The 65428-nt window shown below is 43.8% G+C and overlaps 10 protein-coding genes across 10 annotated transcripts; all 10 read left to right on the top strand.

The window, feature by feature from the left end:
- The first annotated feature begins 2729 nt into the window (after positions 1-2729).
- LOC114446421 (odorant receptor 131-2-like) lies at positions 2730-3686 on the top strand. The gene has a single exon (XM_028422059.1). The coding sequence runs from the start codon at positions 2730-2732 to the stop codon at positions 3684-3686; it is 957 nt and encodes a 318-aa protein (XP_028277860.1).
- Positions 3687-7460: 3774 nt separating this feature from the next.
- Positions 7461-8213, top strand: LOC114446422 (odorant receptor 131-2-like). The gene has a single exon (XM_028422060.1). It carries the CDS (start codon positions 7488-7490, stop codon positions 8211-8213), a length of 726 nt encoding a protein of 241 aa, XP_028277861.1. The 5' UTR covers positions 7461-7487.
- A 6100-nt stretch (positions 8214-14313) lies between these two features.
- Positions 14314-15312, top strand: LOC114446423 (odorant receptor 131-2-like). The gene has a single exon (XM_028422061.1). It carries the CDS (start codon positions 14314-14316, stop codon positions 15310-15312), a length of 999 nt encoding a protein of 332 aa, XP_028277862.1.
- Positions 15313-20667: 5355 nt separating this feature from the next.
- LOC114446424 (odorant receptor 131-2-like) lies at positions 20668-21621 on the top strand. The gene has a single exon (XM_028422063.1). It carries the CDS (start codon positions 20668-20670, stop codon positions 21619-21621), a length of 954 nt encoding a protein of 317 aa, XP_028277864.1.
- Positions 21622-26034: 4413 nt separating this feature from the next.
- LOC114446425 (odorant receptor 131-2-like) lies at positions 26035-26991 on the top strand. Its single transcript, XM_028422064.1, has one exon. It carries the CDS (start codon positions 26035-26037, stop codon positions 26989-26991), a length of 957 nt encoding a protein of 318 aa, XP_028277865.1.
- Positions 26992-31404: 4413 nt separating this feature from the next.
- Positions 31405-32361, top strand: LOC114446426 (odorant receptor 131-2-like). The gene has a single exon (XM_028422065.1). It carries the CDS (start codon positions 31405-31407, stop codon positions 32359-32361), a length of 957 nt encoding a protein of 318 aa, XP_028277866.1.
- A 3769-nt stretch (positions 32362-36130) lies between these two features.
- LOC114446427 (odorant receptor 131-2-like) lies at positions 36131-37087 on the top strand. The gene has a single exon (XM_028422066.1). The coding sequence runs from the start codon at positions 36131-36133 to the stop codon at positions 37085-37087; it is 957 nt and encodes a 318-aa protein (XP_028277867.1).
- A 3690-nt stretch (positions 37088-40777) lies between these two features.
- LOC114446428 (odorant receptor 131-2-like) lies at positions 40778-41767 on the top strand. Its single transcript, XM_028422067.1, has one exon. The coding sequence runs from the start codon at positions 40778-40780 to the stop codon at positions 41765-41767; it is 990 nt and encodes a 329-aa protein (XP_028277868.1).
- A 7245-nt stretch (positions 41768-49012) lies between these two features.
- On the top strand, positions 49013-49954 carry LOC114446429 (odorant receptor 131-2-like). Its single transcript, XM_028422068.1, has one exon. The coding sequence runs from the start codon at positions 49013-49015 to the stop codon at positions 49952-49954; it is 942 nt and encodes a 313-aa protein (XP_028277869.1).
- A 7593-nt stretch (positions 49955-57547) lies between these two features.
- On the top strand, positions 57548-58483 carry LOC114446430 (odorant receptor 131-2-like). The gene has a single exon (XM_028422070.1). The coding sequence runs from the start codon at positions 57548-57550 to the stop codon at positions 58481-58483; it is 936 nt and encodes a 311-aa protein (XP_028277871.1).
- The last annotated feature ends 6945 nt before the right edge of the window (positions 58484-65428 follow it).

The raw sequence follows: 65428 nt of genomic DNA on the forward strand, positions 1-65428 counted from the left end.
ACTAGGCATGCAAAACCTAGTCCTGAGCCCTGGCTGAATGACGTCACACGCGCAGCCAGGCGTGAATGTAGAAAAGCGGAGAGAAAGTGGAAAAAGGACAGGTTACAGGTGTCTTTTCAAATTTTAAAAGACAGCTGGCGCAACTATCAGAAAACTGTAAAAACTGAAAGAACTAAATATTTCTCTGACATTATTGCTTCCAACTGTAATAATCCCCGTGTTCTGTTTAAAACCATCAACAATGTTATTAATGCTCCCAAAACAGCCTGCTTGGAAGCTTCTGATGAATTATGTGAGGCATTTTTGCACTTTTTTATTAGCAAGGTTGAGAGCACCAGAGCCCTCATACACCCCCCTTTATCTAACCCATCAAACCCGATCACGCACCCTGCTGTATTAGACCAATTTGAGCCTGTTGGTCTGCCTCTGTTAAAGAACATTGTTGGTCATATGAAGCCCTCTGGTTCCCCTAAGGATCTCCTTCCACCCCGTCTCTTTAAAGAGGTTTTTCCAACAGTAGCTCCAGATGTGCTCAATATTATAAACAGCAGTCTGATAAATGGTACGGTCCCTGATGGTTTTAAGCATGCCGTGGTGCAGCCTTTAATCAAGAAGCCTGGTCTGGACTTTTCTGTCCTCTCAAATTTTAGGCCGATTTCAAAACTCCCTTTTATCTCAAAGATTTTAGAAAAAGTTGTTTTTAGTCAGTTGAATGGGTTTTTAGATGAACAAAAAATCTTTGAGGTGTTCCAGTCAGGTTTTAAAACTCAGCACAGCACAGTAACTGCACTACTGAAGGTTTTTAATGATGTTCTTTTAGCCACAGACTCTGGCCACTGTGTCATCCTGGTCCTGCTCGACCTCACTGCGGCCTTCGACACAGTGGACCATGACATCCTCCTGTCTCGATTGAAAGACTGTGTGGGAATCCAGGGCAGTGCGTTACAGTGGTTTAGGTCATACCTGACAGGGAGAAGTTTTAATGTCCGTGTGGGGTCTGCTGAGTCCTCTGCTGCCCCTCTCACCTGTGGAGTGGCCCAAGGCTCTATTCTGGCCCCACTCCTCTTCTCCCTATACCTCCTTCCTCTCGGGTCCATTCTCCGTAAACATGGTGTCTCTTTCCATTTTTATGCGGACGATTCTCAAATCTACATGCCCTTAAAACAAAACCAAACTCATTCTGTTCAAAAACTCTTAGACTGTGTTGAGGAAATTAAATCCTGGCTGTCAGCAAATCTGCTTCATTTTAACAACACTAAGACAGAGGTCATACTGTTTGGGCCCAGTGATGCCTCTGCTGCTGATATAGATTTGGGTGTCCTGACACAATATCAAAAGTCCACAGTGACAAATCTGGGTGTAAAATTGGATTCCAACCTGAAACTTGATGCTCAGGTCAGTGCAGCTGTCAAAGCGAGCTTTTTTCAATTGAGGCAACTGGCCAAAGCCAAACCGTTCCTTTCTCGGCATCACTTTGAGATTTTAATTCATGCTTTTATTACGAATCGGTTAGATTACTGCAACGCACTTTATTATGGGCTCAGCCAGGCTTCACTTGCACGACTGCAGCTTGTACAGAATGCTGCTGCACGGCTTTTAACTGGGGCTAAGAAACGTGAGCACATTACTCCGATTTTAAAGTCATTGCACTGGCTCCCGATTCCTTTTCGCATTGATTTTAAAATTCTCTTATTTGTTTTTAAATCCCTTCATGGTCTTGCCCCTCAGTACATGTCAGACATGCTCCAGCCCCACTGCCCTGCTCGCTCTCTAAGGTCAGCTGACCAGTCTCTCCTGGTCGTCCCAAAAACACAGAGAAAACGCAGGGGGGACCGTTCCTTCTCTGTCGCAGGTCCGAAACTGTGGAACAAACTGCCTTTGCACCTTAGACAGACGGATTCCTTTATGGTTTTTAAGTCATCACTTAAAACATATCTTTTTACTCTGGCTTTTAACTCTGTTTGAGTTGTTGACTTTTACTTGTTTTATTGTTCTTACCCCTGACTGGTGCTTTTATTGTATGGTTGTATATTCCTATGTTTTATCAAACTTATATTTATTTTATTTCATTTTATTCTATTTTATTAGTCAATTATTCTATGCTTGGTAGGCTGTGTACAGCACTTTGGCTGACCCTGTTGTCTTTTAAAAGGTGCTCTATAAATAAAGATGGATTGGATTTGATTGGATAGTCATGTAGACGTGGTCAAGACGACCTGCTGCAGTTCATCACAATGGGTATGAAAGGTGACTGAAGTCATTTTGAACGAGGCCTGGATCTTGGATTAGAAGGGCTGGTCTGAATGTTTCTGAAACTGTTCAGTGTTGCTGTTATGGACAACACAGATGTGTGGGATACACTGTAGGTCCAAAGGAAAAGGCTGTTTTAATGTCATAGAGTTAATCATGTCATACAGCCACAGTAACAAGGAACCACTCACCATATTAGATAATAGAAGGACAGAGGTGACATCATTCACCATTGGCCCAGTAACCATGTGAACATGTGGTGTGTCACGTGAATGAACAGTGAAGAGAGACTTCATAACTCATGCAAGGTTAATCTAACCCTGCAGAGCAGCTCTGCCACATGGACCAGCCGGCTGTCTGCTCAGGGACTCTGTGTTTTCATGACTTCTTGTTGATGTTTATCTAAACTGCTGTAGGAGTTCTGACTGCATCATTGTGCTTTAGTCTTCCACTGACACCGTCATGACTTAGATTTTCTCATGTCAGACACATCTGGATCTCAGACTAACATCACGGACGGACAACAGGTCCAGTTACTGGAGAGAGTGACTGGATCTGTTGTGACAACGCTGCCATGGTGTGTGTTCTTCTTCATTAATGTGACCATGTTGTTCACACTGAGGAGTAAGCCAGTGTTTTGTGAGACCTCTCGTTATGTTCTCTTGTATAACCTTCTGTTTGCAGACACTGTTCAGATGGCTCTCAGTCATTTACTGTACTTGATTTCTGCGAGTAGGTTATTTCTGACGTATCCTGTCTGTGGTTTCCTTAATTTTCTCGTCAATCTCACCACTAAAATCTCTCCTCTAACACTGTTGGTGATGTCTTTGGAGAGATATGTAGCTGTGTGTTACCCACTGAGACACACTACCATCATCACCATCAGGAACACAGGTGTGGCCATCGTTGTAATCTGGGCCTTGGGTTCTCTGAATATTCTCACTCGTGTCCTGCTGATGTTAGACTTTCCTTTTAAAGACCTTGAGAGTCTGCAGATGAAGGAGTTCTGCTCTGATGTTTCCATGGTTCTTGGACCTCGGTCTAATGATTATGACAGTGCCTTCATTTGTGTCCTGTTTGTATCAGCTGGTGTTGCAATTTCTTTTTCCTACTTTAGTGTAATCATTGCAGCCAGGTCGGCCTCCACAGACAAAGCTTCTGCCAGAAAAGCTCGTAACACTCTGCTGCTGCATCTGGTGCAGCTCTGCCTCATTCTGTCTACAACTATGTTCACCTCACTGTTCATGGCGCTTTCAGGAATTTTAACAAGGATATTGTTTGTGCGCTTTTATGCGTTTTTGTATGTATGTGTTTCCCTGTTTCCCAGATGTCTGTGCTCTCTGATCTATGGCTTCAGAGATCAGACCATCAGACCTGTTCTCATGCACCATCTCTGCTGTGGATTCCTTAAACCAGCGGTGTCAAACTCAAAATGACCCAGGGCCACTCCGGGCATTGTCCTCCACTGAAGAGGGTCTTTGTTTAAGGGGGGCCCGGCTCTCTCACCCTCTTTAGGAAACACAGAAAAGTGGCCTACGCCTTGGGCTGATTTTGAGTAATCCCCTCTTTAGCTCTTTGAAGTTGTAATTTTCCTTACTATCATTAGCAGGTACAAAGGGGTCACTGGATATTCATGTGGACATGTCCCCGCTGTCCCTGTCCTGATCTATGTCCATGAATGGTGATTAACTCACCATCACAAAATTTACTTCAACTGCTGCATCAGCATCTTGTTGACTGTGCTGACATGTCAGCCTCCTCTGTAGCTGTGTGCCTCGTGTCTCCTCTGGTCTCTCTGATCCTTCTGTTCTCCGTGTTCAGTCCAGTACTCACAGCGACTTTTTCTTCACACATCAGGCAGCTTTGTTTCCACCGAGCTCCCTAAGACTTGCTGCTGTGTCCATCTTTGGGACTGTGTTCACCATCCTCTTTGCTTTTCAGTTTGAAACACCTTTATTGTCCACCGCCGTAAACAAATACATTTCAGAGCTGCACTCTCTCAACAACAACGGCCGGAGTGTGAGCGCCAGCCTTTGATCTTTGCTGTAATTTTTGCTGCTGAAAATAAATTATTTTTGTTAGTATGACTGTGGTTTGATTCAGTAGAATGTTGTGGGTAGTTTCAGTTTATATGAAATGAAAATACAAATCTTACATTTACAAAACATGCGCACACACATGAGGTAGACATGAAGGATTTCACCAAAGCCTTAAACTCATTTAGTGTAACAAGGGCTTGAAATTGAAGTTAGGATTGTAATTTATTTTTTTTTTATTTTTTAATAATGTTTGTGGGCAGCAGTGGCTCAGTGGTATAGCAGGGTGGTCCAGTAACCAGGTCGAGGGATTTTTAAAATGCTAGTGACAGCGGCATTAAAAAAATGAGTTTTATATTTAAAATCATGACGTCCTGTTGATACGAGGCGCTGTGAAGTAAACGCTTTGATTGAATGTTGTTTCTGGACTGTTTACTGTAGTATAGTATAAAGTATAGTTCACGTGAGGAGCAATATTATCGTTATTATATCAAACGGTCATTCTGCCTGTTGGCATTTTGTTGTAGGAGGAGCAGAGAGAAACAGAAGAAATCTGACAATTGATAACGGAGGAGATGAGGCTGGAGAGAGAGGGAGAGAGAGGGAGAGAGGGGGAGAGGGAGAGAGAGAGGGAGGGAGAGGGAGAGAGAGAGAGGGAGGGGGAGAGGGAGAGAGAGAGGGAGGGAGAGGGAGAGAGGGGGAGAGAGAGAGAGAGAGGGGGAGAGGGAGAGAGAGAGGGAGAGAGGGAGAGAGAGAGGGAGGGAGAGGAGAGAGGGTGGGGAGGGGGGGGGAAGAGAGGGAGAGAGGGGGGGGGGGGAGGGAGAGGGAGAGAGAGGGAGAGAAAGAGCGGACAGACCTCAGCTCATACAGAGGATGTGGACATCAGTGATTTTGATGTTCTGTGTTATTTAAATGTTACTTATTAAATTGTGTATTAAATCGTTCTTGTCTTTGTGTTAAACTCTTCTAACCTTGTTACATTATGTGTTTTCACCTATTTATAATTGAAGTAAACGTTTGAACAACTTCTCAGTGACACAGTAAATCATTTATTGTTCTGTTATGTACAATATTTACAAAGACACAGTTTGAACATTTCTAACTATTTACCAGTGGGCATTATGAAAATGTACAGTTTATTATTTATAAAGATCAGCAGAAAATACTGTTCACAAAGAACATATATATATAAATGGTGGTTCGATCCCACCCCCCTCTAGTCACTGTCGTGTGTCCTTGGGCAAGGCACTTTACCTGCATAGCCTCCAGTGTACTGACTGGTGTATGGCGCTCTTTGCTGGGCTGCCTTGAGCAATTTCCCCATTGCAGGACTAATAAAGGTTTCAAGTTTAATTTAAATTGAATTTTTTAACAGGAAGTCAGGACCAGGAAATGGTGATTTCTTTCTTTAGTTTGAATTGGCCTGAGCAGTTAACCACCCCACAGCATAATCCAGTAAACCCTTGCAGTGAAACACCACTAAACAGCACCATCCCTTTACGAAAAAGAAAAGTGACTTTTACAATAAAGCCTGTCTACACATCTAAGTCTGATCCTTGGAGGCTGAATTGTTGAAATTGCTCTTATGTTAGCTAGGTGTCTAGCTAAAGGACACAGCCCGCAATGGCACTTTTCTTGGCGAAGACAGCATAAACACTATCCAGCATGTGTAGGCAGTGAGCAGAAACAATCTCTTACAACAAATCTCTATAGTCATACAAAGGCAGTGTGTTTCCACCAAGCGGCAACCTGCGGGCCTCAAACTTAAAGCCCATGCGGAAGTTTCAAAACTTCTAATTCACGCCGCAACTGCTGGGGGCTGGCTCCAAAAGTGAGTAATTTCCCATAGACTCCCATGTTAAAATGGCCAAATTCACAGCAAAAATGTTCAGTTTGTCATTATTTTGAGTTTTGGCGGACATGACGCTGCAGACATGACGCTGGCCACACGGCGGGGGTCAGCACATCCCGGAGCCTCCCACCGAGTCTCTGGCAGGCCGAGGGCTGAAGGCTAGCTGGAGGCTAGCAGTAGGGTAGAAGGCAGGCCGAGGGCTGAAGGCTAGCTGAAGGCTAGCAGTAGGGTAGAAGGCAGGCTGAGGGCTGAAGGCTAGCTGAAGGCTAGCCGTAGGGTAGAAGGCAGGCCGAGGGCTAGGGGGTAGCAGGAGCGAATGAATCATCTCACATGGTGTGATTCTCATTAGCAGACCTTCAGTGATGGACACTCTCCCTTCCTTCATCTGATGGTAACTGAAGAAGACTAAAATTCAGATCATGTTTATTTCAGTCGTCTGAGAGAAGAACTACAAAAAGAGTTTATTCATTATTTGCTTGGAACTGATTACCATGAGAAAAATAGAAACAGCACAAGAGCTTATTGTGACCACACATGATGGCCCAGACTGGCTTATGTTCATGGGTGTTCCTAAAACTTCAGTTCTTCAAGCGGCCACTTAAGTCTAGCTTTAAAACAGTCCATCCCCACAGACGTGTTAAAATGTACCAACTTCCAGAGTAAACTTGTTTAGGTACTGGTACATAAGATCATTCCATGTTTGAGATAACGTTTCACAGCCAACAACATGGCAGCAATTCAGAGGCTCTAGTCACGTAGACGTGGTCAAGACGACCTGCTGCAGTTCATCACAATGGGTATGAAAGGTGACTGAAGTCATTTTGAACGAGGCCTGGATCTTGGATTAGAAGGGCTGGTCTGAATGTTTCTGAAACTGTTCAGTGTTGCTGTTATGGACAACACAGATGTGTGGGATACACTGTAGGTCCAAAGGAAAAGGCTGTTTTAATGTGATAGAGTTAATCATGTCATACAGCCACAGTAACAAGGAACCACTCACCATATTAAATAATAGAAGGACAGAGGTGACATTAGTCACCATTGGCCCAGTAACCATGTGAACATGTGGTGTGTCACGTGAATGAACTGTGAAGAGAGACTTCATAACTCATGCAAGGTTAATCTAACCCTGCAGAGCAGCTCTGCCACATGGAACCAAGCTGTGAGTGGAACCAGCCGGCTGTCTGCTCAGGGACTGTGTTTTCATGACTTCTTGTTGATGTTTATCTAAACTGCTGTAGGAGTTCTGACTGCATCATTGTGCTTTAGTTCTATTCACAGTTTAATTTCTTCTCTAAAATGTCAGTCACAAATCAGTTTATAACCTTCTGTTTGCAGACACTGTTCAGATGGCTCTCAGTCAGGTATTGTACTTGATTGCTGCCTGTAGGTTAATTCTGACGTATCCCGTCTGTGGTTTCCTCACTTTACTCGCCAGTCTCACCACTACCATCTCTCCTCTCACACTGTTGGTGATGTCTTTGGAGAGATATGTAGCTGTGTGTTACCCACTGAGACACACTACCATCATCACCATCAGGAACACAGGTGTGGCCATCTTTGTAATCTGGGCCTTGGGTTCTCTAAATATTCTCACTCGTGTTCTGCTGCTGTTAGAATTTCCTTTTAAAGACCTTGAGAATCTGCAGATGAAGGACTTCTGCTCTGATGTTGCCATGCTTCTTGGACCTCGGTCCAATGATTATGACAGAGCCTTCATTTGTGTCCTGTTTGTATCAGCAGGTGTTGCAATTTCTTTTTCCTACTTTGGTGTAATCATTGCAGCCAGGTCGGCCTCCACAGACAAAGCTTCTGCCAGAAAAGCTCGTAACACTCTGCTGCTGCATCTGGTGCAGCTCTGCCTCATTCTATTCTCAACTATCTTCAGTCCACTGCTCATGGCGCTTTCAGGAATTTTAACAAGGATAGTGTTTGTGCGCTTTTATACATGTTTGTATATATGTGTTTCCCTGTTTCCCAGATGTCTGAGCTCTCTGATCTACGGCATCAGAGATCAGACCATCAGACCTGTTCTCATGCAGCATCTCTGCTGTCGACTGACTCCTAAAGTGTAGCAACCATTGGCTGAGAGGGTTTGATGAGGCCTTTATTATTTGTCTGTAGTGACAAGCAAGAACAACCGACAGGTCAGGTCCATCAGTTGACCATAAATAAACTACATTTTAACACTCAAGGAACAAACATGCAGCAAACATCATATGTTACAGAGCAAATGGAAAACAACAGGCAATGCAAAAATTCACATTTCTTCTTTCCAGTGTTACCAAATAATGCGATAATAAAAGCAGGAGGTACCATGAGCTGTTTTAAATTTATTGATACATTTTATTGTGTACCACAGCATTAAAGGTAGGGTAGGAGATTTTGAAAACTCAGTGAGAGTCAGCCAGATTTGGAAAGTAGACACATGCCCCTTTCTCTCGGAGCTCACCCCGAAGCAATGTCTCCCAAACCTGTGACTTCGGCCATCATGGATGTACCTCTCTGATGCGCGCAGAGCAGGAAGAGAGTGACAACTAGCCAATACTCCGCGCAGGGACCACCCGGAGGATTGGCTGATGTTTTTAGTGGTTTATAACTTCCACAGATGATTCATATTCTTCGTTTTAAAGTGAAACTGCTGAACTCATCAGTTGCTATCGGATTGTAAAGAGAAGTTACACTAATTTAACAAAAAGTGCATCAGAAGGAAATCTCCTACCCGACCTTTAACATAACATAGCACGGCAAAGCCAGGTAAATTCACGCAGCCATTCGTCACAAAACCTTTTTTCTCTGGGTTATTTCGCCATAGCTGGTATCAGGACGTGCCTTATCCTCTAGTAGGCTCTAACCCACAAGACATTGTAGGGAGAAAGAATGGTTAAGGGACAACAGTGGCGCAGTGGTATAGCAGGGATGTCTAGCAACCGGAAGGTTGGTGGTTTGATCCCATCTCCTCCCTAGTCACTGTTGTGTGTTCTTGGGCAAGACACTTCACCCTAGCCTGTGGCGCGCCTTGCTAGTCATTGTATGACACAGCCGTGAAGAATTTCCCTCTGGGATTAATACAGTATCTAAAATAAAAAAAATAAATAAAAAAAAGTAGTTTATTAACATGGCCCAAAAACTTCTGTGTTGTTTAAAGGTGTGAGTGTGTATGTAAGAGCTACATACACACTCAAACACGCAGTGACGCGGGTAATCGGGAGAGAGTGGGACATCAGTATTATTAAAGATCTTTGAAGCACCGTGAGGTTAGGTGATAGAAACAAGTTTGAAGGGCATGCTTGCTTCTGCTTCTGATGCAGCAAAATGGAACCACTTCCAAACTGCCTTATTTAGGGGCGAGCTCTTCTCCGCCAGCTGCCATGTTGTTTAAGTATCTGTCGGATATGGGTGGGGGAGGTCTGAACCCACTTAGAACTACAGGAGCAAAGGGATGTGTGTCAGCAGTGAAAGTTACAATGAAAGAGCAAATTTTAGATACTGTATTAATCCCAGAGGGAAATTCTTTACGGCTGCTGCCAAGCAGTGTCATACAATGACTAGCAAGGCGCGCCACAGGCTAGGGTGAAGTGTCTTGCCCAAGAACACACAACAGTGACTAGGGAGGAGTTGGGATCGAACCACCAACCTTCCACCAACCTTCCGGTTACTAGACAACCCTGCTATACCACTGGGCCACTGTTGACCCCAAATTCAAATTAATCGATAAAATGTCAGCATATGTTAAAGCAGTATGAACCACAATGTTTTTAGACACATAGATCATGCTGGCATGATGCATCAAACTGTTATTTCAAGGACAAAATATTGAGATATATATCTTATATCCTGACCAGGCCTAGATATTAGGATATTAGTAAATGGCCATATCGCCCAGCCCGAACTGTAACCTCTATGGCATCTTTAAGGCATTTAAACATGTCACTCAAAAGCTCATAATAACTTCAACATGCAATATACATTCAGAGTACAGTGTGGATTTGTGTATTGTTATGTGTACTTACTTTAACCTACATTTAATGCAGCTTTAGATCAGCTGCACTACACTGTGACTGCTCACAGCATTACAAATGACCAGTCACTGATTAGTGTAGTATGAGTCTACTGCAGGAAAATGTAGTCCTGTCCAGTACTTGTCCAATTAAAGATCTCACCACGACAGCCACTATGCTGCCACCTATTTAAGGATTTAAATCATATTTTATAGTTAATGATGTTTCCTTCTGGTGTACATGGGTTAATCACAGTGTCTCAGACCGATCCTGTTTACCCTCTACATGCTCCCTCTAGAAAATATCATTCAAAAGCACGGTATAAACTTATTGTTATGCTGATGATACCCAGCTGTATTTATCCATTAAAACTGAAGACACAGAGCTGTTAGTCAGACTACAGGCATGTCTAAAGGACATAAAGGACTGGATGACCTCCAATTTCTGGTTCTGGTCCGAATGGATTGCAACCTTCTGTCTGAAGGGAGTAGTTTAAAGAGTCCATGACCAGGGTGAGAGGGGTCAGCTGTGATTTGACCCGCACGCCTGGAGATGTACAGATGTTGGAGAGATAAGAGGCTGCAGCCGATCACCTTCTTAGCAGAGTGCACAACATGTTCCCGTCTGTGCTGCTTGGAAGAGCAGCGAAACATCTTCAAGGAAATTCTAAGTCCAGTTGCCTTGCTTCAACCTTCTGAATAAAAATGAGCTGAATGGCTTAGTTTGTTTTTTTCAGTTTCGTTTCCCTTTGTCTCTTCCTTTGTACGTTGTGGTTTTTGGAGTTTTGTGTTTTGGTCTTTGGCCTTAATTAAAAGCTCACCTTTTGTTAAACCCTGTTCTTTTGATTTTCGAGCTTTTAAATGTCTACTATGTCAGACTGGGCACTATTTCGCCTTCATTTCTAAAAACTTGTTGTTGACTATGATTATAGTTATAAACACTAACGATATTCAAAAAAGAAAACAAAGATATCTTCTATCTCAAAAGTAAGCCAATTCTAACACTCCAAAGTCTGGGGGCCACAGTCTGAAAGGACCGGTCTTCCTGGGTTTTAGGACGAGTGTTAGGGACCTTGAGGTTCTGGAGTGAGGATTGATGGCTGCGGACAAAGGAAGTAGGCAGATCATGTCTGAATGTTCTGAAATCTTTCTAAAACGTTGTTGACTATGATTATGGTTGTGAATGCTAACGATATCTTCTATTTTAAATATAACCTAACCCTAACACTCCACTAGTAAATTGCGACAAATCGATGCAGAAGTTCCAGGGGTCAATTCGACTCCTGAGATCTATGCACGCCCAAGGCCTTTGAATGTTGATCTGGTTGTATCAATACTGGATTGTTGAAACAACTTGATCATTAAACTTTGCTGCATGTTATTGTTAATGTTGAAATATTGTTGTTAGTGTGATGAAACACTCCGTGGTGTCTCAGAGTCCCCTGATACCTCATTTAGACACATTTAATATTCAAACCCTCATCAATGGTGATGAATGTTTTCAGTAAATACTGAGATAATTAATGGCTCCTGTGATTACTGGTAATCTTGGTGGGAAAGGGTTGCTGTATGTCTCTGGAGAGACAAGTACTGCAGACACAAAGTCCAAAGTAACTGATGGAAACTTTCTTTGATCATAAATGTCTGAAATCATAACTGTGACGCTGTATATTCTGTAAATCTTTCTCACATCAAACTCTTTCACAGAGGTAAAGCTCTTTGAAGCCTAAACTGGGGCTCTAGCAGAGACTCACTGCATGAGACTGAAACGTGTATTTTAGAGATATTAGTAGATCTTTAAAAGTTCATGTTTGCACTGTTAAAAAGCATTTAAACTCCAAATGTACTTTAGCTTTAGAAGTGATCTCCATGTGGGTTAAACAACAAAAAAAAAAACAAACATTCAACGATGACCAGTTACAAGTTTATCAAAGATCAAATGTCACGGTGACCTCAGAAGACACATTTCTGCCCATCATTTACACAATGTTTTTCAGGTGCTGAAGGCACAGAGAGGAATCCTTCCCTTCTGACCTGGTCTCCTGACGACTCATTTAGAGTCATTAAATATTCAAACTTACAGTCCCATTAATGCTGTCGGTGATGTTGACATGAACAACTGTCCTGTGGGATGATGTTCACCTCTGCCGAAGTTCAGCCAGAGAGAAAGTGCAAAGAGAAAACTTTATTCACTTCAACATGTTTTAGAACGGTCAGTTCTGATGCCTGCTGTGTCTGTTCAGTCTTTGAAAGGCTGGGACTGGGGGCCGAACAGAGCCGACACTGGAGCTCAGACAGACCGCTTTCAAAGATCTTTACTTGAACAGGTGCAGGTCAGTTACATGAAATCCAGAAGATGATGAGTAACCTCATGGGGTGGTTCACAAAATTCTCGGTTTGGTTTGTATCAGGGTTCTGAGGTCACAGTTTTTGGTTCAGTTTGGTTTACATTGTTGTGTTTTTTTCTACTTTTAACACTCTGGAAATACCATAGATGGGTATAAAATATATATCCTTTTCCATATTTAAGAATCAGTTCAGTGTTTCTCCTACTATTATATTAAGATTAACTTAATTAATCCCCGTGGGGAAATTTGAGTTGTAGTATTGTAGTATTTTAAAAGGATAAATAAAATAAACATAAGAAAAAACGCTTATATACACATACAGGCACATGACAGCAACAGAGAGAATATATTCTCATACATACTGAGGGCATCTGGTGCATTTTATTAATATTCTGACAACCAGTCAATGAACTGGTGGAATATTTCCTAATACTCCCTGATTCTATTATAAAGCTGGAATCCATGTTTCATATTGCCAAGTAAAGTCAGTTGTGTTTGTATTGCATCTTTTACAATCAAAACATTGTGTGAGTGCTTTACAAAAACCCAGAGTCTGGCCTCCAAGCCTGCAGAGTGGTGCCACTCACTGTAGTTGTTGTGTCATCACAGATTTTTTATCTAGTTTAGTTCTCAGTACAGATTGTAGTGTGTCTGTATTGATGATTAGTTAAAAAAAAGGTTTTCACACCTGATAGAATTTCTTTTCAGAACCTTATATCCCAAATCTGATTCCCTCAGTTTAAGATTTAATAACACATCTTTAATTCAGTGGAATACTGTTGGTGAGCAGGGTCCGTCCACTTCAGTAGAATCAGCCGTTAGGCCTTTGGCTAGCAGAGTTTACAGAGGAGTCAAGGAAGCATCTATGTTAAGCCAAGTCACATGTTCACAGCAAGACCAATGGACTGTCCACTTGTCTCCCCACCACAGCCCCCACAAGGGCTGAATAGCTAGCACATAAAGGAGGAGACTGTGAGGACACCCCTGTCGGGTGCCACAATATGGAGTAAACTCCACTCCAGCACTCTTTAGCTGTCTTGCCAAAACCTCCTCTGCCTTGGCTCCATGCGCAGAAAAAGTTCTTCTGTTCTTTAACAGCAAATATTATATAGGTTGTGATGTAGGTATATCATATATCAGTATATCATATTCTGTACCAAACTGAAGTCATCTCCAGATCTGGAGAAGGACTTTGTGAGTCTATTATTCAGGTCGGCTATCTGTCCAGCTCCACTTGTTTTGATTTTGAATCCGTTTTATTTTTATCCACAAAAGATATTACCTGGCCTCTCAAGTATGCCTCAATAGCTTCCCAAACAGTCGAGATGGAAAAATCTGGTGTCATATTAATTCCTAAATACAAAATATTTGATCAGGTTGCTTTAGATTGTTCCTCCACCCTTGGTAAGCCACGGCCCTGTCAGTTGTTGAATTTCTCCCCCAGGTGGCGTTGCCAGCAACCTTTCCTCCCTCCTGAACTCTGCCACATAAGCAATGGCAACAGATTTCCATGTTTGCCCTTAGCATTAAGTATTCAGCACAGCCATGTTTAATGGCAAAACAAACGCTGGGCTGCTGTCACAAAGACGTGTGATGATGTCATGAGTAATGGGTGAGGCAGCGAGACAGAAGTTATATACTTTGTGTGAGCGCAGGATGAAGCAGCACTGTGCCAGCTCACCTGGAAACAACTTCTAACACACTTTGTCTGCAGAGGGAGAGTGACGCTTTAGACTCATGTGCTAAGACAGGAATTTTATCATTGGATTACAGACTGCAGCATTTTTTGTGCTTTAGTTCTATTAACAGTTTAGTTTCTTCTCTAACATGTCAGATACTAATCAGTCTATGACAAATGTGACTGCAAAGGTACAATATCAGGGGATACTGGAGAGAATGGTGTTTTCTGCTGTGACAACGCTGCCATGCTGTGTGTTCCTCTTCATCAATGTGACCATGTTGTTCACACTGAGGAGTAAGCCAGTGTTTTGTGAGACCTCTCGTTATGTTCTCTTGTATAACCTTCTGTTTGCAGACACTGTTCAGATGGCTCTCAGTCAGGTATTGTACTTGATTGCTGCGAGTAGGTTAATTCTGACGTATCCTGTCTGTGGTTTCCTCACTTTGCTCGCCAGTCTCACCACTACCATCTCTCCTCTCGCACTGGTGGTGATGTCTTTGGAGAGATATGTAGCTGTGTGTTACCCACTGAGACACACTACCATCATCACCATCAGGAACACAGGTGTGGCCATCGTTGTAATCTGGGCCTTGGGTTCTCTAAATATTCTCACTCGTGTCCTGCTGCTGTTAGAATTTCCTTTTAAAGACCTTGAGAGTCTACAGATGAAGGACTTCTGCTCTGAGGTTGCCATGCTTCTTGGGCCTCGGTCTAATGATTATGACAGAGCCTGCACTTGTGTCCTGTTTATATCAGCTGGTGTTGCAATTTCTTTTTCCTACTTTGGTGTAATCATTGCAGCCAGGTCGGCCTCCACAGACAAAGCTTCTGCCAGAAAAGCTCGTAACACTCTGCTGCTGCATCTGGTGCAGCTCTGCCTCATTCTGTCTTCAACCATTTACAGCTCACTGCTCATGGCACTTTCACAGGTCTTATCAAGGTTAGTGTTTGTGCGCATCCAGAATGTTTTGTATGTTTGTATTTTCATCTTTCCCAGATGTCTGAGCTCTCTGATTTACGGGATCAGAGATCAGACCATCAGACCTGTCCTTGTGTATCATCTGTGCTGTCGACTGTCACCTCAGACGTACCCACTAAGACCAAAGTCTCACCTGAGGTTACAGGGGAAACTCACTGCCCTCTGATTGGATTGGATGTTGCTGCTTGTACCATGTCTTTGATTTTGGGAAACATTGAAACTCTTTGTGACAGATTACAGGTTCGTTTTTGTTGTGAAACAAAACTATATATTGTTTTATTGTGATTGCATTGTTCATGGTTCTCACACACAACCTATGTGGTACATACACATACACATTGTGTATCTCTCAGAACAAATATAAAATGAGGATATTTACGATAAAATGTAAAGTTTAGAGGGGTACAGATTGCTCCCTTCCTCCTTATCACCGGGCTGGGACAGCTGGTATTTCACGCTCCTCCCTGCATGGCTTTAATCTGCTACAAACACTGGAACTTAGGGCACAGAGATTAATTATTGTTACATATGTTTATATATATATTTATAAATAGATAGATAGATTGCACTGCATTCCTGATTTATAAAATATTTTTTAAAACATTAAACCCAATGACTGCATTAACCAATAGACACAGACTGTCAGATTTCTGGATAACCTAAGATTTGCTGTAATTTTGTGTTATGAAAACATTTATTTAGTCTCTGTACTGCTTAGAGTAAGGGTGTCCAAACTTTATTCAGGGAGGCCAGATTTGATCATGAGAAAGTGTAGAGGGCCAACAATCCCATTATTTTAAATAATAAAATATGTGCTGTTATTAAATGACTCAATTTCAGACAGCCACAAAAGTAACAACATGTTAACATTCAGGTGAAGAGTTTAGAACAAGTTATCTGAATAAAAAGCATACATTTACATAATTCAGAAACTGTGATTGTGATAATTGCGTTAGTGACACTGCTGTGAAGGTTTAAGAGCAGCAGCAGACAGTAAACTGTCACATAGACTCTTAAAGGTTGGAGTCATTTAGTGCTGATCTTAAGCGGGTCCTGTTTAATTTTGTCATGTTTACTACGGATGTGCCGATCAGATTTTTTTTGCCTCCGAGTCATTTGATTTTGAGTATCTGCCGATACTGTGTCCCGATCCGATACTTTTAGGGGTCTCTACAGTGGCAAATGGCAGGTTGCTCATTGCGATCATTTGTGTAATCTTGGCTGTGCTGTCCTGTGCCTTCGCGCTGGGCATTTTTTGTCCTCTCCTCACATTTTACATAAGAAAAACTCCGTCTGTGTGTGTGTGGAGTGAAGTGGCGCATTCCACACACTGTGTACAGCTGGCAGAACATCATGTAAACATTACACAATAAGTTAAAACAAATACGAATTGCCTATTGATTTTGTATGATTTACTCTGTTTAGCTGGTGAGAGAGAGAGAGAGAGAGAGAGAGAGAGAGAGAGATTACAGGGTAGCTGTGACAGTTTGTTTTGTGTCCTTGCTGCTCTGATACCGATACTGATACTGATAGATAAACATTTTGTTTTAATATCATAACCAAACCTGCAGTGTTTTTATGAAGAGGGTAAAGCAGAACTTGAAGATCAAATTTTTCTTCTTTAAGTGTGTCAGTTACCACACCTTGTGGTCTGCATAGCAGAAGAGTACACCAAAACGCACATATAGAAAAGACAGGTCCTCCGGCCACTAGGTGGTGAAGTGACTGTAGCATATTAGCATATCAATGCGTGCAGTCAGATGTTCAGCATGACTAAGTTTCATCCACATAGGATGACGTATGTGGGAGATACAGCAACAAAAACGTATATTTCCTGTGTTGGGGAAGAGTCACCTTTGTGGCAGTGCCACAGCCAGACCATTTGACGAAGTGTTGCGTTTTTGATAACTTTTGGTCCATAAAGCGTTAAGAGTAACCAGACCAATTTTCAGGCGGATTGGACAAATCCCCTAGGAGGAGTTTGTAAAAGTGCAGGGAGTAAATAATTACAAAATGGCGCAGTTTTTTCAAAATGTGCGTTTTAGAGGAAACCTCCAAGTGACAATGTTCATGCCTGTAGGTCAAACAGGGACTCAGATCTCATTGTAGGGGGCGCTAGCGAGCCATGTGGCCATGCCCGCATATTATTGGGTGATATGAAAAGGTGCACGGGGCTGAGGTCAAGAAGGGTCAACTTCATGGCGTTGCCCCGCCCACATGGTGTTACATCGATTGGTGCTTTTGCTCAGCCATGTCTTCAGAAGCATGTGACAAAATCTATCAGAGTATCAGATATCTTTTAGTTCCTAACCCCTTAAGGGCAAGCGCACCAAATGTCAGCCCTATCAAGCAATTCCCCTAGGAGGAGTTCGCAAAAGTGCGGGGAGTACAAATTGGAAGATGACATGGTTTTTCAAAATGGTGGACTTCCTGTACGTCATGAAATTTTCGTCCAAGGAGCTTTTTTTTCTTGTCACAAGGCGATACATCAGTGTACCGAGTTTCAAGTCTGTAGCAATTGCGGTGAATATTTTCACACTTTAGGGGGCGCTGTAGAGCCACGCGATTTTCCTCGGGGGATAATTTTGTGCCAAATTTGGTAAGTGTTTGAGCACGGTCAGGGGGTGAAATTCGTGATACCGTGGGCGGAACAATTGTCGAGTATAAACGCTTGTCTTTCAATAGGTCTCTCGCACGTTTCGTGCTCGGGCCCTGATCAATGCCATTATCTCTTGTTATTACAGTTGAAACCAGAAGTTAACATACACTGTATAAAGATACACACAATATTTTTCTTATCACTTTCTGAAATTAAACCGGATTAAACTGCGTGAGACCGAGAGCCTGAAACCCCCTTAAGAGCACTGTGGTAAGGAAAAAGTACCTTTAAGAGGAAGAAACCTTGAGCAGGACCCGTCAACTTAAGGAAGAACCTTCCTGCTGCCAGTCGGCCGGGTAGAGGAGGAGAAGAAGAGGGAGACAGGACAGAGAGGATGAAGGAGAGAGAGGAGAAGAGGGAGACAGGACAGAGAGGATGAAGGAGAGAGAGGAGAAGAGGGAGACAGGACAGAGAGGATGAAGAGGGAGACAGGACAGAGAGGATGAAGGAGAGAGAGGAGAAGAAGAGGGAGACAGGACAGAGAGGATGAAGAGGGAGACAGGACAGAGAGGATGAAGGAGAGAGAGAGAGGAGAAGAGGGAGACAGGACAGAGAGGATGAAGGAGAGAGAGGAGAAGAAGAGGGAGACAGGACAGAGAGGATGAAGGAGAGAGAGAGAGGAGAAGAAGAGGGAGACAGGACAGAGAGGATGAAGAGGGAGACAGGACAGAGAGGATGAAGGAGAGAGAGAGGAGAAGAGGGAGACAGGACAGAGAGGATGAAGAGGGAGACAGGACAGAGAGGATGAAGGAGAGAGAGAGGAGAAGAGGGAGACAGGACAGAGAGGATGAAGGAGAGAGAGAGAGGAGAAGAGGGAGACAGGACAGATTTATTTTGGTACACTTCAGAATTTCTTACCATGGAAACACAAATAATTGCGTACCGAACTGAACCGTACTGTACTGTACTGCTTGGTGGTAACGAGCCATAAGGAACATACGGTACTATCAGGAAGAAGGGGGAAGCTTTCAAGCCTGAAAACCACCAACTGAAAAACATGGGGGTTGCAGCATCATGTTGTGGGGTTGTTTTGCTGCGGGAGGGACTGGTGCACTTCACAAAATAGATGGCATCATTAAGAAAGAATAGTATGTGGAAATATTGAAGCAACATCTCAAACCATCTGCCAGGAAGATAAGCTTGGCTGGAAATTGGTCTTCCAAATGGACAATGACCCAAAGCAAACAACCAAACTGGTTAAAAAATGGCTTGAGGACAACAAAGTTAATGTTTTGGAGTGGCCATCACAAAGCTCTGATCTAAATCCTATTGAACATATTTGGGGAAAGCTGAAACGACATGTGCATACAAGACGGCCTTCGAACTTGACTCAGTTAAACCAGTTGTGTCAGGAGGAAATTTCTGCCAAAGATTTCTGAAAACCTTGTGGAAGGTTATCCAAAACGTTTAAACCAAGTCATACAGTTTAAAGGCAATTGTACCAAATACTAATGAAATGTATATAAAAATATGACTTTCAATAAAATACTACAAACATTGTATTGAATCTCGTTATTCTGGCATTTAGCAAATGGAAATAATTTTGTAATCCTAAAAACACCTTAAACAGGAAAAATGTGATCTGGTTAGTGTCAGAAAGTGAGAATATTGTGTGTCTTTTTATACAGTATATGTAAACTTCTGGTTTCAACTGTATAGTAAGATTAGGATCATAACATATTATGTTTAACATGCAACATATGTAAGATGGAAGACAGAGATCTACATCAAATGTGGACACACATAATCAACACTAAACAAACTAATGGTTTCATCGTCATCCTACAGTTTGTGGCTATTAAATGAGCTGTTAGCTTGTTAGCTGATAATTCACTGAAAATACTCATATTCTCATATTTTATCCGCACCGTGCTAAATGTGGAATAGCCTGACTGGATGTGGTTGCCAGTGTGATTTGAAGATGATTAATTTGTGAAATTGTGCTTTATTACAAATTTACTGCATGTATATGAGGACAGGTTACAGTTTTGGGTTAAGTATGACAAATATAACAGAACTAATAAATTGTAAGGGATGTTTCTGAAATGTATACTTCAGAATGGAAGGTGAGCTGCCAGTTGCCTGTCTCACTGTTTTCTTGTACATGGCACATATATAATAATCTGTTTATTGGCCTTTCATCCAGGACTGTGTTGAGTTCTACGCTCTCCCTTCCTATTTCCCTATTTCAGTAGTCTGAGAGAAGAACTACAAAAGTGCTTTTATTCATCCTTTGCTTGGAACTGATTACCATGAGAAAAATAGAAACAGCACAAGAGCTTATTGTGACAACACATGATGGCCAAGACTGGCTTATGTTCATGGATGTTCCAAAAACTGTGGTTCTTCCAGCAGAGTAAACTTGTTTAGGTCCTGGTACATAAACATTGTTGATCTCTTTAGATCATTTCCATGTTTGAGATGCAACATGGCAGCAATTCAGTGGATCTAGTCACGTAGACATGGTCAAGACGACCTGCTGCAGTTCGTCACAATGGTGCGAAAGGTGACTGAAGTCATTTCGAACACAGTAACATCAAGGAACCGCTCACCATATTAGATAATAGAAGGACAGAGGTGACATCAGTCACCATTGGCCCAGTAACCATGTGAACATGTGGTGTGTCACGTGAATGAACTGTGAAGAGAGACTTCATAACTCGTGTAAGGTTAATCTAACCCTGCAGAGCAGCTCTGCCACATGGAACCAAGCTGTGAGTGGAACCAGCCGGCTGTCTGCTCAGGGACTCTGTGTTTTCATGACTTCTTGTTGATGTTTGTCTAAACTGCTGTAGGAGTTCTGACTGCATCATTGTGCTTTAGTCTTCCACTGAACCCGCCATGACTTAGATTTTCTCTGTCATGTCAGACACATCTGGATCTCAGACTAACATTACAGATGTACTACAGACCCAGGTACAGGAGAAAGTGACTGCAGCCGCTGTGATAACGCTGCCATGGTGTGTGTTCCTCTTCAATGTGACCATGTTGTTCACACTGAGGAGTAAGCCAGTGTTTTGTGAGACCTCTCGTTATGTTCTCTTGTATAACCTTCTGTTTGCAGACACTGTTCAGATGGCTCTCAGTCATTTATTGTACTTGATTGCTGCGAGTAGATTAATTCTGTCGTATCCTGTCTGTGGTTTCCTCACGTTGCTCGCCAGTTTCACCACTACAATCGCTCCTCTCACACTGTTGGTGATGTCTTTGGAGAGATATGTAGCTGTGTGTTACCCACTGAGACACACTACCATCATCACCATCAGGAACACAGGTGTGGCCATCGTTGTAATCTGGGCCTTCAGTTCTCTAAATGTTCTCACTCGGGTTCTGCTGCTGTTAGAATTTCCTTTTGAAGACCTTGAGAGTCTGCAGATGAAGGACATGTGCTCTAGCATATACATACTTCTTGGACCTCGGTCTAAAGATTATGACAGAGCCTTCATTTGTGTCCTGTTTGTATCAGCTGGTGTTGCAATTTCTTTTTCCTACTTTGGTGTAATCATTGCAGCCAGGTCGGCCTCCACAGACAAAGCTTCTGCCAGAAAAGCTCGTAACACTCTGCTGCTGCATCTGGTGCAGCTCTGCCTCATTCTATTCTCAACTATCTTCAACCCACTGCTCATGGCGCTTTCAGGAATTTTAACAAAGATAGTGCTTACGCGCCTTCATGTATTTTTGTATGTATGTGTTTCCCTGTTTCCCAGATGTCTGAGCTCTCTGATCTATGGGATCAGAGATCAGACCATCAGACCTGTTCTCATGCACCATCTCTGCTGTGGATTCCTTAAACCAGCGGTGCCAATCTCAAAATGACCCAGGGTAGAGATGCAAATTATCAATTAATTAATGAATTGTTAGTGTAATGACCTTACCGATCATTTAACTATTAATCGATAAGCGGCGATTTTCCTGGGCCTAAATTTTCCTCAGTTGCACTAAGATTTAAAGCTAAATATTGTTTACTGAATAAGTAAAAGTGATTCGCTGTACCGTTGGGGATACAGTTCAGACATTGACATTTATGTAGTATAACAAAATCAGTTGTGAATAGAAATCAAATAAAATATGTAGGTTTCTTCAACATGAAAATAAGTTGTTCACTGGCTCAGCTATTGCATGTCAAACATTAGGAACATAACAAAACATCCTGAATAGAAAGCTAAACAAAATGTTATCTTTATTAACCTTATGGGCTATTTACATGTAAAAATAGTAGCACCTATAATCGCCTTTAATCTAAAAAAGGAAAGGTGACAGTAAACTTACAGGGCCTCCTTTAGAACAGTCACATTAAGATGTTACTTGTCCTGAAACATAAACACTGCTGTCTGATGTGTTGTTGCCCCTTATAGCATACAGACATGTTAGGGAGTCAGGCGTATGCACAGCTTGTTTACAGTGAGGGCAGCTACTGAGAACAGGTGTTCTATTCAACTAGCAAGAAAACAATTCCAAGTCCTTCATGGGACCTGCGTATTCACAGCGAGCACAAATGGCAGTGCTGATTATCACGCGGCAATCTCCTACTTTGATGTATTTTGGGACTATATTCTGACGGAGCACTGCTACGTGCGCAAAGATCATGCAGCACCTGAAATTCCATCAATGTACCAGCATGGCTAGGCTGCTAATAACTTTCCAACAGAAAGTGCTGTGCTTTACACAGTTTTTAACGCGCACAGCGGAGAAGTGCATGAGCATGTAGAGACAGAAATGACACGCTGAGCAGAACTCAGGCTGTCACTCGGGGAGTGACGAAGTGTCTTCACCACTACATATCAAATTTACATTGCACTGGCTCCCGATTTGTTTTCGTATTGATTTTAAAATTCTCGTATTTGTTTTCTGTTGCGGGTCCTAAACTGTGGAATGGATTGCCTTTGCCCCTTAGACAGATTGATTCTTTTATGCTTTTATCACTTAAAACATATCTTTTTACTTCAGCTTTTAACTCAGTTTAAGTTGTTGACTTTTATTTGTTTTATTGTTCTTACTCCTGACTGGTGTTTTTACTGTACTGTTTTATATTCCTGTGTTTTATTAAATTAATATTTATTTTATTTTATTTTATTTGTGGTTTAATCTACTCTTGTTTGGCTGTGTACAGCACTTCGGCTGACCTTGTTTTTTTTAAAGTGCTCTATAAATAAAGTTGGATTGGAGATGGAAGTGGTGTATTTTGCCTTGAGGCACTTCCTGCAAGCTCTACAGGGCAGGCAGGTCATGGTGAGGACAGACAGCACTGCGGTGGTGTCTTACATCAACTACCACGGCAGTCTGAGGTCACTAATCTTGCACGCCACAGTGCAGCGGCTTCTCTTGTGGGCTCAGTCGAAGGGAATGTCTCTGAGGGCCTGCTATCTTCCAGGCACCATAATTGCAGCAGCAGACCTGTTGTCAAGGATGCGCCCTCATCCTGGCGATTGGCACCTACATCCACAAGAAGTTCACCAGATCTGGTGCTGCTTCAGCCGAGCCTCGGTGGATGTCTTTGCCATGGCGGACAACAACCATTGTCCAATGGCACGGCCCACAGGGACCATTGGGGACCGATGCACTGAGCCTTCCACGGCCTCAAGTGTTGCTGTATGCCTTCGCTCCACTTTCTCTGCTCCCAGTCTTCCTCTATAGGGTGAGGCTGTTGCAGGCTTGTGTGCTCTTGGTGACCCCGAACTAGCTGCAGAGGCCTTGGATGGCCGAGGTCCAGGAGTTGCTGGACGGGTGTCCATGGCGGCTTCCCACCAGGCTAGACTTGTTGTCGCAAGCACAAGGCGGGGTGTGGCACCCTTGGCTAGAGTCCCTGAGCCTTCATGTGTGGCCCTTAAACGGCGCCGCTGGCATGATCTTGGGCTAAGTAATGATGTGGTGGACACCTTACAGACTTCACGGGCTCCCTCCAATCAAAGCTTGTATGCCTGTAAGTGGAGGGTGAGTGGTGTTCTGAGAGGGTGGTGTATCCCTTACTGCTCATGGCAGATGTGATGGCTTGACTCCGGGAGCAGATCCTCTTGCCAGTTTTTGAGAGGTGTGAGGAGTCAGCGCCCCAGAAAGGGACATTTGCTCCCTTCCTGCAATCTTAGGACGGTCCTGAGGGTGCTCTGCTTGCCTCCATTTGAACCCTTGTTTGGTCTGGACCTTCACCTTCTCAGCCTGAAGACTGTTTTTCTGGTTGCCTGGTGTTGGAGCCGTTTTATCCTCTGCCACACCATATGGGGGAGGATGAAAGACTTCACTGTTTGTGTCCCGTGAGGGCCCTCTGGTCATACATAGACAGCACTCGGTGCCATTGTTCCACCAACAATCTGTTTGGGTCTTATGGTGAGTCCACAGTGGGCAGGCCTGATTTTGCATATTGTTGTCACAGGGTTACAGGTTTACTGATATGAAATAGAATGATTGTTTACAGATGTAAACACCGTTCTATGAATAAAGTCTCTTTTGGTGATTGGCTAGGTGTTGCCCAGTAGATAGAAAGAGGGTGGGTGTGTACGTGCATCATTCATATACTGTGGAATGCTCCTGACCCGAGGGTTGTAGTCACAGGGTTGCAGGTTCACTTTATTCATAGAACCATGTTTACATCTATAAACAATTGATCTCTTTTTCAAAGGAGACCTAGCCAAGAGGGCAGCAGCATAGTTATATGAAAAACAGTAAACAACATTAAAACCTTGCTCACTTGAATCACTTGCACACACATGAGGTAGACTGCAAGGATTTCTTCAAAGCTTTAAATTCATTCAATATAACAAGGGCTTGAAGTTGAAGTTAGGATTGTAATTTATTCTAAGTAGTACATGCTGGACACCTAAATGTTTTCTTGCCCATTTCACTTCGTACTTTAGGGATGACAAAATTTATAACATCCATAGATTGGAGATTGTGATCTCCATGCTTCTTTATAGAACAGAATAGAATAGAAGTACTTTATTCACCCCAAGTTGGGAAATTTTGCTATTGCACCAGCAGTATACATGCGTTCAGCATAGTAAAAACAATAGTATAATATAAAATATAAGTACAGAAACAAAAGTGCAATTTGAAAGATAAAAACAAACCTTGTGCAAAATCTGTCATGTTTCTTGTGATAAGACTAAAGAGATAAAGAGGAGTGATACCCAGAATGCTTTGCCAGTGGCTGGAGGCTAGCAGGACGGTAGCAAGCAGGCCGGGGGCTGGAGGCTAGCTGGAGGGAATGAATGACCATACAGACCTTCAGTGATGGACACTCACCTTTCATTCATTTGATGTTAACTGAAGAAGAGTAAAATTCAGATATTTAAAATTTCAAATATGAATATATAATTTCATATTTATTTCAGTAGTCTGAGAGAATAACTACAAAAAGTGCTTTTATTCATCATTTGCTTGGAACCACCTTGTACCATCAGAACAGTGTTAACAGCACAAGAGCTTATTGTGACAACACATGATGGCCCAAACTGGCTTATGTTCATGGATGTTCCTAAAACTGCAGTTCTTCAAGCGGCCACTTAAGTCTAGCTTTAAAACAGTCCATCCCCACAGACATGTTAAAATGTACCAACTTCCAGTAAACAGAGTAAACTTGTTTAGGTCCTGGTACATAAACTGTTGATCTCTTAAGATCATTTCTATGTTTGAGATTTTCAAACTTTTCACAGCCAACAACATGGCAGCAATTCAGAGGCTCTAGACGTGGTCAAGACGACCTGCTGCAGTTCGTCACAATGGGTACGAAAGGTGACTGAAGTCATTTTGAACGAGGCCTGGATCTTGGATTAGAAGGGCTGGTCTGAATGTTTCTGAAACTGTTCAGTGTTGCTGTTATGGACAACACAGATGTGTGGGATACACTGTAGGTCCAAAGGAAAAGGCTGTTTTAATGTGATAGAGTTAATCATGTCATACAGCCACAGTAACAAGGAACCACTCACCATATTAGATAATAGAAGGACAGAGGTGACATCAGTCACCATTGGCCCAGTAACCATGTGAACATGTGGTGTGTCACGTGAATGAACAGTGAAGAGAGACTTCATAACTCGTGCAAGGTTAATCTAACCGTGCAGAGCAGCTCTGCCACATGGAACCAAGCTGTGAGTGGAACCAGCCGGCTGTCTGCTCAGGGACTCTGTGTTTTCATGACTTCTTGTTGATGTTTGTCTAAACTGCTGTAGGAGTTCTGACTGCATCATTGTGCTTTAGTCTTCCACTGACCCCGTCATGACTTAGATTTTCTCTGTCATGTCAGACACATCTGGATCTCAGACTAACATTACAGATGTACTACAGACCCAGGTACAGGAGAAAGTGACTGCAGCCGCTGTGATAACGCTGCCATGGTGTGTGTTCCTCTTCATCAATGTGACCATGTTGTTCACACTGAGGAGTAAGCCAGTGTTTTGTGAGACCTCTCGTTATGTTCTCTTGTATAACCTTCTGTTTGCAGACACTGTTCAGATGGCTCTCAGTCATTTATTGTACTTGATTGCTGCGAGTAGATTAATTCTGTCGTATCCTGTCTGTGGTTTCCTCACGTTGCTCGCCAGTTTCACCACTACAATCGCTCCTCTCACACTGTTGGTGATGTCTTTGGAGAGATATGTAGCTGTGTGTTACCCACTGAGACACACTACCATCATCACCATCAGGAACACAGGTGTGGCCATCGTTGTAATCTGGGCCTTCAGTTCTCTAAATGTTCTCACTCGGGTTCTGCTGCTGTTAGAATTTCCTTTTGAAGACCTTGAGAGTCTGCAGATGAAGGACATGTGCTCTAGCATATACATACTTCTTGGACCTCGGTCTAAAGATTATGACAGAGCCTTCATTTGTGTCCTGTTTGTATCAGCTGGTGTTGCAATTTCTTTTTCCTACTTTGGTGTAATCATTGCAGCCAGGTCGGCCTCCACAGACAAAGCTTCTGCCAGAAAAGCTCGTAACACTCTGCTGCTGCATCTGGTGCAGCTCTGCCTCATTCTATTCTCAACTATCTTCAACCCACTGCTCATGGCGCTTTCAGGAATTTTAACAAAGATAGTGCTTACGCGCCTTCATGTATTTTTGTATGTATGTGTTTCCCTGTTTCCCAGATGTCTGAGCTCTCTGATCTATGGGATCAGAGATCAGACCATCAGACCTGTTCTCATGCACCATCTCTGCTGTGGATTCCTTAAACCAGCGGTGCCAATCTCAAAATGACCCAGGGTAGAGATGCAAATTATCAATTAATTAATGAATTGTTAGTGTAATGACCTTACCGATCATTTAACTATTAATCGATAAGCGGCGATTTTCCTGGGCCTAAATTTTCCTCAGTTGCACTAAGATTTAAAGCTAAATATTGTTTACTGAATAAGTAAAAGTGATTCGCTGTACCGTTGGGGATACAGTTCAGACATTGACATTTATGTAGTATAACAAAATCAGTTGTGAATAGAAATCAAATAAAATATGTAGGTTTCTTCAACATGAAAATAAGTTGTTCACTGGCTCAGCTATTGCATGTCAAACATTAGGAACATAACAAAACATCCTGAATAGAAAGCTAAACAAAATGTTATCTTTATTAACCTTATGGGCTATTTACATGTAAAAATAGTAGCACCTATAATCGCCTTTAATCTAAAAAAGGAAAGGTGACAGTAAACTTACAGGGCCTCCTTTAGAACAGTCACATTAAGATGTTACTTGTCCTGAAACATAAACACTGCTGTCTGATGTGTTGTTGCCCCTTATAGCATACAGACATGTTAGGGAGTCAGGCGTATGCACAGCTTGTTTACAGTGAGGGCAGCTACTGAGAACAGGTGTTCTATTCAACTAGCAAGAAAACAATTCCAAGTCCTTCATGGGACCTGCGTATTCACAGCGAGCACAAATGGCAGTGCTGATTATCACGCGGCAATCTCCTACTTTGATGTATTTTGGGACTATATTCTGACGGAGCACTGCTACGTGCGCAAAGATCATGCAGCACCTGAAATTCCATCAATGTACCAGCATGGCTAGGCTGCTAATAACTTTCCAACAGAAAGTGCTGTGCTTTACACAGTTTTTAACGCGCACAGCGGAGAAGTGCATGAGCATGTAGAGACAGAAATGACACGCTGAGCAGAACTCAGGCTGTCACTCGGGGAGTGACGAAGTGTCTTCACCACTACATATCAAATTTACATTGCACTGGCTCCCGATTTGTTTTCGTATTGATTTTAAAATTCTCGTATTTGTTTTCTGTTGCGGGTCCTAAACTGTGGAATGGATTGCCTTTGCCCCTTAGACAGATTGATTCTTTTATGCTTTTATCACTTAAAACATATCTTTTTACTTCAGCTTTTAACTCAGTTTAAGTTGTTGACTTTTATTTGTTTTATTGTTCTTACTCCTGACTGGTGTTTTTACTGTACTGTTTTATATTCCTGTGTTTTATTAAATTAATATTTATTTTATTTTATTTTATTTGTGGTTTAATCTACTCTTGTTTGGCTGTGTACAGCACTTCGGCTGACCTTGTTTTTTTTAAAGTGCTCTATAAATAAAGTTGGATTGGAGATGGAAGTGGTGTATTTTGCCTTGAGGCACTTCCTGCAAGCTCTACAGGGCAGGCAGGTCATGGTGAGGACAGACAGCACTGCGGTGGTGTCTTACATCAACTACCACGGCAGTCTGAGGTCACTAATCTTGCACGCCACAGTGCAGCGGCTTCTCTTGTGGGCTCAGTCGAAGGGAATGTCTCTGAGGGCCTGCTATCTTCCAGGCACCATAATTGCAGCAGCAGACCTGTTGTCAAGGATGCGCCCTCATCCTGGCGATTGGCACCTACATCCACAAGAAGTTCACCAGATCTGGTGCTGCTTCAGCCGAGCCTCGGTGGATGTCTTTGCCATGGCGGACAACAACCATTGTCCAATGGCACGGCCCACAGGGACCATTGGGGACCGATGCACTGAGCCTTCCACGGCCTCAAGTGTTGCTGTATGCCTTCGCTCCACTTTCTCTGCTCCCAGTCTTCCTCTATAGGGTGAGGCTGTTGCAGGCTTGTGTGCTCTTGGTGACCCCGAACTAGCTGCAGAGGCCTTGGATGGCCGAGGTCCAGGAGTTGCTGGACGGGTGTCCATGGCGGCTTCCCACCAGGCTAGACTTGTTGTCGCAAGCACAAGGCGGGGTGTGGCACCCTTGGCTAGAGTCCCTGAGCCTTCATGTGTGGCCCTTAAACGGCGCCGCTGGCATGATCTTGGGCTAAGTAATGATGTGGTGGACACCTTACAGACTTCACGGGCTCCCTCCAATCAAAGCTTGTATGCCTGTAAGTGGAGGGTGAGTGGTGTTCTGAGAGGGTGGTGTATCCCTTACTGCTCATGGCAGATGTGATGGCTTGACTCCGGGAGCAGATCCTCTTGCCAGTTTTTGAGAGGTGTGAGGAGTCAGCGCCCCAGAAAGGGACATTTGCTCCCTTCCTGCAATCTTAGGACGGTCCTGAGGGTGCTCTGCTTGCCTCCATTTGAACCCTTGTTTGGTCTGGACCTTCACCTTCTCAGCCTGAAGACTGTTTTTCTGGTTGCCTGGTGTTGGAGCCGTTTTATCCTCTGCCACACCATATGGGGGAGGATGAAAGACTTCACTGTTTGTGTCCCGTGAGGGCCCTCTGGTCATACATAGACAGCACTCGGTGCCATTGTTCCACCAACAATCTGTTTGGGTCTTATGGTGAGTCCACAGTGGGCAGGCCTGATTTTGCATATTGTTGTCACAGGGTTACAGGTTTACTGATATGAAATAGAATGATTGTTTACAGATGTAAACACCGTTCTATGAATAAAGTCTCTTTTGGTGATTGGCTAGGTGTTGCCCAGTAGATAGAAAGAGGGTGGGTGTGTACGTGCATCATTCATATACTGTGGAATGCTCCTGACCCGAGGGTTGTAGTCACAGGGTTGCAGGTTCACTTTATTCATAGAACCATGTTTACATCTATAAACAATTGATCTCTTTTTCAAAGGAGACCTAGCCAAGAGGGCAGCAGCATAGTTATATGAAAAACAGTAAACAACATTAAAACCTTGCTCACTTGAATCACTTGCACACACATGAGGTAGACTGCAAGGATTTCTTCAAAGCTTTAAATTCATTCAATATAACAAGGGCTTGAAGTTGAAGTTAGGATTGTAATTTATTCTAAGTAGTACATGCTGGACACCTAAATGTTTTCTTGCCCATTTCACTTCGTACTTTAGGGATGACAAAATTTATAACATCCATAGATTGGAGATTGTGATCTCCATGCTTCTTTATAGAACAGAATAGAATAGAAGTACTTTATTCACCCCAAGTTGGGAAATTTTGCTATTGCACCAGCAGTATACATGCGTTCAGCATAGTAAAAACAATAGTATAATATAAAATATAAGTACAGAAACAAAAGTGCAATTTGAAAGATAAAAACAAACCTTGTGCAAAATCTGTCATGTTTCTTGTGATAAGACTAAAGAGATAAAGAGGAGTGATACCCAGAATGCTTTGCCAGTGGCTGGAGGCTAGCAGGACGGTAGCAAGCAGGCCGGGGGCTGGAGGCTAGCTGGAGGGAATGAATGACCATACAGACCTTCAGTGATGGACACTCACCTTTCATTCATTTGATGTTAACTGAAGAAGAGTAAAATTCAGATATTTAAAATTTCAAATATGAATATATAATTTCATATTTATTTCAGTAGTCTGAGAGAATAACTACAAAAAGTGCTTTTATTCATCATTTGCTTGGAACCACCTTGTACCATCAGAACAGTGTTAACAGCACAAGAGCTTATTGTGACAACACATGATGGCCCAAACTGGCTTATGTTCATGGATGTTCCTAAAACTGCAGTTCTTCAAGCGGCCACTTAAGTCTAGCTTTAAAACAGTCCATCCCCACAGACATGTTAAAATGTACCAACTTCCAGTAAACAGAGTAAACTTGTTTAGGTCCTGGTACATAAACTGTTGATCTCTTAAGATCATTTCTATGTTTGAGATTTTCAAACTTTTCACAGCCAACAACATGGCAGCAATTCAGAGGCTCTAGACGTGGTCAAGACGACCTGCTGCAGTTCGTCACAATGGGTACGAAAGGTGACTGAAGTCATTTTGAACGAGGCCTGGATCTTGGATTAGAAGGGCTGGTCTGAATGTTTCTGAAACTGTTCAGTGTTGCTGTTATGGACAACACAGATGTGTGGGATACACTGTAGGTCCAAAGGAAAAGGCTGTTTTAATGTGATAGAGTTAATCATGTCATACAGCCACAGTAACAAGGAACCACTCACCATATTAGATAATAGAAGGACAGAGGTGACATCAGTCACCATTGGCCCAGTAACCATGTGAACATGTGGTGTGTCACGTGAATGAACAGTGAAGAGAGACTTCATAACTCGTGCAAGGTTAATCTAACCGTGCAGAGCAGCTCTGCCACATGGAACCAAGCTGTGAGTGGAACCAGCCGGCTGTCTGCTCAGGGACTCTGTGTTTTCATGACTTCTTGTTGATGTTTGTCTAAACTGCTGTAGGAGTTCTGACTGCATCATTGTGCTTTAGTCTTCCACTGACCCCGTCATGACTTAGATTTTCTCTGTCATGTCAGACACATCTGGATCTCAGACTAACATCACGGACGGACAACAGGTCCAGTTACTGGAGAGAGTAAGTGTAGCTGTTTTGACAACGCTGCCGTGCTGTGTGTTCCTCTTCATTAATGTGACCATGTTGTTCACACTGAGGAGTAAGCCAGTGTTTTGTGAGACCTCTCGTTATGTTCTCTTGTATAACCTTCTGTTTGCAGACACTGTTGAGATGGCTCTCGGTCATTTACTGTACTTGATTGCTGTCTGTAGATTATTTCTGACGTATCCTGTCTGTGGTTTCCTTAATTTTCTCACCAATCTTAATCTTACCATTTCTCCTCTCACACTGTTGGTGATGTCTTTGGAGAGATATGTAGCTGTGTGTTACCCACTGAGACACACTACCATCATCACCATCAGGAACACAGGTGTGGCCATTGTTGTAATCTGGGCCTTCAGTTCTCTAAATATTCTCACTCGTGTCCTGCTGCTGTTAGAATTTCCTTTTAAAGACCTTGAGAGTCTGCAGATGAAGGACTTCTGCTCTGACAGAACCATGTCTTTGGGACCTCGGTCTAATGATTATGACAGAGCCTTCATTTGTGTCCTGTTTATATCAGCTGGTGTTGCAATTTCTTTTTCCTACTTTGGTGTAATCATTGCAGCCAGGTCGGCCTCCACAGACAAAGCTTCTGCCAGAAAAGCTCGTAACACTCTGCTGCTGCATCTGGTGCAGCTCTGCCTCATTCTGTTCTCAACTATCTTCAACCCACTGCTCATGGCGCTTTCAGGAATTTTAACAAGGTTAGTGTTTCTGCGCCTTTATATATTTTTGTATGTATGTGTTTCCCTGTTTCCCAGATGTCTGTGCTCTCTGATCTATGGCATCAGAGATCAGACCATCAGACCTGTTCTCATGCACCATCTCTGCTGTGCATTCCTTAAACCAGCGGTGTCAAACTCAAAATGACCCAGGGCCACTCCGGGCATTGTCCTCCACTGAAGAGGGCCTTTGTTTAAGGGGGGCCCAGCTCTCTCACCCTCTTTAGGAAACACAGAAAAGTGGCCTACGCCTCGTGCTGATTTTGAGTAATCCCCTCTTTAGCTCTTGGAAGATGTAATTTTCCTTACTATCATTAGCAGGTACAACGGGGTCACTGGATATTCATGTGGACATGTCCCCACTGTCCCTGTCCTGATCTATGGCCATGTTTGGTGATTAACTCACCATCACAAAATTTACTTCAACTGCTGCATCAGCATCTTGTTGACTGTGCTGACATGTCAGCCTCCTCTGTAGCTGTGTGCCTCGTGTCTCCTCTGGTCTCTCTGATCCTTCTGTTCTCCGTGTTCAGTCGAGTACTAACAGGAGATTCATTTTCCTTTAGGATGCCGACTTTTTCTTCACACATCAGGCAGCTTTGTTTCCACCGAGCTCCCTAAGACTTGCTGCTGTGTCCATCTTTGGGACTGTGTTCACCATCCTCTTTGCTTTTCAGTTTGAAACACCTTTATTGTTCACAGCTGTAAACAAATACATTTCAGAGCTGCACTCTCTCAACAACAACGGCCGGAGTGTGAGCGCCAACCTTTGATCTTTGCTGTAATTTTTGCTGCTGAAAATAAATTATTTTTGTTAGTATGACTGTGGTTTGATTCAGTAGAATGTTGTGGGTAGTTTCAGTTTATATGAAATGAAAATACAAATCTTACATTTACAAAACATGCACACACACATGAGGTAGACATGAAGGATTTCGCCAAAGCCTTAAACTCATTTAGTGTAACAAGGGCTTGAAACTGAAGTTGGGATTGTAATTTATTTTTTTTTATTTTTTAATAATGTTTGTGGGCAGCAGTGGCTCAGTGGTATAGCAGGGTGGTCCAGTAACCAGGTCGAGGGATTTTTAAAATGCTAGTGACAGCGGCATTAAAAAAAACGAGTTTTATATTTAAAAACATGACGTCCTGTTGATATGAGGCGCTGTGAAGTAAACGCTTTGATTGAATGTTGTTTCTGGACTGTTTACTGTAGTATAGTATAAAGTATAGTTCACGTGAGGAGCAATATTATCGTTATTATATCAAACGGTCATTCTGCCTGTTGGCATTTTGTTGTAGGAGGAGCAGAGAGAAACAGAAGAAACCTGACAACTGATAACGGAGGAGATGAGGCTGGAGAGAGAGGGAGAGAGAGGGAGAGAGGGGGAGAGGGAGAGAGAGAGGGAGGGAGAGGGAGAGAGAGAGAGGGAGGGGGAGAGGGAGAGAGAGAGGGAGGGAGAGGGAGAGAGGGGGAGAGAGAGAGAGAGAGAGGGGGAGAGGGAGAGAGAGAGGGAGAGAGGGAGAGAGAGAGAGAGGGAGGGAGAGGAGAGGGAGAGGGAGAGGGAGAGGGAGAGAGAGAGGGAGAGGGAGAGGGGGGGAGGGAGAGAGAGAGAGAGAGGGAGAGAGAGAGAGAGAGAGAGGGGGGGGGAGAGGGAGAGAGAGAGGGAGAGAAAGAACGGACAGACCTCAGCTCATACAGAGGATGTGGACATCAGTGATTTTGATGTTCTGTGTTATTTAAATGTTACTTATTAAATTGTGTATTAAATCGTTCTTGTCTTTGTGTTAAACTCTTCTAACCTTGTTACATTATGTGTTTTCACCTATTTATAATTGAAGTAAACGTTTGAACAACTTCTCAGTGACACAGTAAATCATTTATTGTTCTGTTATGTACAATATTTACAAAGACACAGTTTGAACATTTCTAACTATTTACCAGTGGGCATTATGAAAATGTACAGTTTATTATTTATAAAGATCAGCAGAAAATACTGTTCACAAAGAACATATATATATAAATGGTGGTTCGATCCCACCCCCCTCTAGTCACTGTCGTGTGTCCTTGGGCAAGGCACTTTACCTGCATAGCCTCCAGTGTACTGACTGGTGTATGGCGCTCTTTGCTGGGCTGCCTTGAGCAATTTCCCCATTGCAGGACTAATAAAGGTTTCAAGTTTAATTTAAATTGAATTTTTTAACAGGAAGTCAGGACCAGGAAATGGTGATTTCTTTCTTTAGTTTGAATTGGCCTGAGCAGTTAACCACCCCACAGCATAATCCAGTAAACCCTTGCAGTGAAACACCACTAAACAGCACCATCCCTTTACGAAAAAGAAAAGTGACTTTTACAATAAAGCCTGTCTACACATCTAAGTCTGATCCTTGGAGGCTGAATTGTTGAAATTGCTCTTATGTTAGCTAGGTGTCTAGCTAAAGGACACAGCCCGCAATGGCACTTTTCTTGGCGAAGACAGCATAAACACTATCCAGCATGTGTAGGCAGTGAGCAGAAACAATCTCTTACAACAAATCTCTATAGTCATACAAAGGCAGTGTGTTTCCACCAAGCGGCAACCTGCGGGCCTCAAACTTAAAGCCCATGCGGAAGTGTCAAAACTTCTAATTCACGCCGCAACTGCTGGGGGCTGGCTCCAAAAGTGAGTAATTTCCCATAGACTCCCATGTTAAAATGGCCAAATTCACAGCAAAAATGTTCAGTTCGTCATTATTTTGAGTTTTGGCGGACATGACGCTGCAGACATGACGCTGGCCACACGGCGGCGGTCAGCACATCCCGGAGCCTCCCACCGAGTCTCTGGCAGGCTGAGGGCTGAAATCCAGCAGGCAGGCTGAGGGCTGAAGGCTAGCTGGAGGCTAGCAGTAGGGTAGAAGGCAGGCCAGGGGCTAGGGGGTAGCAGGAGCGAATGAATCATCTCACATGGTGTGATTCTCGTTAGCAGACCTTCAGTGATGGACACTCTCCCTTCCTTCATCTGATGGTAACTGAAGAAGACTAAAATTCAGATCATATTTATTTCAGTAGTCTGAGAGAAGAACTACAAAAAGAGTTTATTCATCATTTGCTTGGAACTGATTACCATGAGAAAAATAGAAACAGCACAAGAGCTTATTGTGACAACACATGATGGCCCAGACTGGCTTATGTTCATGGATTTTCCTTAAACTGCAGTTCTTCAAGCGGCCACTTAAGTCTAGCTTTAAAACAGTCCATCCCCACAGACATGTTAAAATGTACCAACTTCCAGAGTAAACTTGTTTAGGTACTGGTACATAAGATCATTCCATGTTTGAGATAACGTTTCACAGCCAACAACATGGCAGCAATTCAGAGGCTCTAGTCACGTAGACGTGGTCAAGACGACCTGCTGCAGTTCGTCACAATGGGTATGAAAGGTGACTGAAGTCATTTTGAACGAGGTCTGGATCTTGGATTAGAAGGGCTGGTCTGAATGTTTCTGAAACTGTTCAGTGTTGCTGTTATGGACAACACAGATGTGTGGGATACACTGTAGGTCCAAAGGAAAAGGCTGTTTTAATGTGATAGAGTGAATCATGTCATACAGCCACAGTAACAAGGAACCACTCACCATGTTAGATAATAGAAGGACAGAGGTGACATCATTCACCATTGGCCCAGTAACCATGTGAACATGTGGTGTGTCACGTGAATGAACAGTGAAGAGAGACTTCATAACTCATGCAAGGTTAATCTAACCCTGCAGAGCAGCTCTTCCACATGGAACCAAGCTGTGAGTGGAACCAGCCGGCTGTCTGCTCAGGGACTCTGTGTTTTCATGACTTCTTGTTGATGTTTGTCTAAACTGCTGTAGGAGTTCTGTCTGCATCATTGTGCTTTAGTCTTCCACTGACACCGTCATGACTTAGATTTTCTCATGTCAGACACATCTGGATCTCAGACTAACATCACAGACGGACAACAGGTCCAGTTACTGGAGAGAGTGACTGGAGCTGTTGTGACAACGCTGCCATGCTGTGTGTTCCTCTTCATTAATGTGACCATGTTGTTCACACTGAGGAGTAAGCCAGTGTTTTGTGAGACCTCTCGTTATGTTCTCTTGTATAACCTTCTGTTTGCAGACACTGTTCAGATGGCTCTCGGTCATTTATTGTACTTGATTTCTGCGAGTAGGTTAATTCTGACGTATCCTGTCTGTGGTTTCCTTAATTTTCTTGCCAATCTCACCAGTGAAATCTCTCCTCTCACACTGGTGGTGATGTCTTTGGAGAGATATGTAGCTGTGTGTTACCCACTGAGACACACTACCATCATCACCATCAGGAACACAGGTGTGGCCATCGTTGTAATCTGGGCCTTCAGTTCTCTAAATGTTCTCACTCGGATCCTTCTGCTGTTAGAATTTCCTTTTAAAGACCTTGAGAGTCTGCAGATGAAGGACTTCTGCTCTGATGTTGCCATGGTTCTTGGACCTCGGTCTAATGATTATGACAGAGCCTTCATTTGTGTCCTGTTTGTATCAGCTGGTGTTGCAATTTCTTTTTCCTACTTTGGTGTAATCATTGCAGCCAGGTCGGCCTCCACAGACAAAGCTTCTGCCAGAAAAGCTTGTAACACTCTGCTGCTGCATCTGGTGCAGCTCTGCCTCATTCTGTCTACTACTATGTTCACCTCACTGCTCATGGCGCTTTCAGGAATTTTAACAAGGTTAGTGTTTGTGCGCTTTTATGTGTTTTTGTATGTATGTGTTTCCCTGTTTCCCAGATGTCTGAGCTCTCTGATCTATGGCTTCAGAGATCAGACCATCAGACCTGTTCTCATGCACCATCTCTGCTGTGGATTCCTTAAACCAGCGGTGTCAAACTCAAAATGAGACAGGGCCACTCCGGGCATTGTCCTCCACTGACGAGGGCCTTTTTCTTTCACAGAAAAGTGGCCTACACCTCGGGCTGATTTTGAGTAATCCCCTCTTTAGCTCTTTGAAGTTGTAATTTTCCTTACTATCATTAGCATGTACAAAGGGGTCACTGGATATTCATGTGGACATGTCCCCACTGTCCCTGTCCTGCTCTATGGCCATGTTTGGTGATTAACTCACCATCACAAAATTGGTGCATCAGCATCTTGTTGACTGTGCTGACATGTCAGCCTCCTCTGTAGCTGTGTGCCTCGTGTCTCCTCTGGTCTCTCTGATCCTTCTGTTCTCCGTGTTCAGTCGAGTACTAACAGGAGATTCATTTTCCTTCAGGACGGCGACTTTTTCTTCACACATCAGGCAGCTTTGTTTCCACCGAGCTCCCTAAGACTTGCTGCTGTGTCCATCTTTGGGACTGTGTTCACCATCCTCTTTGCTTTTCAGTTTGAAACACCTTTATTGTTCACAGCCGTAAACAAATACATTTCAGAGCTGCACTCTCTCAACAACAACGGCCGGAGTGTGAGCGCCAACCTTTGATCTTTGCTGTAATTTTTGCTGCTGAAAATAAATTATTTTTGTTAGTATGACTGTGGTTTGATTCAGTAGAATGTTGTGGGTAGTTTCAGTTTATATGAAATGAAAATACAAATCTTACATTTACAAAACATGCGCACACACATGAGGTAGACATGAAGGATTTCACCAAAGCCTTAAACTCATTTAGTGTAACAAGGGCTTGAAACTGAAGTTAGGATTGTAATTTATTTTTTTTTATTTTTTAATATTGTTTGTGGGCAGCAGTGGCTCAGTGGTATAGCAGGGTGGTCCAGTAACCAGGTCGAGGGATTTTTAAAATGCTAGTGACAGCGGCATTAAAAAAAATGAGTTTTATATTTAAAAACATGACGTCCTGTTGATATGAGGCGCTGTGAAGTAAACGCTTTGATTGAATGTTGTTTCTGGACTGTTTACTGTAGTATAGTATAAAGTATAGTTCACGTGAGGAGCAATATTATCGTTATTATATCAAACGGTCATTCTGCCTGTTGGCATTTTGTTGTAGGAGGAGCAGAGAGAAACAGAAGAAACCTGACAACTGATAACGGAGGAGATGAGGCTGGAGAGGGAGGGAGGGAGAGGGAGAGAGGGGGAGAGGGAGAGAGAGAGGGAGGGAGAGGGAGAGAGAGAGAGGAGAGGGAGAGAGAGGGAGAGAGAGAGGGAGGGAGAGGGAGAGAGAGAGAGGAGAGGGAGAGAGGGAGGGAGGGAGAGAGGGGGGGAGAGGGAGAGGGAGAGGGAGGGGGGGAGAGGGAGAGAGAGAGAGAGGGAGGGAGAGAGAGAGAGAGAGAGGAGAGGGAGAGAGAGAGAGGGAGGGAGAGAGAGAGGGGGGAGAGCAGAGAAAGAACGGACAGACCTCAGCTCATACAGAGGATGTGGACAGCAGTGATTTTGATGTTCTGTGTTATTTAAATGTTACTTATTAAATTGTGTATTAAATCGTTCTTGTCTTTGTGTTAAACTCTTCTAACCTTGTTACATTATGTGTTTTCACCTATTTATAATTGAAGTAAACGTTTGAACAACTTCTCAGTGACCACAGTAAATCATTTATTGTTCTGTTATGTACAATATTTACAAAGACACAGTTTGAACATTTCTAACTATTTACCAGTGGGCATTATGAAAATGTACAGTTTATTTATAAAAGATCAGCAGAAAATACTGTTCACAAAGAACATATATATAAATGGTGGTTCGATCCCACCCCCCTCTAGTCACTGTCGTGTGTCCTTGGGCAAGGCACTTTACCTGCATAGCCTCCAGTGTACTGACTGGTGTATGGCGCTCTTTGCTGGGCTGCCTTAAGCAATTTCGCCATTGCAGGACTAATAAAGGTTTTAAATTTAATTTAAATTGAATTTTTTAACAGGAAGTCAGAACCAGGAAATAGTGATCTCTTTCTTTAGTTTGAATTGGCCTGAGCAGTTAACCACCCCACAGCATAATCCAGTAAACCCTTGCAGTGAAACACCACTAAACAGCACCATCCCTTTACGAAAAAAGAAAAGAGACTTTCACGATAAAGCCTGTCTACACATCTAAGTCTGATCCTTGGAGGCTGAATTGTTGAAATTGCTCTTATGTTAGCTAGGTGTCTAGCTAAAGGACACAGCCCGCAATGGCACTTTTCTTGGCGAAGACAGCATAAACACTATCCAGCATGTGTAGGCAGTGAGCAGAAACAATCTCTTACAACAAATCTCTATAGTCATACAAAGGCAGTGTGTTTCCACCAAGCGGCAACCTGCGGGCCTCAAACTTAAAGCCCATGCGGAAGTGTCAAAACTTCTAATTCACGCCGCAACTGCTGGGGGCTGGCTCCAAAAGTGAGTCATTTCCCATAGACTCCCATGTTAAAATGGCCAAATTCACAGCAAAAATGTTCAGTTCGTCATTATTTTGAGTTTTGGCGGACATGACGCTGCAGACATGACGCTGGCCACATGGCGGGGGTCAGCACATCCCGGAGCCTCCCACCGAGTCTCTGGCAGGCCGAGGGCTGAAATCCAGCAGGCAGGCTGAGGGCTGAAGGCTAGCTGGAGGCTAGCAGTAGGGTAGAAGGCAGGCCAGGGGCTAGGGGGTAGCAGGAGCGAATGAATCATCTCACATGGTGTGATTCTCGTTAGCAGACCTTCAGTGATGGACACTCTCCCTTCCTTCATCTGATGGTAACTGAAGAAGACTAAAATTCAGATCATATTTATTTCAGTAGTCTGAGAGAAGAACTACAAAAAGAGTTTATTCATCATTTGCTTGGAACTGATTACCATGAGAAAAATAGAAACAGCACAAGAGCTTATTGTGACAACACATGATGGCCCAGACTGGCTTATGTTCATGGATTTTCCTTAAACTGCAGTTCTTCAAGCGGCCACTTAAGTCTAGCTTTAAAACAGTCCATCCCCACAGACATGTTAAAATGTACCAACTTCCAGAGTAAACTTGTTTAGGTACTGGTACATAAGATCATTCCATGTTTGAGATAACGTTTCACAGCCAACAACATGGCAGCAATTCAGTGGATCTAGTCACATAGACGTGGTCAAGACGACCTGCTGCAGTTCATCACAATGGGTATGAAAGGTGACTGAAGTCATTTTGAACGAGGTCTGGATCTTGGATTAGAAGGGCTGGTCTGAATGTTTCTGAAACTGTTCAGTGTTGCTGTTATGGACAACACAGATATGTGGGATACACTGTAGGTCCAAAGGAAAAGGCTGTTTTAATGTCATAGAGTTAATCATGTCATACAGCCACAGTAACAAGGAACCACTCACCATATTAGATAATAGAAGGACAGAGGTGACATCATTCACCATTGGCCCAGTAACCATGTGAACATGTGGTGTGTCACGTGAATGAACAGTGAAGAGAGACTTCATAACTCATACAAGGTTAATCTAACCCTGCAGAGCAGCTCTGCCACATGGAACCAAGCTGTGAGTGGAACCAGCCGGCTGTCTGCTCAGGGACTCTGTGTTTTCATGACTTCTTGTTGATGTTTGTCTAAACTGCTGTAGGAGTTCTGTCTGCATCATTGTGCTTTAGTCTTCCACTGACACCGTCATGACTTAGATTTTCTCTGTCATGTCAGACACATCTGGATCTCAGACTAACATCACAGACGGACAACAGGTCCAGTTACTGGAGAGAGTGACAGGATCTGTTTTGACAACGCTGCCGTGCTGTGTGTTCCTCTTCATTAATGTGACCATGTTGTTCACACTGAGGAGTAAGCCAGTGTTTTGTGAGACCTCTCGTTATGTTCTCTTGTATAACCTTCTGTTTGCAGACACTGTTCAGATGGCTCTCGGTCATTTATTGTACTTGATTTCTGCGAGTAGGTTAATTCTGACGTATCCTGTCTGTGGTTTCCTTATTTTGCTCGCTTGTTTCACCATTACCATCTCTCCTCTCACACTGTTGGTGATGTCTTTGGAGAGATATGTAGCTGTGTGTTACCCACTGAGACACACTACCATCATCACCATCAGGAACACAGGTGTGGCCATCTTTGTAATCTGGGCCTTGGGTTCTCTAAATATTCTCACTCGGGTCCTGCTGCTGTTAGAATTTCCTTTTAAAGACCTTGAGAGTCTACAGATGAAGGACTTCTGCAATGATGTTGCCATGGTTCTTGGACCTCGGTCTAATGATTATGACAGAGCCTTCATTTGTGTCCTGTTTGTATCAGCTGGTGTTGCAATTTCTTTTTCCTACTTTAGTGTAATCATTGCAGCCAGGTCGGCCTCCACAGACAAAGCTTCTGCCAGAAAAGCTCGTAACACTCTGCTGCTGCATCTGGTGCAGCTCTGCCTCATTCTGTCTACAACTATGTTCACCTCACTGTTCATGGCGCTTTCAGGAATTTTAACAAGGATATTGTTTGTGCGCTTTTATATATTTTTTTATGTATGTATTTCCCTGTTTCCCAGATGTCTGTGCTCTCTGATCTATGGCTTCAGAGATCAGACCATCAGACCTGTTCTCATGCACCATCTCTGCTGTGGATTCCTTAAACCAGCGGTGTCAAACTCAAAACGAGACAGGGCCACTCCGGGCATTGTCCTCCACTGACGAGGGCCTTTTTCTTTCACAGAAAAGTGGCCTACACCTCGGGCTGATTTTGAGTAAACCCCTCTTTAGCTCTTTGAAGTTGTAATTTTCCTTACTATCATTAGCAGGTACAAAGGGGTCACTGGATATTCATGTGGACATGTCCCCACTGTTCCTGTCCTGATCTATGGCCATGTTTGGTGATTAACTCACCATCACAAAATTTACTTCAACTGCTGCATCAGCATCTTGTTGACTGTGCTGACATGTCAGCCTCCTCTGTAGCTGTGTGCCTCGTGTCTCCTCTGGTCTCTCTGATCCTTCTGTTCTCCGTGTTCAGTCCAGTACTCACAGCGACTTTTTCTTCACACATCAGGCAGCTTTGTTTCCACCGAGCTCCCTAAGACTTGCTGCTGTGTCCATCTTTGGGACTGTGTTCACCATCCTCTTTGCTTTTCAGTTTGAAACACCTTTATTGTTCACAGCTGTAAACAAATACATTTCAGAGCTGCACTCTCTCACCAACAACGGCCGGAGTGTGAGCGCCAACCTTTGATCTTTGGTGTAATTTTTGCTGCTGAAAATAAATTATTTTTGTTAGTATGACTGTGGTTTGATTCAGTAGAATGTTGTGGGTAGTTTCAGTTTATATGAAATGAAAATACAAATCTTACATTTACAAAACATGCGCACACACATGAGGTAGACATGAAGGATTTCACCAAAGCCTTAAACTCATTTAGTGTAACAAGGGCTTGAAATTGAAGTTAGGATTGTAATTTATTTTTTTTTTATTTTTTAATATTGTTTGTGGGCAGCAGTGGCTCAGTGGTATAGCAGGGTGGTCGAGTAACCCGTAGGTCGGTGGTTCAATCCCACCCCCCTCTAGTCACTGTTGTGTGTCCTTGGGCAAGGCACTTTACCTGCATAGCCTCCAGTGTACTCACGGGTGTATGGCGCTCTTTGCTGGGCTGCCTTAAGCAATTAATAAACTAATAAAGGTTTCAAATTTAATTTAAATTTAATTTTTTAACGGAGCATATCCACGTCAAGGAGCGAGTGTGGAGTCCCGACGTGGAGCTTATTGCTATCGAACTCAGTCCATATTATTTGCCAGTGTCACAAGAGAGAATAAGTCTCTGGATTTATTGTATGCTAATGTCACCAATGCATACACTTCCACCGCTCCTCCTCCACTAGGTAAGTCTGACCATAACCTCATCCTGCTCTCACCATCATACACACCTGTGGTTCAGCAGCAACCAGTCACTGTGAGGACTGTTAGGAAATGGTCTGATGGTGCCATGGACTGTCTGCGTGATGCCCTAGAAACCACCGACTGGTCAGTTCTGTATGAAACAACACTGGACTGTGTTTCTGATTACATCACGTTCTGCACTGACACCTCCATCCAGAAGGTGCACTGTTACCCTGACAACAAACCATGTTAGTAACAGGTGAGGGCCCTTCTGAATGAGAAGAAGAGGGCCTTCATGGCTGGGGACCGCGCTGAGCTCAGGAGAGTTCAGAAGGGGATAAAACAGCCTGAAGAAGAGCAAGGATGCCGACAGGAGGAAGCTGGAGGAGAGACTGGAGAGAAACCAGACCAGGGATGTGTGGCATTGGATGAGAGCAATCACTGGCTTCCAGAGGAAAGGAAGATGTACAGCAGAAGGGACTGTGGATCACGCCAGTGAGTTGAACCAGTTTTTTAACAGGTTTGACTCCAGCTTCCCCTCCCCCAGCTGTCCCCCCACTTTGGTCTCAGAGAGACCAAAGGACTCCTTCACACCTCCCATGGCTGCCATCTTCCTCCCCTTCCACCTTGCTGATACCAAACACTGACTCCACCATGTCCCCCACCCCCCAGACAGGACTACAGATCACTCCCAGCCAGGTGAGGAGACAGCTGGAAAGTCTCAAACAGGGAAAGGCCTCTGGTCCTGACAGCATCAGTCCACGGGTGCAGAAGAACTGTTCCAGCCAGCTTTGTGGAGTAATGCAGCACCTGTTTAACCAGAGCCTTCATCTTCAGAGGATTCCAGTGCTATGGAAGACATCCTGCCTGGTCCCAGTGCCAAAGAAAAACCATCCTGTGGCACCAAATACAGGCCAATAGCACTGACCTCACATGTTATGAAGGTCAGGGAGTGGCTGGTGCTGTCTCACCTCAGACCCCTGGTTAGCCCCTTCCAAGACCCACTGCAGTTTGCATATCAGCCTGAGGTCGGGGTTGATGATGCAGTGACATATCTCCTGCAGAGGGCTTACTCCTCCCTGGACAGACTTAACATCACAGTGCGGGTCATTTTCTTTGACTTCTCTTCTGCCTTCAACACCATCCAGCCGAGACTGTTGAGGACTAAGATAGAGAAGATGCAGGTGGATGCTCCCTTAGTCTCGTGGATTGAGGACTACCTGACAGGCCGACCACAGTTTGTGAGACTGTAGAGCTGTGTGTCTGACACCCTGACCAGCAACACTGGGGCCCCTCAAGGAACTGTGCTGTCTCCATTACTATTTACCACCTACACAGCTGATGTCCAGTACCGCTCTGAGACGTGTCACCTTCAGAAGTACTCGGATGACACAGCCATAGTTGGTTGTGTGGAGAACGGATGGGAAGAAGAGTACAGAGGCCTTGTGGAGTGTTTTGTCAGGTGGTGTGGAGAGAATGACCTGCAGCTGAATGTGGCCAAGATGAAGGAGATGGTGGTGGACTACAGCAGGGATAAGCCCCTGCCCTCCCCAGTCTGTATCAGTGGGAAAGATGTGGACATAGTCCCATCTTACAAGTTCCTGGGGGTCCAACTGGACAATAAACTGGAGTGGTGAACAAACACAGGCTGTGTACAAGAGGGGCATGAGCACTGTAGTTCCTGAGGAGATTCAGGTCCTTCAGTGTCTGCAGCAGGATGCTCCACATGTTCTACCAGTCTGTCATGGCGAGCACCATCTTTTTTGCTGTGGTGTGCTGGGGATCAGGAATTAAAGCAAAGGACGCCAACAATTCAATTCAATTCAATTCAATTCAGTTTTATTTATATAGCGCATATTACAATCAGATATTGTCTCAAAGCGCTTCACAGGAACCCCCCTAAGAGCACTGTGGCAAGGAAAAACTCCCTTTAAGAGGAAGAAACCTTGAGCAGGACCCGTCAACTTAAGGAGGAACCAGTCCTGCTGCTAATCAGAGAGGATGAGGGAGGGAGAGAGAGAGGATGAAGGAGAAAGAGAGAGAGAGAGAGAGAGAGAGGAGCAAACATGATACAAACATGGTACAGTACAGAGCAAACATGACAGCAAGATGAAACAGTGATTATATTGCAATAGATATCTATATATATCGTCGGTCCATAAGTAGGAATAGTAATTTGATAGCAAGGATGAGCAGCAGGGGCTAGTGAAGTCGATGAGCACAGGAGAGACTGCAGGTCAGTATGCAGGTCTTGAGACCTGCAAAGACAGAGAGCGAGAGCGAGGCACAGAACTACAAGGAAGACAGTTAACACAGATTATGAGACGATATTACCCAGTATGACCCAGACTAAGGAGAGTGGAGGAGAGGTCAGAGGGTGTTCAGAGGATCGTGTTTGTGCCCCCCGACAACGTAGAGCAAGAGAGACTTCACGGGCCGGACTGCAGGTCATCATCCAGGTCTTGAGACCAGTGTGAGCCAGACTAAGGAGAGAAAAGGAGAGGTTAGAGGGTGAGAGGGAAACTGCTCAATGGATCATGTTTGTGCCCCCCGACAACGTAGGCCTAGAGCAGCATAGCTGTGCTACACACTAGGTCTAAGGCTAACTGTACACCTTACTAAACAGAAAAGTTTTAAGTCTAGTCTTAAAGGTGGAGGCAGTGTCTGCCTCTCGGACCCAGATTGGTAACTGGTTCCATAATAGCGGTGCCTGATAGCTGAAAGCTCGTCCTCCCATTCTACTTCTATGAATCCTAGGAACTACAAGTAAACCTGCACTCAGAGATCTGAGCGTCCTATTAGGAACATATGGTACAATCAGGTCCTGCAGATACAATGGAGCAAGTCCATGAAGAGCCTTGTAGGTTAGAAGAAGGATCTTGAAGTGTATTCTTGAGTCCACTGGGAGCCAGTGAAGAGACGCTAGAACAGGAGAGATATGATCCCTTTGGCTGCTTCCTGTCAGAACTCTAGCTGCTGCGTTCTGGATCAGCTGCAGACTGTTGATGGAGTAATGTGGACATCCTGACAATAAAGAGTTGCAGTAGTCCAGTCTTGAAGTGACAAAAGCATGGATGAGCTTTTCAGCATCACTCTGAGAGAGGATGCTCCTGATCTTAGTAAAAAGAGTGAAAGAAAGCAGTCCTGGAGACCTGCTTAATATGAGAGACAAACGACATGTCTTGATCAAAGATGACTCCAAGGTTCCTCACAGTCGTACTGGAGGCCAGAGTAATTCCATCCAGGGAGAAAGTATTATCTGATAAACTAGTTCTGAGATGTTTCGGTCCAAAAACAATGACCTCAGTCTTGTCCGAGTTTAATAGTAAAAAGTTGGAGGACATCCAGTTCTTTATGTCCTTTAGACACGCCTGTAGTCTGACTAGCGGCTCTGTTTCTTCAGGCTTCATGGATAAATACAGCTGGGTATCATCAGCATAACAATGAAAGTTTATGCCGTGCTTCTGGATGATGAATACAGGCCAATAGCACTGACCTCACATGTTATGAAGGTCATGGAGTGGCTGGTGCTGTCTCACCTCAGACCCCTGGTTAGCCCCTTCCAAGACCCACTGCAGTTTGCATATCAGCCTGAGGTCGGGGTTGATGATGCAGTGACGTATCTCCTGCAGAGGGCTTACTCCTCCCTGGACAGACTTAACACCACAGTGCGGGTTATTTTCTTTGACTTCTCTTCTGCCTTCAACACCATCCAGCCGAGACTGTTGAGGACTAAGTTAGAGAAGATGCAGGTGGATGCTCCCTTAGTCTCGTGGATTGAGGACTACCTGACAGGCCGACCACAGTTTGTGAGACTGCAGAGCTGTGTGTCTGACACCCTGACCAGCAACACTGGGGCCCCTCAAGGAACTGTGCTGTCTCCATTTCTATTCACCACCTACACAGCTGATGTCCAGTAAAGCTCTGAGACGTGTCACCTTCAGAAGTACTCGGATGACACAGCCATAGTTGGTTGTGTGGAGAACGGATGGGAGGAAGAGTACAGAGGCCTTGTGGAGTGTTTTTTCAGGTGGTGTGGAGAGAATGACCTGCAGCTGAACGTGGCCAAGAAGAAGGAGATGGTGGTGGACTACAGCAGGGATAAGCCCCTGCCCTCCCCAGTCTGTATCAGTGGGAAAGATGTGGACATAGTCCCATCTTACAAGTTCCTTTGGGTCCAACTGGACAATAAACTGGAGTGGTGAACAAACACTGAGGCTGTGTACAAGAGGGACATGAGCAGACTGTACTTCCAGAGGAGACTCGGGTCTTTCAATGTCTGCAGCAGGATGTTCCACATGTTCTACCAGTCTGTCATGGCGAGCACCACCTTCTTTGCGGTGGTGTGCTGGGGATCAGGCATTAAAGCAAAGGATGCCAACAGACTGGACAAACTCATCAAAGAGGCGGGGTCTGTTGTTGGCTTTAAGCTCGCCGACCTGGAGGAGGAGGCGAGGGACAGAGTGCTGGCTAAACTGCTGTCAATCATGAACAGTCCCTCCCACCCTCTCCACAATACTGTGGACATGCTGAGAAGCAACTTCAGCAACAGACTCCTGCTGCCCCGCTGCTCTAAGGAACGGTACAGTGACTGTCAGAGCTGTGCTCACCAACTCGGACTAAAGCATCATCACAGGCACATTTCAAACTGCTCAGTTACATTAACTGTGTTTTTATCTTCTTATCTTCTTTGATCTGCTTTATGTGTGTGTATCTATACATATATAGGAGTACCTAATTCATTCCAAGCTGGGAAATTTCACTATTGCAGCAGCAGTATACAGGCACTCAGCATACTACAAATATAAAAATCAACAGTATAAACATTATTTACAGCAGGAGTAAAAATATAAGTACAGAAACAAAACTGTGTAATATGAGTTGAAGATATAAGTAAGATATAAGTAAGTAAGTAGTATCACAAAAGTGCAATTTGAAAGATAAAAACTGACTATGTGCAAAATCTGTCATGTTTCTTGTGAGAAGACGAATGAGATAAGGAGGAGTGATACCCAGAATACTTTGTAAATAAACACATACTGGTGACTGCGGCGTCAGGCATATAAAGATGCCCTGTTAACTTCAGAATAGACTACACAGTGGTGAGTAAGGGGATCACAGTCAGTAATGAATCTCAGTGCCCCATGGTGAACACTGTGCTGGATTGTACATTGTCCTCCAGACTGCCACTTGGTGGCACTGCAAAAAATAGGTTGTAGGTGAAGATCATATTTATTTCAGTAGTCTGAGAGAAGAACTACAAAAAGAGTTTATTCATTATTTGCTTGGAGCTTATTGTGACAACACATGATGGCCCAAACTGGCTTATGTTCATGGATGTTCCTTAAACTGCAGTTCTTCAAGCGGCCACTTAAGTCTAACTTTAAAACAGTTCATCTCCACAGACATGTTAAAATGTACCAACTTCCAGAGTAAACTTGTTTAGGTCCTGGTACATAAACAATCTCTTTAGATCATTTCCATGTTTTCACAGCCAACAACATGGCAGCAATTCAGAGGCTCTAGACGTGGTCAAGACGACCTGCTGCAGTTCGTCACAATGGGTACGAAAGGTGACTGAAGTCATTTTGAGCGAGGCCTGGATCTTGGATTAGATGGGCTGGTCTGAATGTTTCTGAAACTGTTCAGTGTTGCTGTTATGGACAACACAGATGTGTGGGATACACTGTAGGTCCAAAGGAAAAGGCTGTTTTAATGTCATAGAGTTAATCATGTCATACAGCCACAGTAACAAGGAACCACTCACAATATTAGATAATAGAAGGACAGAGGTGACATCATTCACCATTGGCCCAGTAACCATGTGAACATGTGGTGTGTCACGTGAATGAACAGTGAAGAGAGACTTCATAACTCATGCAAGGTTAATCTAACCCTGCAGAGCAGCTCTGCCACATGGAACCAAGCTGTGAGTGGAACCAGCCGGCTGTCTGCTCAGGGACTCTGTGTTTTCATGACTTCTTGTTGATGTTTGTCTAAACTGCTGTAGGAGTTCTGACTGCATCATTGTGCTTTAGTTCTATTCACAGTTTAATTTCTTCTCTAAAATGTCAGTCACAAATCAGTTTATGACCAATGTAACTGTGGATGTCAATCAGGGGATACTGGAGAGAATGGTGTTTTCTGCTGTGACAACGCTGCCATGCTGTGTGTTCCTCTTCATCAATGTGACCATGTTGTTCACACTGAGGAGTAAGCCAGTGTTTTGTGAGACCTCTCGTTATGTTCTCTTGTATAACCTTCTGTTTGCAGACACTGTTCAGATGGCTCTCAGTCAGGTATTGTACTTGATTGCTGCCTGTAGGTTAATTCTGACGTATCCTGTCTGTGGTTTCCTCACTTTGCTCGCCAGTCTCACTACTACAATCTCTCCTCTCACACTGTTGGTGATGTCTTTGGAGAGATATGTAGCTGTGTGTTACCCACTGAGACACACTACCATCATCACCATCAGGAACACAGGTGTGGCCATCGTTGTAATCTGGGCCTTCAGTTCTCTAAATATTCTCACTCGTGTCCTGCTGCTGTTAGAATTTCCTTTTAAAGACCTTGAGAGTCTGCAGATGCAGGAGATCTGCTCTGACAGAACCATGTCTATTGGACCTCGGTCTAATGATTATGACAGAGCCTTCATTTGTGTCCTGTTTGTATCAGCAGGTGTTGCAGTATCTTTTTCCCACTTTGGTGTAATCATTGCAGCCAGGTCGGCCTCCACAGACAAAGCTTCTGCCAGAAAAGCGCTTAACACTCTGCTGCTGCATCTGGTGCAGCTCTGCCTCATTCTGTTCTCAACTATCTTCAGTCCACTGCTCATGGCGCTTTCAGGAATTTTAACAAGGATAGTGTTTGTGCGCTTTTATACATGTTTGTATATATGTGTTTCCCTGTTTCCCAGATGTCTGAGCTCTCTGATCTATGGTATCAGAGATCAGACCATCAGACCTGTTCTCATGCAACATCTCTGCTGTCGACTGACTCCTAAAGTGTAGCAACCATTGGCTGAGAGGGTTTGATGAGGCCTTTATTATTTGTCTGTAGTGACAAGCAAGAACAAGCGACAGGTCAGGTCCATCAGTTGACCATAAATAAACTACATTTTAACACTCAAGGAATTAACATGCAGCAAACATCATATGGTACAGAGCAAATGGAAAACAGGCAATGCAAATATTCACATTTCTTCTTTCCAGTGTTACCAAATAATGTGATAATAAAAGCAGGAGGTACCATGAGCTGTTTTAAATTTATTGATACATTTTATTGTGTACCACAGCATTAAAGGTAGGGTAGGAGATTTTGAAAACTCAGTGAGAGTCAGCCAGATTTGGAAAGTAAACACACGCCCCTTTCTCTCGGAGCTCACCCCGATGCCATGTCTCCCAACCAGTCTGTGAATTCGGCCATCATGGATGTACCTCTCTGATGCGCACAGAGCAGGAAGAGAGTGATAACCAGCCAACTATATGTGCAGGGGTGCCTCGCAGGATTGGCTGATGTCTTAGCGTTTTATAGCTTCCACAGATGATCAATATTCTTTGCTTTAATGCAAAACTGACAAACTAATCGGTTGCTATCGGATTGTAAAGAAAATCTCTGTAAAAGAAATCTCCTACCCTACCTTTAACATAACATAGCACGGCAAAGCCAGGTAAATTCACGCAGCCATTCGTCACAAAACCTTTTTTCCCTGGGTTTTTTCGCCGTAGCTGGGTCAGGACGTCCCTTATCCTCTAGTAGGCTCTAACCCACAAGACATTGTAGGGAGAAAGAATGGTTAATTGTTTATTAACATGGCTCAAAATCTTCTGTGTTGTTTAAAGGTATCGCATTAACGGTAAGAGCTCTCACTCTGATCATTCACACTACTACATACACACTCACACTCAACACACAGTGACGCGGGTAATCGGGAGAGAGTGGGACATCAGTATTATTAAAGATCTTTGAAGCACCGTGAGGTTAGGTGATAGAAACAAGTTTGAAGGGCACGCTTGCTTCTGGCTCTGATGCAGCAAAACGGAACCACTTCCAAACTGCCTTATTTAGGGGCGAGCTCTTCTCCGCCAGCTGCCATGTTGTTTAAGTATCTGTCGGATATGGGTGGGGGAGGTCTGAACCCACTTTGAACTACGGGAGCAAAGGGATGTGTCTCAGCAGTGAAAGTTACAATGAAAGAGCAAATTCAAATTAATCGATAAAATGTCAGCATATGTTAAAGCAGTATGAACAACAATGTTGTTAGACACATAGATCATGCTGGCATGATGCATCAAACTGTTATTTCAAGGCTAAGACAAAATAGTGAGATATATATATATCCTGACCAGGCCTAGATATTAGGATATTAGTAAACGGCCATATCGCCCAGCCCTAACTGTAACCTCTATGGCGTCTTTAAGGCATTTAAACATGTCACTCAAAAGCTCATAATAACTTCAACATGCAATATACATTCAGAGTACAGTGTGGATTTGTGTATTGTTATGTGTACTTACTTTAACCTACATTTAATGCAGCTTTAGATCGGCTGCACTACAGTGTGACTGCTCACAGCATTACAAATGACCAGTCACTGATTAGTGTAGTATGAGTCTACTGCAGGAAAATGTAGTCCTGTCCAGTACTTGTCCAGTTAAAGGTCATGACCTGAAAAAATCAAGATCTCGCCACGACAGCCACTATGCTGCCACCTATAGACCAATTTCCAACCTCACCTTTATTTCTAAGATGCTCTAAGATACAACCTATAAGAGTGGTTGTAACAGTCTGTTTGAAGTGTTCCAGTCGAAGATTCGAAGCCTACCACAGCACAGAACAGCACTGGTTAATGTCACTAATGACCTCCTCATGGCATCAGGCCGTGGACTTGTTTTTGTAGATCACAGCATGATTTAAAATATATTTTATAGTTAATGATGTTTCCTTCTGGCGTACATGGGTTAATCACAGTGTCTCAGACCGATCCTGTTTACCCTCTACATGCTCCCTCTAGAAAATATCATTCAAAAGCACAGTATAAACTCTTATTGTTATGCTGATGATACCCAGCTGTATTTATCCATTAAAACTGAAGACACGGAGCTGTTAGTCAGACTACAGGCATGTCTAAAGGACATAAAGGACTGGATGACCACCAATTTCTGGTTCTGGTCCGAATGGATTGCAACCTTCTGTCTGAAGGGAGTAGTTTAAAGAGTCCATGACCAGGGTGAGAGGGGTCAGCTGTGATTTGACCCGCATGCCTGGAGATGTGCAGATCTTGGAGAGATAAGAGGCTGCAGCCGATCACTTTCTTAGCAGAGCGCACAACATGTTGCAGTCTGTGCTGCTTGGAAGAGCAGCGAAACGTCTTCAAGGAAATTCTAAGTCCAGTTGCCTTGCTTCAACCTTCTGAATAAAAATGAGCTGAATGGTTTGTTTTTTCAGTTTCGTTTCCCTTTGTCTCTTCCTTTGTATGTTGTGGTTTTTGGAGTTTTGTGTTTTGGTCTTTGGCCTTAATTAAAAGCTCACCTTTTGTTAAACCCTGTTCTTTCGATTTTCGAGCTTTTAAATGTCTACTGTCAGACTGGGCACTCCTGCGCCTTCATTTCTAAAAACTTGTTATTGACTATGATTATAGTTATAAACACTAACAATATTCAAAAAAAGAAAACAAAGATATCTTCTCAAAGGTAAAAGTAAGCCAATTCTAACACTCCAAAGTCTGGGGGCCACAGTCTGAAAGGACCGGGTTAGGGACCTTGAGGTTCTGGAGTGAGGATTGATGGCTGCGGACAGAGGAAGTAGGCAGATTATTTCTAAATGATCTGAAATCTTTCTAAAACCTTGTTGTTGACTATGATTATGGTCGTGAATGCTAACGATATCTTCTATTTTTAATATAACCTAACCCTAACACTCCAGTAGTAAATTGCGACAAATCGATGCAGAAGTTCCAGGGGTCAATTCGACTCGAGTATAAAGCAGGCTTTACCCATCTCATTTTTTGGACACATCACAGCTTATAACAGCAGATACTTGTAGAATCATCTGATAGTGTGACCAAGAAACCAGCAAGCTCTGCAGGAAATATTGACATGCTCCTGAGACCTCTGCACGCCCGAGGCCTTTGAATCTCGATCTGGTTGTATCAATATCGGACTGTTGAAACAACTGATCTCTGTTTTGCTGCCGCGCCTGTGTGGCGTTTTTCTTGTTGTGCTCTGAGCTGCAGTGACGTACGCTTGGACCCTCACGTCTGAGCTTTAAGACAGAGAGTTACGTTGAGCTGCAGAAGTGAAAACTCAGGAAACTGCTCTGCATCCTCCGCAAGCCGCTCACATCTCTATCAGCAGCGATTCAGTAAAAACCGGCTGGATATCAGTGAGGAGAGCTGGTGCAGCCTCTCTCTCGACGGTGGCAGCAACAGAGAAACGGCGTGTGTGTTTCTATGGGCAGAACAGTGGCTGCTGCTGAATGCCTGTTGTGATTATACTTTATTAATAAATAAAGACCATCTTCGGATATACGTTGTCCCGCATTTTAATCAGATGCACCACAGTGATTCCTAAGTCATCCTTACCAGTGGCTGACTCTACAGAATATTTATTACAACAATGTACAATAAACAGGAAACATGTTGATGAAGATTCTCAGTCATCCAGGTCATCATACGTAGAGAAGATTGAAGCAAGGCGTCTGGACTTGTAGAGTTTTCTAGAAGACGTTTCGCTGCTCATCCAAGCAGCTTCATCAGTTCTGTTTGGTGGGAAAACATGGTTTATATGTGGTTACAGACCTATGTGGGTGGGTCTGGGTAAAACTTGAAAAAACTTAAAAACAATAGCACTAAATGTTTCCATACTTACCTGTGATGTTCTGGCTGACTGGGCCAGGTGTGTCTAACGACTGGCTAACGACTATGAAACTGCCGGAGGGGGACTGGTTGACAGCCCTTTGTTCTTACTGTGAGTATGTGCAAACTTCCTGGGAATGGATGGAATCACTGCATTGTATGTGGTAGAAAGATGATGACTGAGGCCACCACCTCTGTTAAGGGAAGGTTTTTCCAGCTTAACATACATGGCTTCCTTGACTCCTCTTTCATACCACCTTTCCTCCCTGTCTAAAATGTGAACATTGTTGTCCTCAAAGGAGTGTCCTTTGTCTTTGAGGTGGAGGTGAACAGCTGAATCTTGTCCTGAGGAGGTGGCTCTCCTGTGCTGAGCCATTCTTCTTTGGAGTGGTTGTTTAGTTTCTCCAATGTACAGATCAGAGCATTCCTCACTGCACTGGACTGCATATATCACATTGCTGTGTTTCTCCCTGGGAATCTTATCCTTCGGGTGAACCAGTCTCTGTCTCAGTGTTGTCATAGGTTTGAAATGGACCGGGATGTCATGGTTGTTGAAGATTCTGCGGAGTTTCTCTGATACTCCTGACACATATGGAATGGAGATGTTCTTTCTCCGCCTGGTGTTGTCCTTCTTCTTGTTGTTGGGGGGGTCTTGTTTTTGTGGCTTTGATGAGTGCCCACTTCGGGTAGCCACATGTTTGCAGGGCCTTCCTGATGTGGTGTTGCTCCTTCTTCCCCTCTGAGCTGGTTGGTACAGTTTGTGCTCTGTGCTGCAGGGTCCTGATGACTCCCAGTTTGTGTTCCAGTGGGTGGTGTGAATCAAACAACAGGTACTGGTCCGTATGTGTGGGTTTCCTGTACACTTCCACATTGAGGCTCCTGTCCTCCTCAATATGTACTGTGCAGTCCAAGAAGGCCAGATTGTTGTCCTTGGTGTCCTCGCGAGTGAACTTGATGTTATTATCCACTGCGTTGATGTGTTCTGTGAACCGTTCCACTTCGTTGGTCTTGATTTTGACCCAGGTTTCATCCACATATCTAAACCAGTGGGTGGGGGTGGTTCCCGGAAAGGAACTCAGGGCTCTTCTCTCCACTTCTTCCATGTAGAGGTTGGCCACAATAGGAGACACGGGTGATCCCATCGCACAGCCGTGCTTCTGTCTGTAAAAGTTCCCATTGTACTGGAAATAATAAACAGGAAACAACTGTGCGAGTTCAAACCTACCAGCTTCCCTCTCATCGCTGTCAGAGTCACAGCCACACACGTTGCCGGCTGGCTGTTCAGAAATTATGCCGGCTTTCACAAAAGCTCGGGCAACAGTCACAGCAGAAACATGAGTCCACGCATCCACAATCCATTCACATGTGCTGGCGTAACTCGCCCGGCGCTGCCTCCCAGTAAAACAACTTTACTTTGAACGCCCAGTTTACGCCGATGTCCAGCGGTTGGAGTTCTTTGTTAACCCTCCCGGGATTACGGCAAGCTCTGAATTCATCTGCTTCGCCTGGTTTTTTACATCGGCGGTGAGACAGGCGCACGCGGAGTCGCGAATAAGCAGCGAGGGTGATGCGTGAAAAAAACATCCGGTCTCTTCACATCAACTTCCCTGAGCCACTCTCCCATTTTCTCCTCGTCTCCTCGTTTCACCTTAACGACGACTCCTGCTGGGAATTTTTCTTTAGGCAGCGTCTTCCTCTTCCATAGGCGGAAGTTTCTGTCCATTACCATGGCAACCCAGAACAACAGCGAACGCTGACTTCTCCTGCCCCGTGGCCCGTATTGATACCGTGCTGGTCCCCATTCTCTCCACAGTTTGGTTCACGGGGATGTCGAAAGTAAGGGGGGGCTTCATCCATGTTGGTGATGTGGCTGGGCTGGATGTTTTTGCTGGCAATGTTGTCACTGCAGTAGACGCGGAAGCTGGCCAGCTTTGCTTTGTAATCAGCTGGAAGCTGCTGCGCCAGTACCGTAGCGTTCAGCTGATTGGTGAATTGCTGCCAGCGTACGTAGTGTACATATGACGTAGCGTTCAGCTGATTGGTGAATTGCTGCCAGCGTACATAGTTTATGTATCATGTCCCTGTGTCTGGTACTCAACCCATACACAAGGCGCACAACATTATAAGGCGCAAGGCCGACTTTTGAGAAAATTTTAGACTTTTAGGTGCGCCTTATGGTCGTGAAAATACGGTATATATATATATATATATATATATATATATAAATGTGCATTTTTCTGGTTCTCACATACAGTGCATGGAGTAGATATGACTTGTTCACATTTTGGTGCCACCCCTTCACCAGCTAAGTTATTCAGGTCCATGCTTTGAGCCAGGTTTTCTTATTTTGAAAATCCTATCTGTTTCCTGTTTTACTTTAACTTGCAAAGTAGTGCAAGATGGAACAGTGCAAATAGTCATCAGGTGGAACATGACTGGAACATGGTACAGTGACTATACTAAAGTGACATTGTGAAGTGACATGAAGAGCAGTATGATTAATTAGAGTTCAACAGTCCAACAGCAGAGGGGAAGAAGCTGTTCTTGTGGCGTGAGGTCTGAATGGACCATAACCTCCTGCCTAAAGGGAGTGGCTCAAAGAGTCCATGTCCAGGGTTAGAAGGGTCAGCCATGATCTGACCCACACGCCTCAGATTCCTGGCGATGTACAGGTCTTGGAGAGATGGCAGGCTGCAGCCGATCACCTTCTCAGCAGAGTGCAGAACCTGCTGCAGTGTGTGCGTACCACACGGTGATGGAGGAGGTGAGGATGGACTCAATGATGGCTGTGTAGTACTGAACCATCATCCTGGCTGGCACCTTGAGTTTCCTCAGCTGCTGCAGGAAGAACATCCTCTGCTAGGCCTTTTTGATGAGGGAGCTGATGGTGAGCTCCCACTTGAGGTCCAGGGTGATGGAAGTGGAAGGAGTCCACTGTGGAGATTGGAGCGTCTGTCAGGGTGAGGGGGAGTGATGGACCTGGCACGTTCCGAGTCTACAGTCATCTCCACTGTCTTCTGGGCATTCAGCTCCAGGTTGTTTTAAGCACACCAGGACAACTCTGATCCACCTCTCTTTGTAGGCAGACTCATCCCTGTCTGAGATGAGTCCAATGAGGGTGGTGTCGTCAGCAAATCTAATCAGCTTGACAGACTGGTGACCCGAGGTGCAGTTGGTGTAATGTGTTCTTCCTGTGCCTGTGCATTTAGAAACTGTCACGTGGATATTCTTTGTGTGCCTTTATGCGTTTTTTTAAAATATTGTTTTTTTTCAAAAACTTGAAAAACAAGAACTGGCACAAAGACACCATAGCCTTGAAGTCAATAACTGATTTTGTAGTCACACTCAGGTGAAGAGAGCAGCTGAGCTGTCAACTGATCACCATCTGATGGTGAGTTGGATCTGTTGGCAGGGTAAGAAGCTGGACAGACCTGGCAGCCCCAAGCGAATTGTGTGAGTCTGTTGGGAACGTTTGGCCGAACCGTAGACATCTATGAAAGACACTGTTTACAAGAAGTCCCTAAAAACTGTATAAGGTGAACACAATGTCTTTTTTAATGTTGCATACAACCAAAAGCAAGAATGAAAGTAAACCTCACTAGATGACATCACCCTTCTGCCATCGCGTCACATGGTCAAAGCTGATATAAAAAGTGGGACAGCAGGTAGACCCTGTGCAGCAGCCTGCTGTTACCTGCACAGGTGAAACTCCTTTTTTTGCTCTAATGTTCGCTGGTTAGTTTTTGAGATGTCTAGTCAAGCTTGGACCAACACTACTGATGATAGTATGGGACTAGTGGAGAAAATGCTGCTGGTCACTCTGACTACAATTTCATGCTGCATATTCTTAATCATTAATGTGATAATGTTGTTTACACTGAGAAGCAGGCCGGTGTTTCGTGAGACCTGCCGTTACATTCTGCTGTATAACCTCCTGTTTGCAGACACTGTGCAGATTGCAGTCAGTCAGTTACTCTACATTCTGTCTGTGTGTAGAATCATGCTGACGTATCCTGTCTGTGGTGTTTTTATCATGTTTGCCAATCTCACCAGTGAAATCTCTCCTCTCACACTGGTGGTGATGTCTTTGGAGAGGTATGTAGCTGTGTGTTACCCACTGAGACACACTACCATCATCACCATCAGGAACACAGGTGCAGCCATCGCGGCAGTCTGGGCCTTTTGTTCACTGAACACTGGCGTCCGGGTTCTGCTGCTGTTACAGTTTCCTTTTGAGCAGCTACAGAGTTTGCAGATGAAACAGTTTTGTAGTACCTTTCTCATGTTTCTCACTCCTGTGACTGTTGACTATGACAAAGCTTACACCTGTTTCCTGTTTGTATCAGCTGGTCTGTCAGTCATTTCCTCTTACATTGGTGTAATCATTGCAGCCAGGTCGGCCTCCACAGACAAAGCTTCTGCCAGAAGAGCTCGTAACACTCTGCTGCTGCATCTGGTGCAGCTCTGCCTCATTCTGTCCTCAACCATACACAACCCCTTACTGATAGCCGCCTCAAACGTTGTCACGAGGACCATGCTTATACGCATCCAGAATATTTTGTATGTGTTTATTATCGTTCTGCCCAGATGTCTGAGCGCTCTTATCTACGGCATCAGAGACAAGACCATCAGACCTGTCCTCCTGTACTATCTGTGCTGTCGCCTGAAGCTCTCTGAGAGATGAGACACCTGAAAGGCCTCTGAGAAAAATACAAGCTGAAGATGTCCGTTTACGTCTGAGCCACCAGACAAGAAACCAGAAAAAAAACCTTGCTCACTGTGGGTTCCCTTTAATATAATGTTACCACAGCTGGTTAAAGAAATGAAACACACCTTCTGTAGAAACATCAAGATATCTTGTTGTTAAGGTGAATGTCTTTTCTAACCATGTTCTTGTCAGTCTCTTGCTGTCCTGTCCATGCAGGCCTTATATATTCGAATGTCACTTTTTTGTAAAAGTGATTTTCAAACGTTCAGAATATCTTTGGAACTCATTAACAGCCTAATTCAGTGAAACTGTCTGTGCAGCTTTAGCTTATCCCAAAGGGCAGCTGGCTCAAATCAGCCAAAATGTCCTAATGTTACAGTTATGATGTGGTCACAAAATAATATATTGTTACCTCAGTTTGTTATTTTTGTGGATGTCATGTCTGGATATGAGAAGAATGTAGTTTTTCAGTATTTTACTATTAAAACATTATAATAAAAGGAAAACAACAATCCTCTTTAAGTTAATAAATAAAATCGATACTGAGTGTTACTAAAAATGTTACATTGTTGTGTTGCATTACATTTAGAGTTACGTTTTAAACACCTTGAATAAAAATACAATAAGCAACTATATTAGAGTGAAATATATGAAAACAAACTAACAATAAAAAGAATACTTGACTATATTTAAAAAGCTGTATATTCAACGTCATGTCTCCTTAAAATATCTGCTTCCTGGCTTTTTTTCTTGCAAAGTTGATTTATGATGTCCTCAATGACAGCTGCTTCCATATCTCATGGTTGATGCCGATTATGGCAAGACCACTGAGACAGTCCTGTCCCATGGATGACCTAAAGTAGATCTTGATGAGCTTCAGCTTTGAGAAGCTCCCCTCTGCTTCAGTGACTGGACCTCCAAAATATTTCAGGATTGCACCTGCAAAGACAAAGCTCCTTAGGTTACCAAACCAAATAGATCATAAGCTTGTTTTTCTCTTTTTTAATAACTGCACTAATACAGAAATTCATAATCTCTCTTATAATGTCTGTTATTAAACACTTTTATTTTCACACGGTTTGTTCCAATAATTAGCAACAGGCCACATGTTTATTTGTCACTTTGATTTGCTTATTTACTAAGCAGTATCAAACTTCAAATTAGTGGCCCATAAAATGTGCACTAATCCTAATAAACTAATAACTAATCTAAAGTAATGTTAAGTGACAAAACTCTGAGACACGTAGCTTCCACTGAATGACTTGTTAAAAAGTCACCTTCCTCTATCCATCCCACATCATGACAGGAATGATGTAGCTATTAATTTACATCATACATGTTGGCGTCGTGGGCGTCACAGCGCAGCCCAAAGATTTTGACTTAATTATGCCACAGAAACATGCATATTCTATTTTTTAATCCTGAAAGGATATAATAAACACACGTGATAGCCACAGGCCAAGACAGGTCATTTCAATTCTCCTCAGACGAGGCTGAACCTGTAGCTTTGTGGGGCCCATGCATTTGCCCGCAACGACTTTCTTGCTTTATTTTTTTTTTTGAGAATAAAATACAATATCTTATGATTCACTTCATGACCGTGTTCTTCAGGTTTTTTCCATCCATCCATCCATCTTCAACCGCTTATCCGAGGCCGGGTTGCAGGGGCAGCAGTCTAAGCAGGGACACCCAGACTTCCCTCTCACCAGACACTTCCTTTAGCTCCAGTGGGACATGCCCGGAACACCTCCCCAGGGAGGCGTCCAGGAGGCATCCGAACCAGATGCCCGAGCCACCTCAGCTGACTCCTCTCGATGTGGAGGAGCAGCGGCTCTACTCCGAGCTCCTCTCGGGTGACTGAGCTCCTTAAGCTGGATCCATACTCCGCGAGACAAAGAGCGGAGAACGCGCTCCACGGGTGGTAAGAGATACAAAAAAAAGGTCTTTTCCGCACTGAGGTACCATACTCCGCGAGACGCGTGTGTGCAGAACTCCTCATACGGCCCGCCCACTAAACTATAAGGAAAGACTTTACTGAGTTTTTTAACACACCACAAGGACTTGTGCCATGGCAAGAGGGCATTATACAGAGAGGGTGCCTGCAACAGCGTGAGATGTCCGGCGATGAGTTGTGAAAATGCGACATTAAAAGTAACAATAGCAAAGATTCAGTGTTTGTGCCTTTATGACCACATTTGCACATCTACTGTGTTCCAATGTGCCTGCGATACTTCAAACTGTCCGGTGATGAGCTGTGAAGATGCGACATTAAAAGTAACAATAGCAAAGATATACAGACATTGTTAACGAGCCTATTATGCCCGGGTATGTAGGAGTATATAGAATGGAAACAGTCACCATCTGGTATGTGTGAACGGCTGTCTGGAGTTATTGGTGACAAATCACCCTGATTTGCCTTTCTTTCTTTCTTTTATTGCTCATCATGCAAACCAGTATGGTCTTATCTAAATCTGTTGAATCAGTGCTGTTTATACACCTACCTATATACCTGGAGAGGCTCTTGCGCTTCTCCACTTTCATCACGCCCACAATAAATTCCGACCAATCACAGCATGGTTGCCGCACAGCCTTGAAAGACAAAGTTCGGCCCGGACCCTGTGCACAGGAGTGCGGATCAGCGGGCGGTCAGAGACAAAAAATGACGTCATTTTGTGGGCGTAACGTCTGCAGGGGGGGAAAATGTCTTTGTCTCGCGGAGTATGGATCCAGCTTTACCCTCTCTCTAAGGGAGCGCACAGCCACCCTTCGAAGGAAACTCATTTCAGCTGCCTGTATTCGCAATTTCCTTCTTTCGGTCACTACCCAGAGCTCATGACCATAGGTGAGGGTAGAAACGTAGATTGACCGGTAAATCGAGAGCTTCGCCTTCCGGCTCAGATCCTTCTTCACCACAACGGTACAGCGACCGCATTACTGCGGAAGCTGCACCGATCCGTCTGTCAATCTCCCGCTCCATTTTTCCCTCACTCGTGAACGAGACCCCGAGATACACAAACTCCCCCACTTGGGGCAGGAGCTCTCCTCCCACCCAGAGAGGACAAACTACCTTTTTCCGGTCGAGGACCATGGCCTCAGATTTGGACGTGCTGATTCTCATCCCAGCCGCTTCACACTCAGCTGCAAACCGTCCCAGTGCACACTGGAGGTCCCGGCTCGATGAAGACAACAGGACAACATCATCTGCAAAAAGCAGAGATGAAATCCTATGGTTCCCAAACCAGATCCCCTCCTGTCCCTCACTGCGCCTAGAAATTCTGTCCATAAAAATTATGAACAGAACCGGTGACAAAGGGCAGCCCTGCCGGAATCCAACATGCACCGGGAACAGGTCTAACTTACTGCCGGCAATGCGAACCAAACAACACAAGATGCCACGAGGGACACAGTCGAACGCCTTCTCCAAATCCACAAAACATGTGTGGACTGGTAGGGCGAACTCCCACGAACCCTCCAGCACCCTGCGGAGGGTATAGAGCTGGTCCTGCGTTCCGCGGCCAGGACGAAAACCACATTACTCCTCCTGAATCCGAGGTTCGACTATAGGCCTAATTCTCCTCTCCAGTACCCTGGCATAGACTTTCCCAGGGAGGCTGAGGAGTGTGATCCCCTGTAGTTGGAGCACACCCTCCGGTCCCCCTTTTTAAAAAGAGGGACCAACACCCCGGTCTGCCAGTCCAGCGGCACTGCCCCCACGCGATGTTGCAGAGGCTTGTCAACCAAGACAGCCCCAGGTTTTTTGTCCTGATAATTATAAATTCTGTGTCGACCAATGTTTCTTGTATTCAACATATTTGTTGTATTTTGATTGTCGACCAGACGGACAATACACATTTTATAGTCAAACACATCATCCCAGAATTCAAAAGTGAAGACTGGTTAATGTCCACTGTGTTGGGCGTTTGTGTTCTGACAAGTTAAAACCAGTTAAGATGCAGAGAATGTGAAAAGGGCTTCTGAACCGTTTGATTCATTACTTTTGTTAATTGTGTTTGCCCTGCTAGCAGACCACCATGTTCAACAAGTCGTTTGGGACTCCCTTTTGTGGAGGAACAGGGGGGTTTGGCAGCTCATCAACCTTTGGTCAGCAGAGTAAGTATATTTATGATGTTTTTAGATCTTCAACAACACCAGCTGCAGTGGAAAGCTTGTCAGTGAATGGGCGTGCTGATAAAATGCTCTCAGTGTTTCTGAATAATCTGATGAATGGTTTGTAGTTTTATTGTGCTGAAAAAACAGTGTTGAGTGACACCTTGATGGGTCCTCACAAGATGAAGGCTTGAAGTATCTAGACGTGAGGTCTAAATGGCAGATGTTTCGACTAGCCAGATTTCGGGATTTTGAGATGGACTATGACCCCGTTCACCCTGGGGAAATTAATTCGGCTAGAACGGGATTCGGGTCATATCCGGATAGTTTTTTCTCTGGGTCTAAACAAAGCAAATCGAGATACATCTGGATTGATTTCAGTCCACCTCTCCGAGCTGGCTCCACCCGGATTGGCTTAGATCTGGTTCAGGTCTGAACGCAAATGCGGCTAGTGAATCTCGCTAGCGACCGCATACTTCATGGTTCACAGGGACAGTGTCCGGGTCGAGTACAAAATCTGTGTGCAAACATCTGTTGCACTACTACAGCTTTGCCCTGAGTTTATTTTCAACAGTGCTACAAAGAAATAGACTGTGCTTTGAACCAAAAAACCAAAAACAACAAACGAGCAACACAGGAAAAAAACAGACTATGAATTTTATGAGGTGCCACCTAGCAGTTTGGAGGACAACAAACAAAATGGGTTAAGCTGGATTGAGCGTGGACGTGTGTGTGCTGGCCAGATACGAAAATAGGTCTGAATGCATCCAGCTTAAAGGCTATGTGGATTCAATACCACTCTAGCTGGGTTGGCTTTCTCCAGTGTGAACAGCGTCTGTGTTCTCACAGGGATGTGTTTACGCAGGATCTAATATGTTCTCCTACTCCTGAAACGAGGCCCCATCCTGGGAGGACTGAGCTCTAACATCACCGCCTAAGCCTTATCTTACTTGGGAATGCTGCCCCTTACGAGACTAAGATAGCCCCAGGTTTTATCCAGATGAGCTCTACAGATAGTGAGTTCCTGCTTACCCATTAATCTCCATACCTGCAGCACCTAGACCCAGGCTTCCATCATCATGCAGATATAAAAAAAACATCCAAGAGGAAAAAGGTTGCTTGAGACACTGCCGACTGGTATAACAGAGCTCAATGAACGAGAAGAAAAATCAAGGTACTGATAGAGATAGCTCAGTCTCTGAGAGCTGACGTGTGTCAATACCAGGGCCCAGCTTTGCAGGCTAACTTTGTTGCATGCACCTAAAGAATCAGTCATGCCTTTGCTATGTGGCACTGAGAGGTGTTCCCTAAAAAAACCCAGGCAGCGAGAAGCTTACCCAGAAGGCCTCTTCCAAAGACAGCTGGTACATCCCTCATCACCTCGTTAGCCACAATAGGAAGGATTGGATGGTTTTCAACTGCTCTCACCACTGTCTTGGCCAGACCCTTAACCAGTACTTATTACCTGCACCAACACTTTTTGCTAAGATTCTGTGAGCAGCTTCGAGAGTAATTCTAAGACACTGGAAAACAGCAGTCTCCCCCAGTTTGAAGGACTGGATGGATGCAATGGTGGAGACAGCATCCTATGAGTCTATGTGTTGTAGACTAAAGGACAACATGGAGGAAAGGACGTGTCCTTGGGAACATTTTGGAAATATGCAAAGACTGATAAAAACACTGGAATTAGAGGCTAAAAGCAACACTCTCTTGCACTTTACTTAATGGACTGGATTTCCAGGAGGTGGATTTCTTTATGTGAAATTTGCTTTACATGTTTACTCTTATTTTTATTGTTATATGTCAGAGATAGTCTACACCAAAAACAAAGCCTAATTGTTGTATTGTGACCCTATGTTCATTTGTATATATTTCTTAAAACTTAATAAAATTTAAATAACAAAAGATTCTGTGAGCAACCGATAGTAGTCAGTGGGAACATAAAAGGGATGTTTCACCAGGTGCACCTCCTCTCAACCTTTACTGCATGTCCCCACTGTCCCTGTCCTGCTCTATGGCCATGTTTGGTGATTACCTCACCATCACAAAATTTACTTCAACTGCTGCATCAGCATCTTGTTGACTGTGCTGACATGTCAGCCTCCTCTGTAGCTGTGTGCCTCGTGTCTCCTCTGGTCTCTGATCCTTCTGTTCTCCGTGTTCAGTCCAGTACTCACAGCGACTTTTTCTTCACACATCAGGCAGCTTTGTTTCCACCGAGCTCCCTAAGACTTGCTGCTGTTTCCATCTTTGGAACTGTGTTCACCATCCTCTTTGCTTTTCAGTTTGAAACACCTTTATTGTTCACAGCCGTAAACAAATAAAGGTCGGAGCTGCGCTCTCTCACCAACAACGGCCGGAGTGTGAGCGCCAACCTTTGATCTTTGCTGTAATTTTTGCTGCTCAAAATAAATTATTTTTGTTAGTATGACTGTGGTTTGAGTCAGTAGAATGCAGTGTTAAATTTTGCAGCAATTTCTGATTTAGTTTTTATTTTAGTTTTGTGACTAAAATGTCATTTGATTTTAGTCACATTTTAGTCAACATTTTTTAACATTTAGTCTAGTTTTAGTCGACTAAATATCAAAGAATTTTAGTCAACTAAAAATCTATGATATATATTTTTTCATGAAATAATTAAGGTTTGAAGTGCAATAAAAACAGGCACAGCTTTAACTTGTGTTACTTGAATCAAACACCTCTTTATTTAATTGCTATGACCTTTTCACAAAAGAACCAATGAACAGTGAGCTGCTCTCCCTGAATACACTGTTCAGTCATGACCTTCTTCATGAATCCTCCATAACTACAGCA

The sequence above is a fragment of the Parambassis ranga genome, chromosome 14 (genome assembly GCF_900634625.1).
Source record: "Parambassis ranga chromosome 14, fParRan2.1, whole genome shotgun sequence".
Taxonomy (NCBI): Eukaryota; Metazoa; Chordata; class Actinopteri; family Ambassidae; genus Parambassis; species Parambassis ranga.

Excerpts from the sequence above, each read along its gene's own strand:
- LOC114446426 (XM_028422065.1), top strand. The coding sequence starts at position 31,405 with ATGTCAGACACATCTGGATCTCAGACTAACATCACGGACGGACAACAG.
- LOC114446430 (XM_028422070.1), top strand. The coding sequence starts at position 57,548 with ATGTCTAGTCAAGCTTGGACCAACACTACTGATGATAGTATGGGACTA.
- LOC114446427 (XM_028422066.1), top strand. The coding sequence starts at position 36,131 with ATGTCAGACACATCTGGATCTCAGACTAACATCACAGACGGACAACAG.
- LOC114446421 (XM_028422059.1), top strand. The coding sequence starts at position 2,730 with ATGTCAGACACATCTGGATCTCAGACTAACATCACGGACGGACAACAG.
- LOC114446429 (XM_028422068.1), top strand. The coding sequence starts at position 49,013 with ATGTCAGTCACAAATCAGTTTATGACCAATGTAACTGTGGATGTCAAT.
- LOC114446425 (XM_028422064.1), top strand. The coding sequence starts at position 26,035 with ATGTCAGACACATCTGGATCTCAGACTAACATTACAGATGTACTACAG.
- LOC114446428 (XM_028422067.1), top strand. The coding sequence starts at position 40,778 with ATGTCAGACACATCTGGATCTCAGACTAACATCACAGACGGACAACAG.
- LOC114446422 (XM_028422060.1), top strand. The coding sequence starts at position 7,488 with ATGGCTCTCAGTCAGGTATTGTACTTGATTGCTGCCTGTAGGTTAATT.
- LOC114446423 (XM_028422061.1), top strand. The coding sequence starts at position 14,314 with ATGTCAGATACTAATCAGTCTATGACAAATGTGACTGCAAAGGTACAA.
- LOC114446424 (XM_028422063.1), top strand. The coding sequence starts at position 20,668 with ATGTCAGACACATCTGGATCTCAGACTAACATTACAGATGTACTACAG.